This window comes from Bremia lactucae, linkage group LG6, assembly GCF_004359215.1.
Source record: "Bremia lactucae strain SF5 linkage group LG6, whole genome shotgun sequence".
In the NCBI taxonomy this organism is placed as follows: domain Eukaryota; phylum Oomycota; class Peronosporomycetes; order Peronosporales; family Peronosporaceae; genus Bremia; species Bremia lactucae.
The window spans coordinates 2,643,284-2,694,460 of record NC_090615.1 but is presented as its reverse complement, the minus strand read 5'-3'; the positions used below and the strand labels follow the sequence as shown (position 1 = coordinate 2,694,460).

The following is a 51,177-nucleotide window of genomic DNA, read 5'->3' as shown; positions in this document are numbered from 1 at the left end:
TGTGCCTCGGACGCGGCCCTCCGCTGTCCGAGCACGAATGCCTCAAACTGCTCCAACTGAGCAACATGTTGCTCAGGAGGACTACCCAGGAGCCTGGCCAGGGCTTGTTCACCAAGTCCCTGCGCCATAAGCCCTGCCACCTCCCGATGATGTTCAGAGAGATGGAAATATGAGCCCAATCAATATTGAGGCTCATCCTCACGTACACACGCAGAGATGCGTGTCGTGGGAAAGATTTCAAGTGCTACCAAGTGTAGGCGGGCACGTCGTAATGCGGCCACGCTCTACTTAGACACACACCCTAGCACAGCGAGGGAGCGGTTTAACTGCTTCTCTTGCGTGCAGTGAGGTAGTTGTGGTGGGCGCGTAAGCGACCTTACCCAACACACTAAGTACTCTGGTTAAGTGTCGTCACGGGAGCGGTAATTCGTCTCCTCGTGCGCACTTACCAAGCAGGAAGAAGTTTTCAGACTGATTTATATCAAATCGTATTTAATATAAATACCTATTTTTACCAATCAAAATGTCATCTCTATAGATAACACTTAATATGTATTTCGAGCATATCTTTACAGATATCTCGCGTAACGGATGACGCTAGCCGTCATCACGGATGACGCTGGGCGTCTTTTCTCCTAATGTGAATGCACCCATGTGCATCACATACACAAGGGTTGGTCACAAATGTGCACCACACCCGAGTGCTGGGTCTAATTACTATTATTTAGTACTTGACCATCCCCATAATTACACCAAGTGTACTTAACGGGGACTGTGTAACATTATGGCAACTTTAGCCTGTTACAGAGACCCAGAAGAAGAAGAAGGCCTCAGTGAACGGCAGACGGAACAGGAACCGTCGACGCGGAGGTCGAGATTGATGGTGGCAGTGCTCTCCGGTCTGATTTAATTGGGATCACGCAACAGTGACGGGCATATAGTATGTAGTCACGTCGATGCGGCCTACATGCGGGAGAGTGGATTACAGACGATATGGCACCCGACATTCATTTATCTCTGATTTCTCAATCGATGGATGTGGAGACATTCATATCATTCGTCGAAGCAGCAGGTTGTATTGATCTGAATTATGAGAGCCACCACAACAGGGATGCGTATATGGTAGCGCAAACGCCTCCAGAAGGAGCTCTTAAATCTCATCCTAGACACGAGGACGTTAACATTGAAAAAGTGGTGCTTCCAGTATCTGATAACGCGGTGTCATATCAGCAGTGTATTGGGTGTTTAAAAGGAACGCCAAAATCGGTCCCGGCAAACGGGCAGTGTCTGCTTATAGCTTTCTTTGCATCGCTTAAAAACGTACAGACGCTCTTTCAATGTAGTCGGCGCCAAACTGTCTTCGGCGAACACCGTCAACACGATGTTTGTAACAGGGTGTATCGTTACATGAAATTAACACTTAAAGGTTGTTAATTAATATATTATTTAAAAGGTAGATAATATTTGGAGCATATTACCTTACGTGGTGATATTCTAAAACCTTATCCATTGGTCGATATAGTCCACAACATCAACTTTCTCCGCGGTCCAGTCAAGTCAGCGCTGGACGCGCGCAAAGAGAGAGACAGATAAGTCTTTATTACATGTTTTGTATTAGTTTATAATTAAGTTAGTATTAAATAGATAGAAACAGAAGAACTTAATTAATTAAATACAGTTTTCTTTCAACTTTATTCAAAGCAAGTGTCTAAAGAGAGTCTTCCTCTGCACGTACTAGTGTACGTGAAGTGACGTGAGGCACTACTCGCACTGAAGCAGTGCGAAGTGGACTTGTACTGAAGCAGTACAAGTCGGCAGTGCCTCGTTACACCTGGTAACACTTTGTAGTCCCTCCAAGGACCACAGTTCCATCATCTAATATGGACATGTTAGATGATAATAAAAAATACGCATCACGGGTCGCGTGACTGCTACTCCGTTCTAAGTGACACAGAAAGGAGTGCGGTCGAACGAATGAGTTCGACCGTAGGGAACGATGCCATATTGGCCATGCTGTCCGGTCTGACATGCGAGTTAGCTTAGGACAAAGGCACTCGATATGAGATCGAGCTCAAACCGGGCTCGAAGTACTGTGTCATGAAGCAATGGCCACTGCCTCGTAAACAAGTACTTGCGATCGATAAATCCTTTAGCGATCGATTAAAAGCGGGCCATGTAAGGGAGTCAACCTCCCCACATAGCTCTCCGACCTTCTGTGAGCGAAAGGCCACAGGAGGGTGGTGGATAGTGCACGCATTCAATAAACTGAATGCTGCAACGGTACCGGCTTAAACGCCAATACCTAGAAAGTAATCATAGATGGTATGTCTAAGAGTACATTCTTTTCGTCTATGGATCTAATGGATGGATTTTATCAGATCCTTATGCGCGAACGGGACATCCCATACACAGCAGTGAGTAATCCCAGTGGGATGCTCTGGGAATGGCTAGTAATGCCACAGGGGCTATGTAACGCCCCTGCAACATTCAACAGATGTATAACAAATCTGTTGAGACCGGTGCGAGAATTCGCACCAAGCTGTTTTGACGATGTATTCGTCCATAGCCGGGCCATGGACGAAAAGACGTACGTGGAAGTTCATAAAACCCACGTTCGTCAGGTTCTTACGCGTATGCGACAGCATAGGTTTAACGAAAATCTCAAGAGTGTATATTCGCTGCAAGCGAAATACCACTTGTTGGGTGCATCGTCGAAAAAACACGGCGTGTGCCCTGATCCCGAAAATATCAAGGCAATTACCGACTGGCCAGTTCCAGTCGATGTCAAGGGACTTAGAAAGTTCCTTGGTTTAGCGGCGTACTTGCACAAGTACTCACGCAATTATGCCGAGATGTCTGTTCATCTCTCTCGTCTCTTGGAAAAAAAACCGAGAAATAGTTATTGAACACTGATTGTCAGCGTTTGTTTGAAGGTATCAAGCAAAGCTTGATGCTCTCGCCCATCTTGGTGATTGCAGATCAAGACAGACCATTGTATGTGGTCTGTGACGCCAGCGATTTCGCAATCGGCTATGCGTTAATCCAATACGATACAGACGGCGCGGAGCGCGTCGTCTGTTACTAATCGCGTCAGCTACAACCAGCTGAACGCAATTAACCAGTGCATGACAAGGAACGCTTTGCCATGAAATATGCATTGGCTAAATTTAGGTTCTATCTCCGAGGAGATAGACCGTTCATCGTATATACGGACTATGTGTCATTACGCACTGTCGTAAATAGCTCACACCTTTCAAAAAGAATGGCGAGGTGGCTATTTTTCTTCGCGAAGTATAACTTTTCCTCGGAATATAAACAGGACGACTTAATGTCGTCGCTGATGCTTCATCACGCCGACCCGATTTCGAGCCGGCTGCGCATTCCAACAGTGAAAATAATATCACTGATGCAACACTCATTTCAAAGTGTTTCGTCATCAACCTTGTTTGATGACATAAAGAAAACCTACGCAGAAGATAAGGACCTTCTGCGTTTATTGGATCATCTGATGAATCCATCCGATAAATCTCTTAAGGATTTACCGGCTCTTTATCGATCGTCATCCGATCGATACACAACACGCAACGGCTTATTGTATTACACAGCCGTTGCCGGCGACACTCCACGTGTCGTCGTCCTAACTCACAATGATTTGCGCTTGCGCATCATACGAGTGTCACCATGCACCAACAATTGGGCATCGTGGACGTGAGAGAACTTATCTCATAGAAAGTCGCGACTTTTACTGGCCCCGCTTGTATCAGTTCGTGCGCAAGTACATTCGTGCTTGCGAGGTATGTCAACGGGTGAAGCCTAGTCTCTCATCCCGTGGACCTCTCCAACCTCTACCACTTCCGGCGGAATGTTGGCAGTCCGTATCTATGGATTTCGGCTTCGGATTTTCCGAAGACGATCACAAAAACAATGGAATCCTTGTTTTTGTAGACAGATTCAGCAAGATGGTACATCTTGTTGTAGTACCAGAGCCGATCACGGCTCCGGGCTGTGCCCGTGTCTTTATCGACACGGTATTTAACCCCAACGGTTTACCCCGTGAACTGGTCTCGGATAGAGATCCACGGCTCCCGGCGGAGTTGTGGCAACCCGTGTTCCGATCTCTCGGAACACGGCTGACTATGAACTTCTGATCATCCAGATACAGATGGTCAGACGGAACGCGTAACCCGCGTCCTCGACGAGATACTTCGAGGTAACGTCGAATCGTATCCGAATTGGAAACGAGTTTTTAGCAATGGTCGAATTCGCCATCAATAATTCGGTGCATGCGTCTACAACACATACACCGTTCTTCGTGAATGGCTTACGCCATCCACGCATACCCACCCAGTTAGAGGGATCCTCTAGTTTAAGGGGGGGGGTGGGACTCGCCCGAGCAAAAGCACTTCTGGCTCATGCTCATCACGCGTCGAAGTTACCAACGACGCGAATGACGTCGATGTCGAAGCAATCGACATCGAAGATGAGAAAACAAAAATATCATGGCTTCGCGCACAAAGCGCACTGGAAAAGACAAAACAACAGAGGAATTCTGCTGGTTTGAGAATCAGCAGTCCGTTTCGTATGGTATTCCATTGCTAACGCAGTGGGTCGTCAGAAACGGAACGCAGACAAACATGGAAGAGCAAACGTTCTTTCATTTAAAATTAATGACCTAGTACTACTCTCTACGGTAAACTTACCTAAGCGTTAGTCACTTATGTTGGTAGCAGTAAACTACTACCCAAGTTCATTAGGCCATTCCGTGTACTGCATCGCTGAGGCAATGCGTAAACAATAGAATTGCCAAGTAGGATGCGAACGCATCCAACGTTTAACGTTGGTCGGCTCCGCCCGTACCATCAGTACGCGATTTCTTCCGAGGACGGATTTGCCACCCTTTTCAAGAATCCCTAAAAGATTCTTGTGATCACGAACTAGATTCTCATGCTGAACCTGGAGATTCTCATGTCGGATCCGAAGATCCTCGAAACCGCGATGAGCTGACGACAGCTCATCACGAAGAGCGTGATATTTTCGTTCGTACTCCAACATTGAGTCTGCACTCTTCGAACGGTTTTTCAACCGTTCGATATAGTGAGCTTGCACCGTCTGCTCCAACGAGTGACGTTTACCGCGCTCGTGTTCAAGGTTCTCCTTCAATACATGGAGGTAGCGATCGAGTTTGGCGATCTTCGACTCTAAATCCGACACACGGTTCCGACAACCATTGGTGGATTCCCACGGTGGTCAACGTTTCCTTGTGGACATATTCTAAACCACCGTGATGTGAAGCAGGGAACCTCGTTCCTAGCTGGTTGTTGACGTTAAGGGCCTCGTCCGTCAGTATGACGAGACCCATCCGATGGATCAGAATGTACATCCGAAAACACGCGGCCCTGGCGCTTGTAAATTGATTGCAAACCGTCAATCGCATCGCGCATCTCAATAGAGATGTCACCCTTCCCCCAGGGCGAAGAAAAGGAATAAATATCCCGTTTCACTCGTTTCGTGTTGTCAAAACAACACGGACAGGATCACTCCACGTGAGGCATGGAAGTCCTGCCTCACGAGACAACTGATGCAATTTATATCTTGCACCGGGTTGGGTTCGTTTCTCAAACTTAACGCGAATCGCGTTAAGTCTTTAAAGCCAGGCCTTGCGTATAATATCTTTGACATTGCGAATGACCACGCTCCAGCCTTGTATCAACGAGATTTTGTCTCGTTTGTTGTTGCCACCGTACCATCGATGCTTAAGAAAAGCATCGAAATAAAAATCTTTCTTAGCGCGAAAGTTGTTCCCGCTGAAATCAAGGCCATGTATCTTTGTCGCGATTAATAAGGGATATTTATTGTGAGGAGTAGTCTCTCCAGACAAGCTATTAATTAGCTGCTCGGGCAAAAGCCACGGCTTCTTCTCAGAGGCAAGACGATACATTTTAGTGTCTACAATCTCCTGAGTGGTACCCACTGAAGCAGGAGTACCACAAGAACTTTTATTACGATGGCTTACGCCATCGTCATCACCACGCACATAAATATGTGCGGGTGACGGCACGGAGACGGCGCTGGCGATGAGGAATTTTCCTCATCGTCAGAACCAAACATGTTATAGTGAACGCTATTAGCACGTCCTTCCGATTGAGTCTCCTCATTCGAAGGTTCATAGTCAGACGCCTGACGATGATCAGGCGTCTGTTCTGCTCTCTTTGAGTTGGCCAATTTGTCCGACTCGCATTAGTAGTCGACCTTTAAAGAGGGGTCTCATTCACGTGGTGACTCACCACGTGCATCCGCAACATTTAGAGTTGCGGGAGAAGACTATACTAAGGCAAATGGGACGTCTGCCGCAAGAGACAATAATGCGTCGTCCGCGGCTGCATGAACCGCAGCCGAAGGCGCCGCACTATTCGCATACCGCATAGACTTGTTAACCATGCGATAGAATTAAGAAATGACGGTTCTGACTAATCAACATCGTTTTTAATTAAGTGGTCTTATAGCGACCACTTAATCCAATGACAGTCAGAGTGATTGCCGTTTAAAGGAGGGGTGATGTAACGGGGTGTATCGTTACATGAAATTAACACTCAAAGGTTGTTAAGTAATATATTATCTAAAAGGTAGATAATATTTGGAGAATATTACTTTACGTGGTGATATTCTAAAACCTTATCCGTTGATAGATATAGACCATTGTATCTACTTTCTCCGCGTTCCAGTCAGCGCTGGACGCGCGCAAAGATAGAGACAGATTAGACTTTATTACATGTTTGTATTAGTTTATAATTAAGTCAGTATTAAATAGATAGAAACAGAAGAACTTAATTAATTAAATACAGTTTTCTTTCAACCCTCTTCAAAGCAAGTGTTTTAAAGAGAGTCTTCTTCTGCACGTACCAGTGTACGCGAAGTGACGCGAGGCACAACTCGCACTGAGGCAGTGCGAAGTGGACTTGTATTGAAGCAGTACAAGTCGGTAGTGCTCCGTTACAAATGTTTTTAATATCTTATTGACCAAATTACGGCGCGATGTAATGGTGGGCTTGATAGACCCCAAACAGAAGTTGGGGCATAACCCAAATATACCTGTTCCATCTACGTACAGGCTGCAACAACAGCTCTATTCGCACACGATCTTCACATTTGGGATGTTTCTGTCTTGCATACTGTTCTTAAGGCATTCTGGATAGGTTCGCATGTGCTAAGAGCGATGGCGGTCTAATTAAGTGGACCGACATATGTCTGTGATGTGGCGGCAAGCAACAGAGCGCATGTTCACCGCTACACTTTGCAACGTTGATTATGTTTAATGGGGAGTTACCCGAAACAGGACAAGCTGAGGTGGTTCCGGATGATGTAATGCGGACCTTCCTGAATACATGCTTTAATTATTACGTTTTCCATCCTCCTGGCGGATGCGGAAGGCCATTTTTATAGCGTCTACCATGGCGATTTTTTGCTTTTCTTTGCCTGGCATGAACAACCTGGTCCGGATATGCGTAGCAGACTAGAACGCGTACTTGAGGCGACTGGATTCCCCGTACTGTCGTTGGCAAGATATGATCTCGACTCAGTTCGAGCCGATAGTGCTCGAAGAACATTCAGTGCTGAAAGATATGGGCGTTGATTTGTAGGCATTTGGGTCTCAGGACGGTGGAATATTACAACGTAAAACGTTGGAGTCGACAAACAGTCTTCCTTCTTCAGCTTCTGCGCAGGTCCAATATTACAGATTGGTCACATTTACAAGTGAGCGCTATTGTAGGCGGGCACGTCTTAATGCGGCCACGCTCTACTTAGACACATATCTTAGCAAAGCGAAGAAGCGTTTTAACCAGCTTCTCATGCGTGCAGTGAGGTAGTTGCGGTGGGCGCCTTAGCGACCTCACCCAACACACTGAGTGCTCTAGTAAAGTGTCGTCACGGGAGCGGGAATGCGGCTCCTCGTGCGCACTTACTAAGTAGAAAGTAGTTTTCAGACTGATTTTTATTTAATCGCATTATTTATAAATACCTATTTGTAACAATCAAAATGTCATCTCTGTAGATACACTAATATGTATTGTGAGCGTATCTGTCTAGATACCTCGCGTATCGGATGACGCTAGCCGTCATCACGGATGATCATAGGCGTCATACATTTTAATGTGAATGCACCTATGTGCATTCCATACACACGGGTTGGTCACAAATGCGAACCACACCCGAGTGGTGGGTCTAATTATTTTTTTAAGTAATTGACCATCCCCTCAAGTACACCAAGTGTACATTACGGGACTGTGTAACATTAAGCAACCTAGCCCGTTACACCATCTTCATTTTGAGAAAGAATTTACATTTTAAAATTCGTCAAAGAGGAAGGAGGAACTGCGAGCTGCTTAACGCTCCGCTAGTTTCCATATTCACTCTAGCGACCTGTGTTTTCATACACGGCGCCAAAGATGCCACCTAAAAGGGGCCACGTTGGTAAGTCGTCTGCGAAGACGCCTACTCAAACTCGCACTAAGCGCACGCGCCGCGTAACTCCACGGCCGCGTCAATGCTTCGAAGAAACGCCGACAGCTATTGCTGCTGTCGCGGTAACGGGGCTTAAGGATGCATCCCACTTTAACAGTGAGGCTGTTGATCGGTCGCTCATTGTCGACTACAATTAGTCAACACCTTTCCGTCATCTCATAGTAGTTATGTGGACAACGAGCTCATGAGGAAGGATGATGGCGCATTATTGCCCATTCAAACTTCTCTCATGCTCACAGCATGGAGACAGCAACATTTACGAATGCTGTCTTGTCGTCTGCGCTGGATAGCGCAGCGACTATTACTGAGGCAGCTGTCCATAAAGGCGCAGCCGCTTCTTCGTTGGGAAAAACCACAACGCCTTATGATCAAACCATTTTCCGTAACAGTTCTGACATACAAGATTCCGAGCCTTAAGTTCCGCCGACGACACGTGAACGTGCTCGGTCGGTGTCACAAGCCAGTCGTTTTGAACGTGGCTATGTGACGGGTGGCATATCACCGATGCCCTTCCATCTAAATGGCCTCGTTTAAACAGGCTAAGAGCGTTGCACCTAAAGCGCGCTCTTTTAGACGCTCATAAATATTATGGCGTCTTTAAATCATGGAGGGCTCAGGGAAAATCGCTTGGGCGTATTTTCCCGATCCCGGTCGTGTTTCGTTCAAATGAAAAGACCGACCAATACGAGGCGGAATTCACGCGCCGGCTTCATCCGCATTCCGATGCGATGAAATAGCGGTCGTAGCGAATTAATTTCGCCCGCTTGCGTGTGAAAGAAATCAAGGGCGGTACTGTGCCCCCCTGTTTCTTCTCCCAATGATATTTCTGCTAGTCCATTTGAGACTTGCGAAGAGACCTCAGCTGGGCTCCTTTTCATAGGCAGCCATCAAGCCGAGCACATCAATATGTAGGGTATCGATCGGTTCCCAAGAGTCAAAACTCTTCGGGTAACCTTTCTATTGGACGAGGATCTGATACCCTTGCCTCACGGAGCGGTGGGCAAGCAACCTTCCAACAAGGAAGCGTTGATTCACACCCGCATCCATCAGTGCAGGCGGTGCCCAATAGGAGTGGCGCACCTACCCGCGGCTGCCTTACCTTTGTCCGTTCAGTCGCAGGCGTTAAACGCTGCCAAACGACGTATTGTGGATCTCGAGGGTCAAGTCTTGCGATTGACCTCGGATCTTCACGATGTCCGAGCGAAGGATTGTTAGGGTTATGAACGCCTGAAGCCTCGCTTGTACCTTCTCGAGAAGATAATGCTGAGAGATCAGCATTACTTGCGTGATGTCCCTCGCTCTCCGAGTCCTGTTCGTAGGGGGAGGAGTCGGTCGGCTGATAGTTTTCGCCTTCTCCGTCCCCCTCACCCGAACAACGCTCGACTTACAGTCGGCGTCACCATCGGTCTTCTTAGACGGATGGGGGTATGTGACCTCATTTGGGCCTATACACCGTTTCAGACCGTCCACGTAAAATACGGGGTGCGTCTTCATATACGGGGGAAGGGTGAGCCTATAATTTAGGTCTCCAACCTCTTCTACCACCGTAAATGGCCCAATGAAACGCGACAACAACTTCGTAGTACCTCCAGGTAGTACAGATATTGCATTCTTAGGTAGGGTATCAGTACTTAATAGTACTTTTCCACCCACTCTAAAGCGTTCATGATTTTTGCGACGATTTCGGTCCGCATATTCTTTTTGCTTGTCCTGTGCGCTTGCCATTGCGTCACGGACTTTACGTGTGATGGCTAATCGCTCATCCACAAAGCGTTGAGCCTCGCTCACGCTTTTAGCATCAAACTCGCCTATAATACCGCCAAGACGTCGGTCATAGGACGTAGTTTTACTGACCACTGCTAAACTCGCAGGGTCACTAGGGCAAGTTTCAGTCTTTGAGATGACACCCTCATGGGTCATCGTCATATTGACGAAACTATGTCCCTCTTTCGCACCGAACATAGTGAGGTGCGCACAAACGAGACTGGCGTCCGAGGATGGCGCAGTCCGTTAATATAAAACGGTGTCTCACCCGTACTGGCGTGGACACTGTTATTTATAGCGAACTCCACCAAGGGCAATTGCTTGTTTATTCTTTGGGAATTTTCCAGTGCGTAAGACATCCGCCGCGGCCCGATTGGCACGTTCTGTTTGGCCATTGGTCTGGGGATGATCTGTGGTCGACATGTGGAGCTTGCTACCTAGCAGCTCAAACACATGTCGCCGGAAACCAGACGTAAAACGTGGATCCCGGTCCGATACTATGGACTTGGGCATCCCGTGTAGTCGGTAAACATGATCCGGGAACAAGGGAGCTGCCTTCTTGCCTGTGATTGATGTTTTACATGGTGCTGAATGCAGCATTTTGCTCAGTCTGTCTATAAAGACGATGAGCCCTGTCCGACCCTTCTGATCGGGTGGCATGCCTATCATGGAGTCCAGACTTACTGGCTTCCAACAGTTGGTTGGAATCGTAGCTGCTTCAGTGGCGCACTGCTGGGCGGTGTAGGCTTCATGCGCTGACACTGTTCGCAAGAGCGAATATTGTTGGCCACCCATCTATATGGTGTGGCCACCAAAATTTCTCTGACACTCGTAAGCATGTCTTTTCACGGCCTAGATGTCTATTAGATGGCGCATCATGGAGCTCGTGAAGGTTCATCAGCTTGAGATTTGTGTCTGTGTCATGAGTCTCAATGGATCATAAGGTGACAGCTGATGCCATAGTAGGCCATCGCTGTAGCTAAAGCGATTTAGCTTAGCTTTTATGTGCGACGGAATGGTTACCTTTCGTCCACTGAAGTGATCCAACAGCAGGCGACAATGGTCGTCCTGACTGTAGCTCTCTTTTATTTCAGAGGCTAATGAGCTCGTCACGTGGTATGCCTTTATGGCTGCTAACGTTGACGGCTGAAATTGTGCTTTAGCACTAGACACACTTTCCTGGTGTCTTACCTCGAAGTCTGGTCTGCGCGATAAAGCGTTATCTAAGACATTCGACTTACCCGGCTTGTATTCAACTTTGAAATTAAATTCAGAGAAGAATGTAAGCCTTCTTGTCATTCTAGGCGAGAGGTGCGTTAGGTTTTTGCGGTCCGCAGTGATGCGTGATCCGTATAAGGCACAAATGGTTCGGTGCCCAGTAGTTGCACACGAAACTTGACAAGAGCATACTTTATTGAGAGTAGCTCTTTGTCATGCACGGGGTAATTCAGTTCCGCGGCTTTTAATAGTCGGGACTGATAAGAGATGACGCGGTCAACGCCGTCGTCATCCTTCTGCATGAGCGCGCTGCCTATTGCAAAATTACTTGCATCGCAGACGACGCTTAAGGGCTTATTCGCGTCTGTCAATGCCAAGATCGGTGCTTCTACAAGAGATTGCTTCGGTGGTGTGAACGCATGATCTTGTTCTTTAATCAAACCCATTCTGCGTCCTTTTTATGGAGGTCAGATAATGGTTTAGTTTGCTCAGCATATTCTTGCTATATTTATGCAAGTATTTGGCGAGCCCTAGGAATTGGCGCAAATCCTTTACATGCCGTGGGATTGGCTATTGCTTTTCTGATTTTACCTTGTCTGGTTCTGCTCGTACACCATGTGTACCTACGATGCAGCCCAGCAGACATCTCAGGGACCCCTATGACTCACTTTTGCACGCAAAGTCTGCAACCCAGCGTCTAAATGATGCTTGTGCGACTTTATTGCGCTCAGCGCGTCCTTGGCCTTACTATGCACGAATACATCGTCAATGTGTTGGGGCGCGTAGGCACGGTGCTGACGCATCACTTGAGCCACCACTCGGTTGAATGTTGCTGGTGCATTTGTCAACCCTTGGGGCATCACAAACCACTCTTAAAGCATACCGCATGGGATGCTTACAGCTATTTGAACTGCATCGGACTATCTCATGAGTACCTGATAGTAGCCATCTTTTGATTCCAACGCGGAAAAGATAGTTGATTTTCCCATGGAGCTCAACAAATCATATTTCCACGGGATTGGCGTTCAGAACGGTATGGTCGCCGTGTATAGATTATTGTAAGCATGAGCGACGCGCCATCCACCGGTGGCTTTACGCACACAAAAGTCGGGCTGAACACATCGCGATGTTTGCACAGAAACTCAAACAACGAACTGCCTCTCAAGGTATCCCAGCCTTGAGCAGCGAACTGTTTCTCTTTGTCCATTTCTAGGACGCTCTCGTCCATTGCGGACGACAAGCAACAGTCCACCAAGTTCTTCCTGGATCTGGTGTGACTATTGCGTGGATCTTTCCTTCCTTTGATTCGGCAAGAAATTAATCCCACGACATCTCCGAGCGATTTACTATCTCCTCGGCAGATTTAAAGACTTGCCAACGCACCCTCAACTGTGTTCGACACGACGTCAGTTGCATACGCCTCTCGCAGAAGCACATCCTTTCCGGTGTCCTGCGTAGAGTTCGCAACTGTGCGTGTACGCCAGTCTTTCCATGGTTGGTACTTCGCCAACCATGGCATGCCTAGGATGCGGTCATACGGACTCTCCATTCATAGCACTGTGAACTTCTCTTTACAAGAGAAGTCACTAAAGCTGAAGGCGCGTTCTACCTAAACTTCCTCAGACTTAACGAGCGCGCCGTTCGCTTAACGAACGGTCGCCACTTCTCGCTTGCCATCCTGGCAAAGCGACTCAAAAATCGCCGGTCTCTTTTTTAAAGCCGCGAGTTTTACAAAATTTTGTGATGCACCCGAATCCACTAGTAGGGTCATCACCTGGTCATAGCCTCGTACTTGAGCGCTATATACCAGCAGGGTTGAGGTCCGAAATTTTGAGACCTCAGGGACTATGCTACCCATTTGTTCGACAACTCTGAACTTAGAAATAGCTTCAGAGTCCGCTTCTTTAGGACATCTCGCCCCTACTGCGCTCCTGCATTTCCGACCGCTCCGTGGTCGATGCAGATCTCAAGCGTCTAGCACGCTTGTTTTTGCCATCGCCCTTGGTAGGGAATCCTCTTGTTGGGCATCTTTGCCCCAGCAAGGACCCTGGCATAGCAGCGAACCATCGTATGGCGGCACTTGCTGCAATCATAGCAGACAACGTCTGCATTACCAACTCCATGGGAGTGGCATCTGACCTCTCGGCCGATGGCTTATACCAAGCTGTCGCCGAGGCACTGTAGTAGGATTGCTCATCAACTAAGGCAACTTGAATTGCCTCTTCCATCGTCGACGGCACCTTTCTGAAAAGGGCCTGTCGCAATGGGCCATGCCGTTGTCCGTTTATAAACGTGGATACCTTAATGTTCCGGCATCGGACCTACCGTAATGAACGCCGACAGCAAGCGCATCTCTTGCACATACTCTTGCAGAGATCGCTTCGCCTGTCGCACTCCAAAGAAGCGCGCCTGAAGCAACACTTCGTTGTTCGGCGGCTGATACATGGCGCGAATCTTTTTCTTGACGATCGCACATGTAGGGAACGCCTTTCTGTCCGCCATAAGCGCCGAGTAAGCCCACTTTGAGGCCTTACCGCGCAGGTGCGACATGGCGTACGACAACATCAGGCTGTCGTCCTCGATGAGCTGCGCGCCACCGCATTGATCTACGGCTAACAGCCAGTGGACAACCGTGTGCCCTGCAGTTCCATAGAACTTGGGCGGGTTTATCCGAATGGGCCTCGGTCGATGCGGCCGTGCTGAGAGCATCTGAAGAGTCCTGTTTAGAGATCACTTCGAGCCTGCTCATGCCTCAGCTCATCCTGAGTCTGAGTGACTGACTCCACCGCAGCATGGCTCCGTGCCTCGGACGCGACTCTCCGCTGTCCGAGCACGAATGCCTCAAACTGCTCCAATTGAGTAACATATTGCTCAGGGGGACTACCCAAGAGCCTGGCCAGGACTTGTTCACCAAGTCCCCGCGCCATATGCCTTGCCACCTCCCGATGATGTTCGGAGAGGTAGAAGAAATGAGCCCAGTCACTATTGAGGCTCATCCTCACGTACACACGCAGAGATGCGGGTCGTGGGAAGGATTTCAAGTGCTACCAAGTGTAGACGGGCACGTCGTAATGCGGCCACGCTCTATTTAGACACACACCCTAGCACAGCAAGGAAGCGATTAGACCGTCTTCTCTTGCGTGCAGTGAGATAGTTGTGGTGGGCGCCTATGTGGCCTCACCCAACGCACTAAGTACTGTAGTTAAGTGTCGTCACGGGAGCGGTAATACGGCTCCTCGTGCGCACTTACTAAGTAGGAAGTAGGTTTCAGACTGATTTTTATTTAATCGCATTATATATAAATACCTATTTTTAACAATAAAAATGTCATCTCTATAGAAAACACTAAAATGTATTGCGAGCGTATCTTCTAGATACCTCGCTTAAGGGATAACAATAGGCGAATTCCTCCTAATGTGAATGCACCTATGTGCATCACATACACAACAGTTGGTCACAAATGCGAACCACACCCGAGTGCTTGTCTAATTACTTTAATTAAATAATTGACCATCCCCTTAAGTACACCAAGTGTACTTAACAGGGATTGTGTAACATTAGGGCAACTTTAGCCCGTTACACCTGCCCCCCTTAAGAACGAATTTACATTTTGAATTAGTCAAAGAGGAGCGAGGAACTGCGAGCAGCTTTAGGCGCCGCTAGTTTACTCGAACACTCTAGCGACCTGTGTTTCCATACACGGCGCCAAAGATGCCACCTAAAAGGGGCCACGTTGGTAAGTCGTCTGCGAAGACGCCCACTCAACAGCACTAAGGGCACGCGCCGCGTTAACTCCACGGCCGCGTCCAATGCCTTAGTAGAAACGCCGACAGCTCTGCTGCTATCGCGTTAACGGGGCTAAAGGATCCATCCCACTTTAACAGTGAGGCTGTTGATCGGTCGCTCATTGTCGACTACAATGAGTCGACACCGTTGCCGTCACTCATAGTAGAGATGCGGACAACGAGCTCATGAGGAAGGATGATGGCGCATTATTGCCCATTCAAACTTCTCTCATGCTCACAACATGGAGGCAGCAACATTAACGAATGCTGTCTCGTCGTCTGCGCTGGATAGCGCAGCGACAGGTAACGAGAGCGCTGCCCATAAATGCGCAGCCGCTTTTTCGTTGGGTAAATCCACAACGCCTTATGCTCCGACCATTATCCATAATGGTTCTCACATAAAGCATTTTTAGCCTAAAGCTCTGCCGACGACACTTGAACGTGCTCATTCGGTGTCAAAAGCCAGTCGGTTTGAACGTCGCTATGTGAAGGTGGCATATCACTGATACCTTCTCCATTTAAAATGGCCTCGTTTAAACGGGCCAAGAGCGTCGCTCTTAGAGTGCGGCCTTCTAGACGCTCATAAATATTATGGCGTCTTTAAACCATGGAAGGCTCAGAGAATATCGCTTAGTCATATTTTCCCGATCCCAATTGTGTTGCGTTAAGATGAAACGGTTGACCACCACGAGGCGGAATTCACGCACCGCATTCTTCCGCATTCCGATGCGATGGAACAGCGGTCGCAACAAATTTCTCCCGCTTGCGTGTGAAGGAAATTAGGGGCGGTACTGTACCCTCTATTGCTTCCCATAACGCTGCTTTTGCTAGTCCATTTGAGACTAGGGCAGCAGGCGCAGCTGGTGCTCCTTTTCATTGGCAATTATTAAGTCGGGCAGATCAATACGAAGGGTATCGATCGGTTCCCAAGAGTCGTCACACTTCGGGTAACCTCTCCATTGGACGAGGACCTGATACCATTGCCCCACGGAGCGGTGGGCAAGCAAGCTACTAACAAGAAAGCGTTGATTCCCACCCGCCTCCATTAGTGCAGGCGGCGCCTGATAGGAGCGGCGATCTCGCCATCCTAGTCGTGGCTGCCTTACCTTCTTCCGTTCAGTCGCCGGCGTCAAGCGGTGCTAAACGACGTATTGTGAATCTCGACAGTCAAGTCTTGCAACTGACCTCGGATCTTTATGATGTCTGAGCGAAGGTTCGTCAGCGTTATGAACACCTGAAAACTCGCTTGGACCTTCTGGGTAAGATAATAAGGAGGGATCCGCGTTACTTGCGTGATCTCCCTCACTCTCCGAGTCCTACTCGTGGTGGGAGGAGTCGGTCGGCTGATAGTTTTCCGCGGTCTCCGTCTCCCTGACCCGAACGACGCTCGACTCACAGTCGGCGTCATCATCGGTCTCCTTAGACGGATCGGGGTATGTTACCTCATTTGGGTCTACATACCGTTTAGACGACCCATGTAAAATACGGAATGCATCTTTATATACGGGAGAAAGGTGAGCCTATAATTAAGGTCTCCATCCTCTTCTACCTAGTAAAGAGCCCAATTAAACGCGGCAACAACTTCGTAGTAACTCCATGTAGTACAGAAATTGCTTTTTTGGGTAGGGTAGCAGAACTTAATAGTACTTTGCCACCCACTCTAAAGCGTTCAATATTTTTGCGACCATTTCGGTCCGCATATTTTTTTGTTTGTCCGGTGCGTTTGCATTTGCGACACGGACTTTACGTGTGATGGCTAGTCGCTCATCCACCAAGCGTTGAACCTTACTCACGCTTTTAGCATCAAACTTGTGTATGATACCGCCAACAGGTCGGTCATAAGGCGTAGTTTTATTGACTACTGCCAATTTGACAGGGTCACTAGGGCAAGTATCTGTCTTTGAGATGATACCTTCATGGTCATCGTCATATGGACGAAACTATGTACTTCTTTCGCACCGAGCATAGTTAAGGCCTTCCCACTAAGACTCGGGCTGCGCACAAACGAGACTGGCATCCGAGAACGGCGTAGTCTATGTATAAGAAATAGTGTGTCACCAGTACTAGCGTGGACTGTTATTTATTGCGAACTCCACAAAAAACAATTGCTTGCTTCATTTTATTGAAGTTGTCATAGCTCGTAAGATATTCGCCACGACCCGATTGGCACGTTTTGTTTGGCCTTCGGTCTGGGGATGATCTGCGGTCGACATGTGGGGCTTGCTACTTAGCAGTTCGAACACATTTCGCCATCCCGTGTCGTCGGTATACACGATCCAGGAACAAGAGAGCTGCCTCCTTGCCTGTGATCGATGTCTTACATGGTGCTAAATGCACAATTTTGCTCAGTCTGTCTAGAAAGACGACGAGCCCGTCCGACCCTTATGATCGGGCAACATGCGAAACATGAAGTTTAGACTTACTGACTTCCAACAGTTGGTTGGAATCGGTAGCGGCTTCAGTGGCGCACTGCTGGACGATGCAGGCTATATGTGCTGACACTGCTCGCATAAGCGAATATAGATGGCCACCCATCTACATAGGTGTCGCCACCAAAATTCCTCTGACACTCGTAAGAATGCCTTTTCACGGCCCACATGCCCTTTTGATGGCGCATCATGAGACTCGTGAAGGACTATCAGCTTAATACCTGTGTCATCAGGCACAAAGATTCTCAAGGGATCACAAGGATACAGCTGATGCCACAACAGGCCATCACTGTAGCTAAAATAGCTTTCAGGTGCAACGGAAGGGTCACATTTCGTCCTTTCGTCCACCAAAGTGATCCAACAGCAGGCGATAATGGTCGTCCTGACTGTAGCTCTCTTCTATTTCAAAGGCCAATGAGCTTGTCACGTGGTATGCCTTCATGGCTGCCAATCTTGACGGCTGAATTTGTGCTTTCGCACTAGACACACTTTCCTGGTGTCTTACCTCGAAGTCTTGTCTGCGCGATAAAGCGTCAGCCAAGATATTCGACTTACCCGGCTTGTATTCAACTTTGAAATTAAATTTAGAGAAGAATGATAGCCATCTGTCATTCTAGGCAAGAGGTGCGGTGAGTTTATTGCGGTCCGCAGTGATGCGTGATCCCTATAAACCACATATAGTTCGGTGCCCAATAGGTGCACACGAAACTGAAACATGAGTATACTTTATTGAAAATAGCTCTTTGCATGCACAGGGTAATTCAGTTCCGCGGCTTTTTAGAAGCCGGGACTGGTAAGAGATGACACGGGCAACGCCGTCGTCATCCTTCTGCATTTGCACGCCGCCGATTGCAAATTACTTGCATCGCAGACGACGCCAAAGGGCTTATCCGCGTCAGGCAATGCCAAGATCGGTGCCTCCACAAGAGACTGCTTCACTGATGTGAACCCATCTTATTGTTCTTTTAGCCAAACCCATTCTGTGTCCGTTTCTTAGGAGATCAAAAAATGTTTTAGTTTGCTCAGCGTTATTCTTGCTACACGTATGCAAGTAATTAGCGAGTCCCATAAATTGGCGCAAATCCTTCGCATGCCGTGGGACTGGCCATTCCATTAACAATTTTACCTTGTCTGGGTCTGCTCGTACGCCATGTGTACCTACGATTCAACCTAGCACAGGTATCTCAGGGACCCTTATGACGCACTTTTGGAAGTTGGCGCACAATTGGGCGTCCTTCAAAGTCTGCAATACAGCGTCGAAATGGATTTTGTGCGACTCAATTCCTCTTAGCCCGTCTTCAGCCTATTATGCACGAATACATTGTCGAAGTAATGGGGCGCGTAGGCACGGTGCTGACGCATCACGTGAGCCACCACCCAGTTGAATGTCGCTGGTGCGCTTTTCAAACCTTGGGGCATCACAAGCCACTCCCAAAGCATACCGCTTAGAGTGCTTACTTTCTTTTTGGCTACATCGGACTCTCTCACGAGTACGTGATAGTAGCCATCCTTCAAATCCAACGCGGAAAAGATAGTTGAATTTCCCATGGAGTTCAACAAGACATCTTTCCGCGGGATTGGCGTTTGCGCCGGTATAGTCGCCGTGCTCAGCTTATTGTAAGCATGAACCACGCGCCATCCACCTGTGGCTTTACGCATACAAAAGGTCTGGCTGCAGTGAGGCGATTTCTCTCACGCACATGTCCCGCCTTAGCTCGCTTGTTAAAAAACTCATTGATATAATCGGCTTGTTCTTTCGGCAACGGCCATTGCCTGGTCACACAATACTTGCTGCCAAATTCGACGTCTTTCTCGTACCCTATGCCGCTATCTGCTGGTAGGCGGCTCGGAACTTCTTCTGGGAACACATCGCAATGTTTCTACAGAACCTCAAAGAACGGACTATCTCTCAGTGCATCCCAGCCTTGAGCAGTGAACCATTTCTTTTTGTCCGTTTCTGGGACGCTCTCGTCCATTGTGGACGACGAGCAACAGTCCACCAAGTTCTCTTTTGGAGCTTGTGTGACTATTTCGTGGATCTTTGCTTCCGTAAATTCAACAAGGAATATATCCTCCAACATCTCCGGGGGATTTACTATCTCCTTGGCAGATTTAAAGACTTGCCGGAGCACCTCAACTGAGGTTGCCTTCGCATTTTCGTCTTTGACGCCTCGAATACCTCGATCGAAGGCCTGTCTTCTTCATTAGAGACTGATCCAAAGGTCACTCGTTTAGACGTGCCTTAGATCGTCCTAATCTGTCGGGTAATCGTTCTTCGAGTCACCACGACCTTTTGCTGGGAAGCGGGTGCCGTTGCACTCCTGGCTGACGCACTTCTTCCAGCCGCACCAGGCTCTAGGCACTGTGCCGGTTTATTCGATGCATGACTTTAGTCACCTCGCCGTCTACTGCCACAGGCTCTCGGCTCTGTGCAGAACATTCGGACACATGACTACTTGTCATCGTCCTTTTCGGCTACCCCAGTCTCCATGAGCTGGGTAGGAATTGGTGACGTTCGACATCCCGTCAACGCACCCTCAACTGTGTTCGGCATGACATCAGTTGCATACGCCTCTCCCTGGAGCACAACCTTTCCGGCGTCCTGCGTAAAGTTCGCAACTGTTCGTGTACGCCAGTCAATCCATGGTTGGTGTTCTGCCAACCATGGCATGCATAGGATGAGGTCTAACGGACTATCCATTCCTAGCGCTGCGAATTTCTTATTACAAGAAAATTCATTAAAGCTGAAGGCGAGTTCCACCTGAACTCCCTCAGACTAAACGAGCGCGCCGTTCGCTAAACAAACAGTCGCCTCTTCTCGCTTGCCATCCTGGCAAAGCGACATAATATCGCCGGTCTCTATTTTAGAGCCTCAGTTTAAGAAAATTTTGTGATGGACCCGAATCCACTAGAAGGGTCAACAACTGGTCATAGCCTCGTACTTGAGCGCTATAGACAAGCGTGGTTGAGGTCCGAAATCTCAAAACCTCTGGGACTATGCTACCCATTTGTTCGACAGCTCTTAACTAAAGGGTAGCTTCAGAGTCCGCGTCAGTAGGGCATCCCGCCCCTACTGCGCTCCTGCATTTCCCGACCCCTCAGTGGTCGATGCAGAACTCATGCGTCTCGCACGCTGGTTCTTGCCATCGCCCTTTGGGAAGGGAGTCCTCTTGCTGGGCGTCTTCGCCCCGACAGGGACCCTGGCATAGCAGCGAGCCATCATATGGCCGCGCTTGCCGCATTTATAGCAGACAACGTCTGCGTTGCCCAGCTTTGTGACTTCTCTTGTTAAGAGAAGCTCACAGTGCTAGGTATGGAAAGTCCATATGACCTCATCCTAGGCATGCCATGATTGGCAAAGCACCAACCATGGATAAACTGGCGTATATTCACAGTTGCGAACTCTACGCAGGACACCGAAAAGGATGTGCTCCTGCGAGAGGCGTATGCTACTGATGTCGTGTCGAACACAGTTGAGGTTGCGTTGACGGGATGTCAAACGTCACCAATTCCTACCCAGCTCGTGGAGACTGAGGTAGTGAATAGGACGATGACAAGTAGTCATGGGTTTCTGATAGTCCTGCACAGAGCCGAGAGCCTGTAGCAGTAGACAGCGAGCTGACAGGAAGTCAAGCGTCGCATTAACCGGCACAGTGCCAAGACCCTGGTGCGGTTGGAAAGGATGCGTTAGCCAGGAGAGCAACGGCACCCACTTCCCAGACAAAGGTCGTGGTGACTCGAAGAACGAGTACCCGACAGATTAGGACGATCAAAAGCACGTCTAAACGAGTAGCCTTTGGAGAGTGACCTTTGGATCAGTTCCTATTAACGAGGACGGGCCTTCGAACGAGGTGTTGGAGGCCGTCAAGACGAAATTGCGGAGGCGTCCTCAGTTGAGGTGCTTCGGCAAGTCTTTACATCAGCCGAGGAGATAGTTAATCTCCCGGAGATATCGTGGGGTCTGTTTTTTGCCAAATTAAAGGAAGGAAAGATCCGCAAAATATTTACACTAGTCCCAGAATATAACTTCTTGGACTGTTGCTCGTCCTCCACAATGGACGAGAGCGTCCTAGAAACGGACAAAAAGAAACGGTTCGCTGCTCAAGGCTGAGATGCCTTGAGAGACAGTCCGTTATTCAAGGTTCTGTGGAAACATCGCGATGTGTTCCCAGAAGAAGTGCGGAACTGCCTACGCCCATTACTTGACGATGTATTCGTGCATAGTAGGGCCGAAGACGAGCTGAGCGCAATAGGGTCGCACAAGCGTCATTTAGACGCTGTGTTGTAGACTTTAAAGGACGCCCAATTGTACGTCAACTTGCAAAAGTGCGTCATAGGGGTCCCCGAGATACCTGTGCTGGGCTGCATCGTAGGTACTCATGGTGTACGAACAGACCCAGACAAGGTAAAATCAGTTAAGGAATGGCCAATCCCACGGTATGTAAAAAATTTGCACCAATTCCTGGGATTTGCTAATATCTTGCATACATATAGCAAGAATTATGCTGCGCAAACTATACCATGAAAAAGGGTATCCTGGTATTTGTGGATCCTTTTTAGCTAATCTGCTGCCTTAGCAGCTTGGATTGCATCAAGCTGGTGCTGAATAGCAATATTAAGCTGGTGCACCACCAGTTGAGATCACCTGTTGACGTGAGAACATATTTTTTGAGGAAAAAATGCGCACTCTCAGTTCGGGAGGACGTGGTCTGTCCGTGATGATGATAATTCGAGTACACGCCTCCTTAAAATGCTGTTTCCATGGTAGCCATGTTTTGCGCAGATATGTGACGCACTTTGCATGTGATTCACCAAACTGGGCTTCAAAGGCATCTTACTGATTCTTGAACATGTCAACTGTAGAACATTGAACAATTAGATTCCAATCGGCAATACATTCTCCCAAGCATCAACGGATGAAAATTCCTTCTTGCAGTTTTCCACGTTGTTTTTTTCATGGCATTAATTAATGCCACTTCTCTGTCAGTTACTAGGTACGCAGGCTGTTTTTCTAATGGCAATATTATTTTTTGAGTTGATTAAGCGCCCATGTGTAGTCAAAAACTTTTATCCTAAGACAAAGACCATGGCAGCGGAATAGGATTGGTTCAGTGGGTACATCTCCACAATATGGAGAAGCGGCGCACCATATCGGTTTGTTTTATAATTGCAGTCAATCACCAACACGGTATAGTATTTAACAGTCACATATTTTGACGCAACGTGACTGACGTAAAGATGGCTTAAATGACCTGTCTGTGTTAATTTGAAGCTGTTATGCCATTTTTCTCCAGAACTGAGCTAGGTCAGATACAACCTGTTGAGTGCGTGGTCTCCAGCTCGCCATTGAAAAGGTATGTTTTTTATTAAAATGTCATAAGATAATAACTTACATCTGTGCCCTTCATCCATCTTCCTAGATTTTCACTCAGTTCGAGGCTGTGAAAGCGACAATTTTCTCAGATCGGGACCCTCATTTCACGGGTTAATTCTGGAAATCAATTTTCCGGGTGTTTCGCACCAGATTGGACATATCCACCGTGGACGAACCGCAGACCGATGGTCAAACTGAACGTGTCAATCGCGTCATTGAAGACGTTTTACGCAGTATGTGCTTAGACACCAAAGCGCCGGAGCCCAATGCTCCCAGTGGTGGAATATGCGTTAAATAGCGCTGTCCATGCTTCTACAGGCTATACTCCGTTCTATGTCAACGTCTCACCCACCCACGCCCTGTTACCGTTCGTAAACAAGTAAGCGAGTTCCTCGCAACGCGATTTAGTGTCTTAAGACATGTAAGAGACACGATGGCGGATACCCAATACAAACAAAAAGAACAAGAAGATGCCAAAGGCAGAAGCTATATTGATTCTAATGTGGTCGGAGACCTATTTTTATTAAACGCTCAAAAATTACCTACTAATTTGGTTTTTCGCGGTCCTCAAGACCAAATTGCGCCCGCGCTTTATTGGACCATTTACGGTCGTGGCCAAGAAGGGCCTAGCTTACACGCTTAAGCAAGTTAACGTAAAGCACTGGGTTTGTACGCACCTTCCTAGCAAGCTGCATACACACCCAGTGTTTTACGTTGGCTTGCTTACGTCATATCAGGACCCTTCCCACGTGGACTTAAAGGCGCTTGCGCCGAGACAGGCGGTTGTGTCGCAGATTGCTGCATCCTCACCAGGATGTCTATCTGGCCCTTTAAACGAAGTTGCTGACGCTCTAGCATGAAAGACGGTTCTGGACCGCCTCAAACAGCTCTCAACCCGAGCAAGGCTCTCACGAAGAAGTGCACCTCGTGCTTTAAAGCATCAAATGTTTCCATCGAAATTTTGGCCCCCTCCCATGCTGCTAGATGCGCGAGGGAACCTTCAATTTCACGTAGAGAAACTGGTAAAGCGATGTAGTCGTAAGGGCCAATACCAGTATCTAATGAAGTGGCTGGGGTACCCCTCTTCCGAAACCTCTTGGGAGTTTGAGATACCTTTTCGACAAGATTGCCCGTACGCCGTTGACGTTTTTGAGCGCCAAGCTCAGGGTCAACTTGCGTCAAACGACGCTTCTTCACCACTAGAAGTGGGATTAGGTGAATCTATAGCCTCAATGCGGCTTAAATCCACGGTTGCACAGTCAACCGAAGCACTGAAATATCGGCTAGACCTTTCTTCGTTTTGTGGCATAAATGCCGAACGTAACTGGCCTTTAGCTTGGCGAAATCGAAGCGAAGCTTCCGTTCCAAACGAACATCAGCCACATCTGCAGACTCTCTGAGTTCCAAATATTGCGGAGGCGGCGGGCCCGATAGACCCAGTTCTTAAATGAGACTTCGTTTTCACTTTTTGTTTCGTTATGAAACAAAACGATCGGAATTTTCCTAATTGAGGTCACCGAAGCCCCACGAACTTGATCACGTAAAGCGTCAGATACTTACCTCGCGTCATTACCTTTGGGGTAAGGTGTCGCTCATGAAATGCGTCGGGAGCAGCGATCTTCTCCGGCGTCCTCGCCAGGTCACTGGAGGTCCAGATGGCAAACTATGACCCGCGATCTCTTTAAGACGCTCTTCCGCACAAAGCGGAGTAAATCTGTATTCACTCGACGACGTGTTTGTTCCTTTATGAGGATTGCCCGCTCTTGTACTTCATCGAGCGGATTCGTAATAATGTTGGACTCAGAGTCCTGTGTCCTGCTCAATACAGTTGATACATCAGCGGCACCACGTTCTGGGAACGGATTCGGGCCCGCCGACGTTCATCGTGAGGAGAAGGCGTGTAAGAGCGACGCTCAGGTTCCTTATTCTCCGATGAAGTGTGACTTTCAAAGTCCACCGTTCCCTCATCGTCGAGAAAGGTGCTAACAGTCTGTGATTTACGCTTGATTATCATGGGACGAAAGAATGAAAAATACAACAAAATGGTTAGCTGTTTGGGTTCCAACCTCAAAGAGAAAATGAAGCGAATGTTGTCACTCGGTGTCAAGAGTCTGATAGGGAGGGGTAATGGGGCAGACATCGGTTGGAGAACCGTCGTTGTGATACAGTTACGTTATGGGTAATAAACCCTTTTATCCTATTCTAAAATAAGTAATTACCTAAATCCCATTTATTAAGGCTAACAGATGTGGTCGCCGCCAGATATACGTCTGGCGGCCAAAATCTATTCTTAAATTAGCTAGGGTAAGGTTTTAAATTTAATTAGAAAATAAAGTGCAGTTTCCCTTTTGATCTTAAAGCACTAAGTGCCTTCCTAAGGCTTGCGCATTGATTTGTCAGAGATAGAAGCCTTTCTAAGGTATATACTCTTGGTCACTAGTTGCCACTTGGTTCTACGAACCCCTGATCCCTTGAACTAGGATTCATTATGCTTTAATAGCTTGTACGACTTTCTGAGTTGTTGAATTATTAGTTCTATAGGACCAATAGAACCAAGTGGCAACTAGTGCCTGAGAGTATGTACCTTAAAAAGGCTTCTATCTCTCACAGATCAATGCGCAAGCCTTAGAAAGGCACTAGACGCTTTAAGGTCAAAAGGGGAACAGCACTTTATTTGCTTACTTAATCTAAACCCTAACCCTAGCTAATTTAAGAATAGATTTCGGCCGCCAGATCTATATCTGGCGGCGACTTCATTTGTTACTCTTAATATGCGATTTTAGTAGTGAGATATTTTAAGAAATATGATAAAAGATTAATTTACCCATAAAGTAAATGTACCACAACGCCGGTTCACTAACCGGTAAGTGCCCCATTACATCTTCCAGGCTGCGCGATCCTGTATACAGCTGGGATACCCGCAGGCATCCCAGCTCAACCCCAGTGAGACCGGCAAATGGAGAGGCAGACGCCGACTTAAGCTACCGATGGTCCTAGATGCCGACCTTAAAACACTCTTCGCAGGACACAGCCTTCAACGTGCCCCAGACCTTTACTACCTCCGCCTATGATGTGATTAAAAAGGCTCCATCGGCTGCGAAGCAAGCAAAAATCGGAGCGGCTCAGCCTTAGTACGATTGTAGATCTTGTCATTGGAGATCGTGTCTGGATAATGCACACCAATATCTTTGCGGAGCTGTCGACGAAGGAAATTTTCGAGGCTGCGTAGCACAGAACTGGTAAGAGCCCAAGTCCTGCAATCGTAGAGCAGAATCGGCAGCACGTAGCAAAGGTAGAGGCGAAGGAGCGTAACTTCCGAGATATTCAATGTCCGGAGCCTTTTTACATGCGATGGAGTGCGGCGGTCGCAAGATTTTTGCGGCCTGAAACGTCTTCGACGTCGCCGAGGAGAGAAGCTAGTTTGCGCGTAATGCGCCAACCTCTATCCTTAGCGCGTGTAATCCGGTTGGACTGCGGGTTGGGCTGCGGTGTACGATGGTGTGGTCGGTCATGGACGTGTTCATTTGGAGTGACCATTTGGCCAGAGCGGCAGGGGCTTCAGTCTCGATCACGCTAGCTATTTCGGCGCTTTGGCAGACGAAGTCGGCGTCGTCGGCGTACACGATCATGTCAGTGAGGAGATCGTGGGGTATGTCAAGTTGGCTGGCTAGGTCCCGAAAGTTGCTTCGAAGTAAACAACAAAAAGAACAAGGGGGAGTGAGCCCGTTACACCACTACCCCTTAAAGAACGAATTCGTCAAAGAGGAACGAGGAACTGCGAGCAGCTCTACGCGCCAGTAGTTCTCTTAATCACTCTCTGGGACCTGAGTTCACATACACGGCGCCAAAGATGCCACCGAAAAGGGGCCGCGTTGGTGGGTTGTCTGCAAAAACGCCCACTTAAAACTCGCACTAAGCGCACGCGCCGCGTTAACACGCCGGCAGCGTCTAATGCCTTGGTCGAAACGCTGACAGCTACTGCGGCTGTCGCGTTAACAGGGCTTATGGATCAATCCCACTTAACAGTGAGGATATTGATCCGTCGCTATTTGTCGACTACAATGAGTCGACACCGTTGCCGTCACCTCATAGTAGTGATGCGGATAACGAGCTGATGAGGAAGGATGATGGCGCATTATTATCCATCCAAACTTCTCTCATGGCTCACAATATGGAGACAGCAACATTTACGAATGCTATCTCGTCGTCTGCGCTGACTAGCGCGGCGACCATTAATGAGAGCGCTGCCCACAAAGGCACATCCGCTTCTCCGTGGGGTAAGACACCAACGTTTATTGCTCAGACCATTCTCTATCATGATTTTGACAAAGAGGTTTCTGAGCCTAAAGCGCCGCCGACACACGTGAACGTGCTCAGTCGGTGCTACAAGCCAGTCGTTTAGAACGTGGCTATGTGACGGGTGGCATATCACGGATGCCCCTTCCATCTCAATGGCCTCGTGTAAATGTGCCAAGAGCGTCGCTCCTAGATCGCGCTCTTCATGACGCACATAATTATTATGGCATCTTTAAGTCATGGAGGGCTCAGGGAAAATCGCTTGGGCTTATTTTTCGATCCCGGTCGTGTTGCATTCAAATAAAACGCCCGATCAATACCAGGCGGTATTCATACCGATCCTGGTGGTTTAGTGGTCCGCCACTCACTTCAGGACCGGGAGGTCCCGGGTTCGATACCCGAGGCCGACAAATTCTCCAAAGCATAATGGGAGGTGGTCTTGTCTTGTGCACCCAAAAAGGTGTATATGATTAGAAATACAAATCCTAACCAATCATCAATTGGAGTGCAAGCCCGCTGTAACACACCAGGTGGAATTTTTGCTCCGCTTTCATCCGCATTCCGATGCGAACAGCAGTTGCAGCGGACAAATTTCACCCGCTTGCGTGTGAAAGAAATCACGGGTGGTACTGTGTCCCCTGTTTCTTCTCACAACGCTGCTTCTGCTAGTCCATTTGAGACTAGCGAAGAGGCCTCAGCTGGTGCTCCTTATCATAGGCAGCCACCAAGCCGGGCACATAAATATGTAGGGTACCGATCGGTTCCCAAGAGTCTAAACGCTTCGGGTAACCTTTCCATTGGATGAGGATCTGATACCTTTGCCTCATGGAGCGGTAGACAAGCAACCTTCAAACAAGGAAGCGTTGATTCCCGCCCGCATCCTCAGTGCGGGTGGCGCCCGAAAGGAGTGTCGATCTTGCTTACCTGCTCGCGGCTGCCTTACCTTCGTCCGTTCAGTCACAGGCGTTAAACGCTGCTGAACGACGTATTGCGGATCTCGAGGATCAAGTTTTGCGACTGACCTCGGATCTTTGTGATGTCCGAGCGAAGGCTCGTCAGGATTATGAGCGCCTGAAGACTCGCTTGGACCTTTTTGAGCGGAAAATGCTGAGGGGTTCCCCGTTACTCGCGTGATGTCTCTCTTTCTTTCCGAGTCGTGGTGGGAGAAGTCGGTCGGCTGATAGTTTTTCGCCTTCTCCGTCTCCCTCACCCGAACGACGCTCGACTCACAGTCGGCGTCACCATCGGTCTCCTTAGACGAATGGGGGTATGTGACATCATTTGGGTCTACATACCGTTTCAGACGACCCACGTAAAATACAGGGTGCGTCTTCATATACGGCGGAAGGGTGAGCATAAACTTTAGGTCTCCAACCTCGTGTACCACCGTAAAGGGCCCAATGAAACGTGGCAGCAACTTCGTAGTACCACCAGGTAATCCATCAAAGCCTTAAGAGATGTGCGGTCTGCAAGGTAATGCTTGCGAATAGTTGCTTTTTAATGCTGATGTCCTTTGTTATGACCGCAACTAGAATGCCCTCAATTGGCATCTGCCTCAAAGTAGTTGCAATTTTTCTTTATGGGCAGTTTTCCTTCGACATGAGGGCTGTTTGTTTCAAATGCAGCGATATAAATTTTCTGGCACCTGGATGGCCAGTGAGGTCAACAGCAACCTCATGCTTGTGCTCCGAGTGAACATCGTCAGGAAATCAAATTTCTTGTTTTAGGCGATCAACACAGCGAAAGAAAGGGGCAACCACGTTGACGACTGGATGATATCCGCTGGCGAGTATCTTCTGTTAAGCTCCAATTGTTTCGGTTATCACCACCCCCAAGTCACAGCCATAGTAAACAGCAGGGACCTTTGAACGGGCAATGGTTACAACAAATTCATTGGTCAGTGCCTGTCTTTTTGCTGCTTCATCAATCGCGATGTGAGAATTAAAAGGTGTATTTTCACCGCATCTAGAGGTACAGTGAGATCGGAACAGGATGCGTCAATAGCAGCAGGAGCGGGAGCGGTGGACTAAATGGACAGGGGACAGGAGGCGTGAGCAGAGTTCATGGTTGAGAAACAAAGGTATCAGCGTAGGGAGAGCGGGACCGAAGGTGTGAATGTGGGTTTAGCCGTGTCAAAGCCTCCCAAGAGAATACTCCTATTTTTCTAATTAAAGATACGGAAGTAGGGGGTACGTTTGTCTAAAAAGGGTTAAATAAGGGCGATTACGCCTGGAGACAAAGTTTTATTTTTAAAGGTGTGTGCGTAGCAAAAAAAATGGGTGTGTCCGCGGAAATTCCCTAGCTTTAACGTATTTCACAGCCATTGCTGGCGACCACACCTCATTAGGGACGCAGATTCTGAAGGTATCACAAGGTGACAGCAGATACCATAACAGGCCATCACTTTAGCTAAACCAACTTTGCTTTGCCTTCAGGTGCGACGGAAGGGAGACCTTCTGTCCACCAAAGAGATCCAACAGCAAAGGACAATGTTCGTCCTGACAGTAGCTCTCCTTTATTTCGGAGGCCGACGAATTCGTCACGAGATAGACCTTCTGCTCAGCTTGTGCTTTAGCACGAGACACACCTTTCTTGTGTCTTGCCTCAAAGATTGGTCTGCGCGACGCGATAACGCGTCAGCCAAGACATTTGACTGATTCGACTTTTATACAGCTTCAAAATTAAATCAGAGAAGAATGTAAGCCTTCTTGCCATCCTAGGCGAAAGGTGCGGTGAGTTAATTGCGGCCCGCAGTGATGCGTGATCCGATGCCCAACAGTGCATTCGAAATTTAAGAAGAGCATACTTGATTGAAAGTAGCTCCTAGTCATGCACAGAAAAATTTAGTTTAGCAGCTTTCAAAGTCAGGACTGATAAGACATGGCACGATTAACGCCCTCGTCATCCTTCTGCATTAGCGCGCTGCCGATTGCAAAGTTGCTTGCAACGCAGACGACGCTAAATGGCTTATCCGCGTCTGACAGTGCCAACAGCGGTACCTCTACAAGAGATTACTCTAATGATGGAACGCATTGACTTGCTCTTCTGACCAAATTCATTATGCATCCTTTTTGAGGAGGTCAGACAAGAGCTTTGTCCGCTCTCCATAATTCTGCTGTACTTATGCAAGTAATAAGCGAGCCCTAGGAATTGGCGCAGATCCTTCTCGTGACGTGGGATTGGCCATTTCGGTACAGCATTTATCATGTCTGGGTTCTCGTGACGTGGGATTGACCGTTTCGGTACAGACTTTACCATGTCTGGGTCTGCTCGTACAGCCTGTGTGCTACGATGCAGCCCAACACAGTTATCTCGGGGACCTCAATGACGTACTTTTGCAAGTTGACTAACAATTGGGCGTTCTCCAGAGTCTGCAACACAGCGTCACAATGACGCTTGTGCGAATCTATTTTGCTCAGCCCGTCTTCGGGCCTACTATGCACCAATACATTGTCAATGGAGAGCGTAGGTACGGTGCTGACGCATCACGTGAGCCACCCACCACTTGATAGAATGTCGCAGGTGCGCTCTTCAACCCTTGAGGCATCAAAAGCCACTTCACAGCATACAGCTTGGGGTGCTTACAACCGTTTCGGCTACATCGGACTAACTGATAGTAGCAATTTTTTAAATCTAAGGAAAGACACGCGGAAAGACATTAACATTTTCGTGGAGTTTAACAAGTCATATTTCCGCGAGATTGACGTTTGCGCCGGTATAGTGGCCGTGTTCAGTTTAGTGTAAGCGTGAACCACGCGCCATCCTCATGTGGCCTGACGCACACAGAAGATTGAGCTGCAGTGAGGCGATTTGCTTTCACATGCGTGTCCCGCCTAGGCTCGTCTGCCAACGAATTCATCGACATAATCAAACTTGTTCATTCGGCAACGGCTATCGCCTGGTCACATATTACTTGGTGCCAGTTCTCTTCTGGAACTGGTGCGACTACGTCGTGAATATTTTATTCCTTAAGTTTGGAAAGGGGCAGATCCCACGACATATCCGAAAGATTCACTATCTCCTCGGCAGATCCCAGACGTGCTGGAGCACCTTAACTGAGGATGCCTCCGCCATCCTGTCTTCGACAGCATCGAACGTCTTGTTCGAAGGCCCGTCCTCTTCAACGGGGACTGATCTAAAGGTCACACGTTTCGATGTGCCTTTGATCGTCATTATCTGTCGGGTACTCGTTTTCGACTCACCATGATCTTTTACCTGGAAGTAGGTGCAGTTGCTCTCTCGGAAAACGCACCACTTCCAACCGCACCAGGCTCAAGGCTTTGTGCCGGTTCTTGCGACTCTTAACTTCCTGTCAGCTTGCTATCTATTACCACAAGCGCTCGGCTTTGTCCAGGACCTTTGGACGTATGAATACTTGTCATCGTCCTATTCACTTTACCAGTCTCTCCGAGCTGGGTAGGACTTGGTGACATTTGACTTTCCGTCAACGCACCCTCTACTGTGTTGGACACGACATCAGTTGCATAAGCTTCTTACATAAGCACATTCTTCCCGATGTCCTGCGTAGAGTAAGCAAGTGTGCGTGTACGCTAGTCTATCCATGGTTGGCGTCTTGCCGAACATGGCATGCCTCATACGGACTCTCCATATCTAGCACCGTGAACTTCTCTCTACCGGAAAAGTCACTGAAACTGACGGCGAGTTCAACTTGAACTCCCTCAAATTTTACGAGCGCGCCATTATCTTAACGAACGGTCGTATCTTCTCGTTTACCATCCTGGCAAAGCGACTCATGCCGCCGGTCTCTGTTTTAGAGCCGCGAGTCGCAATACTATGTGATGCACCCAAATCTACGAGAAGGGTCATCCCATGATCACAACCTCGTGCTCCTGCGCTTTAGACCAGCAGAGTTAAGGTCCGATTTTTCGGGATCTTAGGGACTATGCTAAGCGTTTGTTCGATAACTGTGAACTTAGGGGCAGCTTCAGGGTCCGCGGCAGTAGGGCATCCCTCCCCTACTGTGCTGCTGCATTTCCCAGACCCTCAGTGGTGGATACAGAATTCATGCGTCGTGCACGCTGATTTTTGACATCGCCCTTGAATAGGGAGTCCTCTTGCTGGGCGTCTTAGCTCCAGCAGGGATTCTGGCATGGCAGCGAGCCATCATGTGGCCGCGCTTGCGCACTTGTAGCAGACTACGTCTGCACTGCCTAACTAAAAGGAATGGCATCTAACCTATCGGCCAACGGCTTATACCAAGCTGTCACCGAGGCACTGTTAAGGGATTTGCTTTAAAACTAAGGCAATTTGGATTGCCTCTTCCATCCTCGACGGCACCTTTCTGAAAAGGGCCTGTCGTGATGAACCGTGCCGCAGCCCTAGCGCATCGGCAACGAGATCGCTACGCTCGTGCGTCGTCGATGCGCTAGGGCTGCGGCACGGCCCATCACGATGAACGTGGGCACCTTAATGTATTTCGGTAGCAAATTTATAGTTATGAATGCCGACAGCAAGCGCATCTCCTGCATATATCTTGCAGGGATCGCTTTGTCTGTCGCGCTCTGAAGCGCGCCTGAAGCAACACTTCGCTGTTTGGCGGCTGATAAATGGCGCGAATCTTTGGCTTAAAGATCGCCCATGAAGGGAACACCTTGTCGTCCGCCATTAGGGCCAAGTAAGCACACGCTGAGGGCCTAACGCGCAATTGCGACATGGCGTATGACACCATCCGGGTGTCGTCCTCGATGAGCTCCACCACACCGCATTGCTCCACAGCTAAGAACCAGTTGACAAATGTATGCACCGCAGTCCCATTGAACTTGGGCGGGTCCATCCAAATGGGAATCGGCTAACACAGTCAGACGGAGAGCGTCTCAACAGTGCTGTTGAGAGCCTCGTTCCGAGCCTGCTCACGCTGAGTTCATACTGAGTCTTGAGGATGGGCTCCGCCGCAGCATGGCTATGTGCCTTGGACGCAGCCATTCGCCGTCCGTGCACAAAAGCCTTAAGCTGCTTCAACTGAGCAACATGTTGCTCAGAACAACAATTCAAAAGCCTTTCCAGGGCTTGTTCACCAATTCCCCGCGCCAAGTGCTCAGCCACCTCCCGATAATGCTTGGAGTGGTGGAGAAATGAGCCCACTCGATTTTCGGGATCATCCTCACTGACACACTCACAGAGACTTGTCGTGGGGAGGACTTCTAGCGCTACCAAGTGTAAGCGGCACTTCTAAAGCAGCCTCGCACTACAGAGATGACACCTTTCAGCACAGCGAGGAAGCATTTTGACCGTCTTCTCTCACGTGCAGTGAGGTAGTTGGTGGCGCCTAAGGCGATAAGGCGACCACACCCAACGAACTTCTATCCTTGAACAGGTTACGTCACGGAAGCGGTTGCACGTTTTCTCGTGCGCACTGTGTACTAGATTGTAAGTTTAAGAATGTTTTATAATTATTAGAATTAAATATGATTTTTTTTATTTAATTTTTAGCTGCCATCTCTGAAGATATGTATCTCTTCATGGCGAGCGTATTTTTCTAAGTACTTTTGCTCGCGGATGACGCTAGACGTCATCTCCTTTAATATGACTGCACTTGTGTGTATCACACACAAGGGTGGGTCACGCGAGCGACGCTCGACTCACAGTCGGCGCCAGGATTTTCAAGGGCTGTCGTTAGCAAAACGAGTTTAAAATTCTGCATATCAGGTATTTGCTGACTAGTGCTTGGCCAATGTGGGATTCGAAGCCCATGGTCGCAAGGCTGAAACTTAAAGGAATTAACGGAAGGGCACCACCAGGAGTGGAGCCTGCGGCTTAATTTGACTCAACACGGGAAAACTTACCAGGTTCAGACATAGTAAGGATCACACAAATTAATTGGGCCATTCCGTGTACTGCATCGCAGAGGCAATGCGTACACTCGCTTTTGCTTCTTGTGTTTCTTCTCCTTTCTGCGGTGTTTTCACTATCGGAGATTGCAATGTCTTCGTCAGAATTTGGCACATGATACGGTTTTCTCTTCCGATTCACAGAGCGTTGACTGTGGCGACGCTCTCTCTTAGCTGCTGATCCAGAGACTTGGCGTCATCATTAATTATCTTAATAGCCAGGACTGATAAGAGAGACACGGTCAATGCGTCGTCATCCTTCTGCCTGAGCGCGCTGAGATTTACTATCTCCTCGGCAGATTTAGAGACTTGCCGGAGCACCTCAACCGAGGATGCCTCCGCAATTTCGTCTTTGACGGCCTCGAACATCTCGTATCAGTTCGTGCGCAAGTACATTCGTGCTTGAGAGGTATGCCAACGGGTGAATTGTTCATGCCAAATTGCACTTTCATGGTAAATACGTCGAACATGTCAAAAGTTTCAAAGTTGATCTCGTTTAAACTGATTAATCACGGATCAGTGAAGCAATCTATTATTGACGCACCGGTTGGCATTGCCAGACCTTTTAGCGTCATCTGCGATGCAAGTAATTTTGCAATAGGCAGCGCGCTCACACAAAAGGATGACGTGCGACGGCGTTGACCATGTCGTTTCTTATCCTACCGCCTTCAAAATCTGCGAAAATGAATTTCCCTGTGCATGACAAGGAGTTACTTTCAATAAAGTATGCTCTTGTCAATTCTCGAACGCTTCTTATTAACAACACAGAATGAATGTTTCTTATTTTACTTTAGAACTACTAACTGGCACTTTTGCGTCCTTTGTCATGCCAGTACTGATCATACAGCGTAACAGTAGGGACTTCGTCTTTCGGCTTTACTATCACGAATTTTGCCAGCACCTTCACAACTGTACAAGTGAATATTCCTAGGATCATTTTCGCAGCTGATTACGATGTAGCTGATTCAAGTCGATAGCATGTACTGTGTCGAATCAGAAGGAGTTGAGCTCGACAAAGATCTTTTTTTCATTGGACGAGGTGGTGAAGTAGATACCTCACTTTGAATACCAGCACAGCTTGGCTAACACGGACGCATCGGGCAAGATGCTTACTGCTTCACCACGTCGGTTGTTCACTGCAATCTTTCGGATGTCGCACAAGCGTCATATAGACGCTGTGTTGATAACTTTGAAGGGATATGGCTTTATGCAATCCTTTAAAGTTTTAATCGATGACTGCGACTCTATTGCGCTCAGCCCGTCCTTGGACCCCCGCGCTGTTACTGCCGCATCATCGACCACATCTGGGCGAGTGACAAGAGGAGCTGCAGAGAGGTTTTTCGGGGAACTTGGGCACGATGGTTGCTATTGTAAAAATACTGCAAATGTGCTTTCGAGCAGTTCGGCGTTTTCGCGGAGTTATAGTCAGCTCGTCCTCGGCCCTACTATGCACGAATACATCGTCAAAGTAATGAGGCGCGTAGGCACGGTGCTGACGCATCACGTGAGCCACCACTCGGTTGAATGTCGCTGGGGCGAAAAAACGCCCTGCAAATGTGAAAAAGACACTTCTTGTAGGAATTATCCGCTATAAAAGGGGGCGCGTGGAGGAGGAACTCGCTCGAGCAAAGACAGATCAAGACATTATACGGCGAATCGCAGAAGACTGGACGCATCTACCTGAAGCGGTACTTATTCAGCAAATGCACTTCTATCAAGAGACGTGACTTGTTCGCGACTGCAGTAGTTCTGGAGTCAAGAGTAAGAAACGGCCTACCTCTACTTCCTTTTTTATTAGTTTCGTTAAGAAAGATAGTTACTTGTTTGCGGCTGCGATGCCACGTCGTCGTGGCGTCCAGAGCACCAAACGGTCTTCGATGCAGTAAATAGGAGCCTGGTTTCAGCCCTCTCCCGAGTGACTGGTAAATTCACTTCACATGAAGTAATTGTCCTCTTGTTAAGTGTACTTAACGTGCGTGCGACATAAGGCAGTTAGCTCGTTACAAGTTATTTGTGGCTATTTTTGCTACCCGCCAAAGGATATCCAAATTACTGTGAATCCCCACTACAGTTTATCGTTTCTTGCTCCGTATCAGAATGAAGTCACGTCTTATCATAGTGCGATAATGCTCATCGATGAAGTTTCTGCAAAGCTGATCTTAGCCTGTCACACAACATGTGCTATGTTTAATGAGCCTCCGTCATAGATTTGATTATTGTAATGGGGCACCCTTTGCTAGTACTGTTAACAGTACTAGTCAACCTAGACTAATTAGTGAAGGTGGGGTGTCTCGACTTCTCCACGTACACGACGTGCAGAGGAAGTTTCTAAGTAGCTAAGAAGTCTTAGCTACAAAAGATAAATGATAAGGCTTTAGAATAGGGAAAAAGTAAAACTGTATTAATATATTTAGCTCGTTGATAACGATCTTCTATTTACTGGCTTTAATATATCAATAACTAACTATGCAATGCGCCTCCTTGCGCGACGCCAAATCGTGTGTTGAAACGATTGGCGGGGTTGATTTAAACTTAAATCAACCAATCAATAGTAGTAATGTCTTGTTGCGTCAGTATTACCAAATCTGGTCAAAGAAAGAGACATAATAGTACTCTCTGTCACTTCACATCAGTCGCTAAAGTGACTGTTGTTTAAGGGGAAGTGATGTAACGGGGTGTCCTGTTACATGGATATTATTCACTATTAGAGGAATAATAAATATTATTTCTGTGAGAGGAAGTAAGCAGAGAAGTACAAAAAATTATCTTCAGCAATAATTTGACTTAATAGTTCCAATATTACCTGGAAACCTTTTACAGCGATATCCTCTAACATCGATTCTCCAGTCTATCTAGGACTTTCGCACTGCCTCTTACGGACAGACGTTTTAAAATTTCTTGGATACTGCTTTCTAAGCGAGCATCCTTGTTTTGTACCACTCAACTTATTCGAGTGTTCGAACTTCAACGCTGCTTGTTACTTGTGCACAGCCGTAAGCATCTAACTCCACAGTGTGATGGGGTTTCAGATTGAGGTCTTGTGCAGTCGTGCAAACGGCCGAACTACAAGTGATATGATATCAACACGCTTGTGGACGCTCCAAGACGTTCGCCAGATGACCCTCTGATAAACGAGAAGCAGGCATGGTCAAGCTTTGATGCTGCAAATTAATCGTTTCTAGTACTTTTGAGCCATGGTGATCCAAGGATGACATCAATTTGTCATCCAAATCTAGAACGATGAAATCATCATCGTACTGTTTATCCTTTAGCGCGTATTAGATACCAACTACACGTTTCTTAACCGTTACAAATGCGCCTCTTGCTAGGCGCACTGTCATCCTCGTTAGAGAGATATCGCACTCAATAAATATGAGTCTGCGATCTTCTAGCGATTGGCGTCTAATAAAATTATTGACGCCCCACAATCTACTACACTAATGTGGGTGGCAGTAAGCTACTACCCAATTTTAGGGACATAAGTGGCAACTAATTCGACAATTTTATTTTTAGAGTGACGAGGTTAACCTCACCCCCTGGGGCAGTTATTACACACAATGTTTGTGTATGAGGAGCAACTTTCGTCAAAAGAACTGCAAATTCTTTTGAAGTTGCTGCGTAGGGCGCTCCGCACCTACTGACTCGTCCGCCTGGCCGTTGTGATTCGTAACAGCGTCGGAACCGCGTCCTCCGCTGTTCCTAGCGGGAGGTCGATCGTTTCGTTTCGCTCAGTGTTTTTAGGCACTCGGTGTGGGGCACTAAAATCATAGGTGTAGTGGCCCGTCGTTTGACAACGATTGCATTTTTGCAATCGCTTGTAACTAGATGAGCGAGGTTTCTCGCTCTTTCATACCATGAGGTTTTGACCCCCGTTCTCTTGTCGTCTCGGAGGACAGTAATCTTTAGAGTGGACGAAAGCCTAGTTCAGGATGAAGTACTCCTGTTCCGCTACATTGATCGCTTGGTCTAGCGTCTCTAGTTCGAGCCTGGACAGATAAGTCTTTACAGGACCGTCTGCAAGACCTTTTATAAGCACATTTACCTGTGTTTGTGTATCTATTGGATGACTCACGATACAACTTTCAAGTATCGTGTCTGTTGGGCATGAGCGTGTAGTTCACGCTTGCCCTGCTTTAAATCCAAGAGTCTGCTCGAGTCTTGAATTGGGCGCGTGGCGGCTCAAAGGGTTTCCTGAGCCGGGTCGTAAAAGACCTCAGACGAACCATACACATATTACTCGTAAATCTTGAGCCCTGAGGCCAAGTTGGACATGCCAAACTTCACTTTTGTCGAATCATCACTGATACGGCATACTTCAAGGGCGACTCCTATTCGACGAACCATCTTTAACGGTAGTCGCCTTCGACTGCCTTAAAATTAGAGATTTTTATCTTTAAGCTTTCGGGTCGACGCGAAGCGTCGGCCTGCTAGTAGCATATAAATGCTGCTGTCTCAACAATTCCAATTGTTGAGAACCCTGTTCTCTCAACACTTTCCGTGTTGAGAGCCTAGCTGGTGAAGCAAGGCTACTTTATTTTGGGCCCCGTCGAATTCATGTTGTATGAAATCGGCAAGGACCGCATATTGTTCAGCTGTGTTCAGAGTGAGCAGCATGGCGCCACCGGGTGGCCCGTATACGACCGAACTAATGCGGTCTATCGCTGTCCATTCAAAGTCCTTCAAATGAGTGAACCTTTCACGCGTTGCGTGATAGCCTTCTTGAAAAAATGAAAGCTCCCTTCTTCTTCATCTAACATGTCCATGATGGATGGGACGTGCTTAGGCCGTTGAAAGGACTACGAAGTGCTACCAGGTGTAACGGGACACCTTTTGCTAGTAGTCAAACAACACTGATTACAGTGAACGTGAGGTGCCTCGACTACTCCAAGTACATGACGTGCGGAAGAAGGTTCTAAGTGTCTAATAAGTCTTAGCTATTATTGGTAATTTTAAGGCTTTAGAATAGAGGAAAGTTGAACTGTGTTAATTATTAAATTCTTTGATAACGGTCTTTTATCTACTGGCTTTAATCTATTAGTAACTAACTATGCGATGCGCCTCGTTGCGCGACGCCTAATCGTTTCTTGTAAAGATGGCGATTTAGTTTAATTTAAATCAACCAATCAATAGTAGTAATGTCTTTTGTTGCATCAATATTACCAAATTTGGTAATATTGGAACTATTAAGTCAAAATTAATAAAGATAATAATTTTGTGCTCGTTTATTTATATCCTCTCATAGATTATAATATTTCTTATTTCTCTCATAGGAAGTAATATTTATGTAACAGTACACCCCGTTTCAGTCTGCACAATGTGCCGGCCAATGTCTCTGTTTGAGCGGGTACAAATGAGATGACATGTGTAATAGGTGACCGGAGCGATACACATTACTTGAACCCAATAGGTTAAAATGCCAAGCATCTTCGGCGACGACAAAATCTGCATATCTCGTGAACTTAAAAAAAATATTTCTTAGGCGAATACTTGCCAATACAGAAAACTTGTTCTCGGTACATTTTATGTGAGTTTCGTTCGAAGGTATACCACAAATCATACTTGCTCAAACTCGACATTTGTTTTAATGGGCAGTAGCGGAAGCAAGTGCGGTGATGCATCGCATGGCAAGCAGAAAAAAGCGCCTGAGAGCAACGGCGTCATTTCTATCAAGGATGAGCTCATGAGCATCATACTCGATGGCCTTTTGCTTTATACCATGTTCCAGACGTCTAAATATCTTTACAAAGAAAGTAACAGTGGAATTAAACGTTAATGCATGGTCTTGAAATCTAACGTTTGATATCCATTGCTGCACACAGCAACTAAAGCCTTTAATGGATGATTGGAGTAAAGGCCAGGACAGCCAAGCCAAGCTGAAGACGCGCCTGCAACGCTCAGGCCGCCGCGTGTTTAGCACAAACTACTATGAGGCGATTATCGCTGGTGATATTGTAGATCCACACGACATCAACGTTTCGTTTGAAGACATTGGTGGCCTGGAGCAACAAAAGCGTGATATTCACGACTTGGTGGTGCTGCCGCTCAAAAGCCCCGAATTTTTCGTCTCCCGTGGAAAGCTACTCAGTGTTCCAAAGGGTATTTTGCTCTATGGCAAACCAGGTACAGGCAAGACCATGCTAGCCAAAGCTATTGCCAAGGAATCTGGCGCCTTTTTTATCGATCTTAAAGTTAGCACAATTATGAGCAAATGGTTTGGCGAATCGCAGAAGCTTGTTCGTGCCACTTTCTCGCTGGCTCGGAAATTGGCACCGTGCATAATATTTATCGATGAGGTTGATTCTTTCATGGGCAAGCGCAGTGGTATGTCGGATCCTACTTTAACCTCCATGAAAACAGTGAGCATTTTTGAATTTGTAATATTTGCATCTTTACCCTGACACTGATTTTCTTTATGCTAAAGGAATTCTTGGCGCTTTGGGACGGTTTTACTGAAATAAGCAATGAAGAAAGTGAACACTTCAGTGTTCTTATCATGGGTGCAACAAATCGACCGGGTGACGTTGACCCTGCATTCCTACGTCGAATGCCTCGTTCGTTCGAAATTGGACTACCAGATAGCCGGCAGCGAGAGAATATTCTCCGAATACAGCTTAAAACAGAGCGTGTGGGCGACAGTTTTGATTTTGCCATGCTTGCCAATGACACGACTTACTACAGTGGAAGCGATTTGAAAGAATTATGTCGCGCTGCGCTGATGATACCGCTTCGGGAGCACATCGATAATTGCAGGGCATCAGCAGGAGATGCCACACAAAAAGAAAAACCGAAAGATGAGAAGCCTTGCAATCACGATGAGGTCGCTCAGGCTGAAGTGTTTACGATGCGTCCACTATCAATGGCCGACTTCGTCGAGGCTAAAACTATGGTGCAACCCACAGGGGTGACAGCGTATGCATACGAACAGTCCCAAGAACAGACAAAGCCTTTGCGTCAAGTATTTGGTGGCTCCGAAGTGTCAGTCGATCCAGACATATTCACTGCAATTATAGCTGCTGGCCTACAAAACTTTATGCATCAGAAACAAAACGTCTTCTCGACTTCTGAGTAGGCAATGGCGGTCCACATGTCAAATTAAATAAATAAACGTTTCTTCAGAATATACTTATCGTGCTGAGCCTGAAAAATTGCTTCAGCAACGCCGAGTAATACCGGTGACGAAGACTGGTAAATGCGGATAGGCTGAAAGCTTAAAGTATTAGAAATTTTGTAGTCCACAAACTTAACATCTTGAACTGAGATTGTCACGGCACCGCCATTTAACCAGTGCTGGACAGTTTGCAGCTGCAATTGAGCATAGGGTAGATGCTGTAGCATGCTCTCAATCGTTTGAAGCATGGGCTCCCCGCTCTTAATATCAAAGAAGCGAAAGGCCGATCAATTTTAAGCAGGCTGTGACGTAGGTGTAAGATCCATCCGTACCTTGATTTTAAATCGAATTTCCTCCAAACCGAGACTATCAACGATAGAAAAGGCGCCACTTTTTGTCCGCACTAGCTTTGATAGCGTCCCTCCAACGCAACACTCACCTGCAGGATTGCGCAAGGTGAACATCGAATTTAAGTGCTCACTTGGCACAAATAATGCTTCACCGCACTCCCGCGCGATGGATCGGACGTAAGTACCTCCTCCACAGACGACGTGTATTTCTGCCTAGTGCCATCTACAATAAGATAGATCAAAGCATTCACACGATTTCCAACTCACCTCGGGATATTCACCAGGCACAAATTTGATCAATTGAATATTCTTAATTTGTACCCGTCTTGCCTTAAGTTCAAAATCCTACATATTAACATCATTCCTTGTCAGTGTGTACATGTGTTTTAATATGCCGATGAATTACATTCCCTCTTCTCTCTCGCCAGCTTATACATCCTCACACCATTTCGCTTAATAGCACTAATTCGTGGAGGCACCTGTTCGATTTCACCAATGAACCTACATCCAAAAGTTTCTCTGTCAGCACATTTCATATCTTGCTGTATCAGATTCTTCTACCCCTGCAGCGTCAAACGCACTGTCTTCTCATTGATCCATGGTGCTGATATCTGAGACAGAACTTTACCAGTAGAATCGTCTGAGTCCGTTGTGATACCCAGCCGAATGATGCCCCTGTATTCTTTGTCAGTGGTCAAATACTGCAGGAAGCGCGTGGCGCGTCCCACTGCCACTGTAAGAACGCCTGTGGCCATCGGATCCAGAGTGCCACCGTGTCCTACATGACGTGTATCAAAGACCTTGCGCATCGCTGCGACACATTGGTGCGACGTAAGGCCCGCGGGCTTATGCACATTGAGGAAGCCGGACTTGATCATGACAACCAATATTTAAAGTTGCGCTTAACCAATCATCGCGTTGCAAAATATCGCATGTCTCACATGAAGGTGCTCAACGTGGCGGAGAAGCCGTCAGTGGCAAAAGAGATCTCTAACATACTGTCTTCGGGCCAATCTCAGCGTGTCTGTAGTTATTCTAGGTGTCATAGAGCACTCACCCTAATTTAGTCTCCATCGTGTATTTTTACCAGCGTGCTGGTTTCTCCAAGTACAATGCGCTCTTTGAGTTTCCATACCAGATCCGAGGAAAGCAAGTTCAGATGGTCTTCACGTCCGTCATAGGACACATTATGGAGCTGGACTTCGATGTGAGCGTCAAAAATTGGAACTCGTGCGACCCTGTAGAGCTATTTACGGCGCCTGTGAGCAAGAGAATACGCGGTGACGAGACCCAAAAGCAGATAGAAAAGACGCTTATGAAAGAAGCTAAATACAGTCAGGTGCGTCAAGCTCTGAATTAATAGTTACTTGTAAAAACTTTAATGGGTTAATATTGCTTAGTGGCTCATTTTATGGTTAGATTGCGATCGAGAGGGCGAGAATATTGCTTACGAGGTCAAAAGCATTTGTGAAAGATCTAATGCTAAGATGCGCGTTTTTCGTGCCCGCTTCTCGGCACTCATCCCTCTCGATATTTCTCACGCAGTGCAAAATTTGTCAGAACCAAACGAGAAACTTTCGCTGGCAGTCGATGCTCGATCGGAGATCGATTTGAGAATTGGTGCAGCTTTTACAAGATTTCAAACAATGCGCATTCATAGCAGGTTTCCAGCACTTAAACAAGAAAGTGGCGTCATAAGTTATGGACCTTGCCAGTTTCCAACACTTGGATTTGTAGTAGAACGATTCCTAAAGATTCAAAACTTTAAACGGGAGACATTTTACAACATAAGTGTAACACATCAGGACCAAAGTCAATCAGACGCACCCGTAATAACATTTAAATGGAAACGTGAACATCTTTTCGACCGCATGGCATGTTTGTGCCTTTATGAATGCGTCACCGAGAGCCAAACGGCAACGATTGAGTCGGTAGACAAGCGACCTTCTTGGAAGAAGAAACCATTGCCACTGACGACAGTTGAGCTTCAAAAAAGAGCATCACGTTGGCTAAGGATCTCGTCGGAAGCAACCATGAAAGCGGTTGAAAGTTTGTACAATAAGGGGTTTATTAGCTATCCGCGCACCGAGACTAGCAAGTTTAAAGAGGGCACAGACCTGTTAAGCTTGGTCCGGCTTCATGAGAATCACCGTGAGTGGGGAAATTACGTGGCGAGACAGCTTTTACAAGAGAATCGATTCGAAGCTCCTCGCCACGGAAATTCCGATGACCAAGCACACCCACCTATTCATCCTACCAAGTGTGTTGATTTAAACACTTTATCAGATCCCAATGAGAAAAAGTTGTACGAATTTGTTGCTCTTCACTTCTTAGCGTGCTGTAGTCGCGATGCTAAAGGTAGCGAGACAAATATCACCATGAGAATATCAAATGAGACTTTCACAGCGTCTGGATTGATGGTGGAGGAACGAAATTTTTTGGATATTTACAAGTATGAGAAATGGAAGGGATCTGTAATACCTGTGTATCAAAGAGGAGATGTATTCCGCCCCTCTACACTTGTGATGCTCTTAGGAGAGACGAATCCTCCACCTCTGCTATCGGAAGCTGATCTCATTGCAAAGATGGATTCAAGCGGCATCGGTACTGACGCTACAATTGCCGAGCATATAAAAACAATTTTGAAGCGTAAGTACGCTATCAAGGTGAATAATAATACCCAGTTTAAACCCACGACGCTCGGATTGGCACTAGTTTTATCATATGAACACATGGGCCTCGAGCTCGCAAAACCGATCCTTCGAGCTGCAGTGAGTTATGTCGTGCGCGGGCTGACAATCTATCTCAATTTGATTCTTACTCCCCATGCATGCGCACAGATGGAGAAAGACTGCAAAGCGATATCGCTCGGTGAAAAAGCTATTCGACAAGTAGTCGATTCCTGTATGGATCAGGTTCGGTAGCAGTAAGCAATATTTTGGTATTGTGTTCTTACGAGTATCGTGATGTTATGCTCACCAGATGAAAAGCATCTTTGTTGAAGTTGCACGTAGCGCTAGTGTGCTAGATCAAACATTCTCGGACCAATTTGGTCAACCAGTCGTGGACATTCCTAAATCTCCATTTATCGCCAGCATTGAAGCAGGATCTCACACTTCTGGGCGCTGGCCTAATAAAAGCACGGATTCTGTTGTAAAATGCTCTAGCCACAACGAACCATGTGCTGTAAGAACAGTTAGAAAGGATGGACCGAATAAAGGTCGGAAATTCTACTCCTGCCAGCGCAGCCAAACGGACAATAGCTGTGGATATTTTCTATGGCAAGACGAAGCGAAAGAGATACTTGGCGCTGCTGATTTGAGTGCGCCGAAGTGTACTGGACATGATACCCGTTGTGTTCTGCGTGATACCCGAAAGCCAGGTCCTAATCAAAATCGAGAATTTTATACTTGCAGCGTGCAGGGTTCAGACAGCTGTGGCTACTTCGAGTGGAAGGATGAAATGAAGCCGCTGCTTTCTCGGCCAGCACCTGTCTCGATACAGCCCTCTGCAGGCGGTGGAGACAACAAGAAACCAACATGTGGGTGTGGCTTGCCTAGCGTCTTGCTCACGTGCAAGAAAGGATCGAATAAAGGTAGAACCTTTTGCAAGTGTCCGAATCCGCAAGCTAGCCAATGCGATTTTTTTCAGTGGATGACTTAATTTTATTATATAAACATAAATTATCCTTCCCCCGCCAGCGCATTGTTACACCCAACACTTTTGTTAAAGATTACCATCATGGGTGCGAGCACAGGCAGCATCGCCGTCATTCCACGCGTTCTGGTCTGTTGTCTATCTCTTAAAAAGAAGAACGCCCCAACCATAGCTACTTCACTGTCTTCTTTATTCGTCATTCGCTTAGCGCAGAGAACAAGGTCCTCCACAATGTCAACATCGTCTTCCTTTCGGGCCTTTTGCCTAAGAGCAAGGTACTCGGACAGCTGCTCCATAGGATCCATCAGATCCACAATTCGCTTCATCGTGTCAATCCGATGTTGCACCTCACATCTTGCCTCCTGCATGTCTTCCTCGATAGAAAGGAGGCGATTTAAATAGTGCCTTCGTTCTATGTCGTCTAACTTGGTGACGCTGAACGACTTGCCGTGACCATCAACTTCGCCATCGACAGCTATTTCCCCTACGGAGGGACAGAGCTTTTCACTGAACAGCGCGTCGGCTTGTTTTGAATCCGCAAAGTCACTTATCTCCATCGTGACTGCATCGTTGACCATCTCACCATCATCGTTCGCGCTCGAGGAAGGCTGTAGAAAACCATCCATTGCAAATAAAATTTTAAATAATTTTACATTGAATTATAAGATAATTTACGAGCCCAAAGACTAAGATTCGTCTTTAATATTCCCTGTATGGGAACGCGTTTCGCGAGCCAAATAAAAATTGACTCAACTTCCGCATGCGTCGGGCTATTCTCTTCTCTCGGCCAGAGTCCATTAAGCGGCGCATGCACGATAAGCGCCTTGGTAAAGTCCTTCTGTAACGGAGCTACCTCGTTTGTAATGGGGTACACATCGGTTGGAGAACCGTTGTTATGGTACATTAACCTTATCTGAAACGGGGTGTATCATTACATGAAATTAACACTTCAAAGTTGTTAACTAATATATTATCTAAAAAGTAGAGTATATTTGGAGAATATTACTTTACGTAGTAATATTCGGAAAGCTTATTCATTGGTAGATATAGGCCATTATATCTACTTTCTCCGCGGTCCAGTCAGCGCTGGACGCGCGCAAAGAGAGAGACAGATAAGACTACAGGTGGGTCCTTACGGGACCATCCGTAATATCTTGCATGAACACCGTAATCAACGTGTGTTCATGAACTGGGTTGTTTGTGATACAACTCTCGATAAAAAATGGGTTTATTTCATATAAGAACTAAGAGTCGTACGTGCTGGGCACAAGCGTGAACATCACGCTTGTCTTGCTTGAGTTTCAGAAGCTCCGATCGAACTCGGAACACTCAGCCATAGGCGGTTCAAACGTCTGTTGAGCCGGTCTTTTAAAGCCTCTTGCGATCCAAAGACATGTGGGTCGCGCAACGTAAGGCCTAGTGCCCAAGTTTTGGCACGACCGGCCAATACTTCGACTCCACTATGCTTAAAGATGTCTAACTTTAAGGTTTCGGGACGACGCGTGTGCGTCATCCCAGGTACAGGGGTCTGTACCTGTTGTAACCTCAACAGCTCTGCCTGTTGAGAGCCTTGTTGATTAAGCAAGACTGCCTTCTCCTTCGCCTCGTCAAGTTCATGTTGTATGAACTTGGCGATGGCTGAACGGAGGGCATCTCTGTCCATACCGGACAGCATGGCCAAGATGGCATCGTTTTCACGGTCGAACTCATTCGTTCGACCGCACTCATTTCTACGTCACTTAGAAAGGAGTAGCTATCACGCGAAAAGTGATGTGTATATCTATTATCATCACACATGTCCATGTTAGATGACGGAACTGTGGTCCTTGGACAGACTACAAAGTGCTACCAGGTGTAAAGGGGCACTGCCGACTTGTACTGCTTCAGTACAAGTCCACTTCGCACTGCCTCAGTGCGAGTGATGCCTCACGTCACTTCACGTGTGCAGAGGAAGACTCTCGATAAAACACTTGCTTTAAATAGTGTTACAAGATAACTGTATTAAAAAATAAAGAAGTTCTTCTGTTTCTATCTATTTAATATTAACTTAATTATATACTAATACAGAACAAGTAGTAAACATCCCGTACACAGCAGTGAGCCTTCCCAGTGAATTGCTTTGGGAATGAGTAATACCACAGGGGCTTAGTAACGCCCCCGAAACATTCAACATATGCGTAACGAATCTGTTGAGACCGGTGCGAGAATTCGCACCGATTTTTTTTGACGATGTATTCGTCCATAGCCGGGCCATGGACGGAAAGATAGACGTGGAAGTTCATAAAACTCACTTCATCAGGTTCTTACACTAGTGCGAAAGCATAAGTTGTACGCAAATCTCAAGAAGTGAAATTCGCTGCAAGCGAAATACCACTTCTTGGGTGCATCGTCATAAAACACGGCGTGATCCCTGATCCCGAAAAGATCAAGGCAATTACCGACTGGCCAGTTCCAGTCGATGTTAAGGGACATAGAAAGTTCCTTGGTTTAGCGGCGTCCTGCACAAGTACACTCGCAATTATGCAGAGATGACAGTTCATCTCTCTCGTCTCTTGAAAAAAGACGAGAAATGGTTATGGAACGCTGATTGTCAGCGCTCCTTTGAAAGTATCAAGCAAAGCTTGATGCAATCGCCCAACTTGGCGATTGCAGATCAAGTCAGACCATTTCACGTGGTCTGTGACGCCAGCGATTTCGCAATCGGCTGTGCGTTAATGCAATACGATAGAGATGGCGCGAAGCACGTCGTCTGTTACCAATCGCGTCAGTTGCAACCAGCTGAACGCAATTACCTAGTGCATGACAAGAAACTCCTTGCCATGAACTATTCATTGGCTGAATTTAGGATCTATCACCTCCAAGATAGACCGTTCATCGTATATACGGACCATGCGTTATTACGCACGGCCGTAAATAGCCCACACCTCTCGAAAAGAATGGCGAGGTGGCTATCCTTCTTCGCGGAGTATAATTTCTCTGTGGAATATAAATCAGGACGACTTAATGTCGTCGCTGATGCGTTATCACGCCGATCCGATTTCGAGCCGGCTGCGCATTCCAACAGTGAAAATAATCCCACTTTTGCAACACTAATTTCAAGTGTTCCGTCATCAACCTTAGTTGATGACATAAAGAAACCCTACGCACCTTCTGCGTTTAATGGATCATCAGATGAATCCGTCCGATAAATCTTTTAATGATTTACCGGCTTTATATCCATCGTCATCCGATCGTTACACAACACGCAGCGGCTTATTGTAAAACACAGCCGTTGTCGGCGACACTCCACGTGTCGTCGTAATGATTGCGCTTGCGCATCATGTATGAGTGTCACGATGCATTAACAAGTGGGCATCGGGAACGTGAGCAAACTTATTTCACAGTATGTCGCGACTTTTACTGGCCCCCGCACGTATCAGTTCGTGCGCAAGTACATTCGTGCTTGCGAGGTATGTCAACGGGTGAAGCCTAGCCCTTCATCCCGTGCATCTCTCCAACCTCTACCACTTCCGGCAGTATGTTAGCAGTCCGAACCTATGGACTTCGTCTTCGAATTTCTTGAAGACGACCACAAAAGCAATGGAATCCTTGTTTTTGTAGAAAGATTCAGCAAGATGGTATATCTTGTTGCATTAACAGAGTCGATCACGACTCCGGGCTGTGCCCGTGTCTTTATCGACACAGTATTCAAATTCCATGGTTTACCCCGTGAACTGGTCTCGGATAGAGATCCACGGTTTACGGCGGAGTTTTGGCAATCCGTATTCCGATCTCTCGGAACACGGCTGACTATGTCAACTTCTGATCATCCAGAAACAGATGGTCAGACTGAACGCGTAAATTGCGTCCTCGAAGAGATACTTCGAGGTTAGGTCCAATCGTATCCGAATTGGAGCGAGGTTTGACCGATGGTCGAAATCGCCATCAACATTTCGGTGCATGCGTCTACAACGCATACCCACACAATTAGAGGGATCCTCTAGTTTAAGGGGGTGGTGGACTCGCACGAGCAAAACCATTTCTGGCTCATGCTCATCAAGCGCCGAGTTAACAACGACGCGAATGATGTCGATGTCGAAGCAATCGACATCGAAGATGAGAAAGATCTCATGGCATTGCGCACAAAGCGCACTGAAAAGGACAAAACAAATGAGTCAGCAGAGTAATTTCTGCTGGCTCGAGAATCAGTTATCCGTATCGTACAGGGTTCCATTGCTAACGCAGTGGACCGTCAGAAACGGAACGCAGACAAACACGGAAGAGCAAATATTCTTTTATTTAAAATTATTGACCTAGTACTACTCTCTACGGTAAGCTTACCTAAGCGTGTAGTCACAAATCTGGGTGGCAGTAAGCTACTACCCAAGTTCGTTGGGCCATTCCGTGTTCTGCATCGCAGAGGCAATGTATACACAATATAATTGCCACGTAGGATGCGTTCGCATCCTACGTTTCACGTTGGTGGGCTTCGGTGTACCACCAGTACGCGGCTTCTTCCGAGGACGGATCTGACCACCCTTTTCAAGAATCCCTAAAAGATTCTTGAGGTCACGAACTAGATTCTCATGCTGAATCTGGAGATTCTCATGTCGGGTCCGAAGATCCTCGAACCGCGATGAGCTGACGACAGCTCATCATGAAGAGCGTGATGATTCCGTTCGTACTCCAACCTGGAGTACGCATTCTTCGAACGGTCTTCCAACCGTTCGATATGGTGAGCCCGCACCGTCTGCTCCAGCGAGCGAAGCTTACCGCGCTCGTGATCAAGTCCTTCCTCCAAATCATAGAGGAAGTGATCGAGTTTGTCAATCTTCGACCCTAGATCCGACACATGGCTCGGATCTAATTTTTTCTCCTCTGCCACAACCATTGGTGGACTCCCACGGTGGTCAACGTTTCCTTGTGGAACGTATCCAAAACCACCGTGATGTGAAGGGGTAGCGAACGAGTTATCTTGTTCGCTGGCGCAGTTATCCATCTTTACATGACAGCTGGGAGCCTCGTTTCCAGCTAGTTTCTGACGTTGGGGGCCTCGCCCGTCAGTATGACGAGACCCATCCGATGGTTCAGAAGGTCCATCGGAAAACACGCACCCCTGGCGCATGTAAATCAACTGCAAAACGTCAATCGCATCGCGCATCTCGATAGAGATGCGAGCCCTTCCTTAGTGCGAAGAAAAGGAATAGACATCCCCTTTTACTCGCTTCGTGTTGTCAACACAACACGGACTGGGATCACCCCACGTGAGGCATGGAAGCCCAGTCTCACGTGACAACCGATGCAATTTATACTTTGCACCGGTTTGAATTCGTTTCTCAAACTTAACGCGATTCGCGTTAAGTTTTTGAATCCAGGCTTCGCGTCCAATGTCTTTGACATTGCGAATGAACGCGCTCCAGGGCTTGTATAAGCGAGACTTTATCGCGCTTATTGTTGCCACAATACCATCGATGCTTAAGAAAAGCATCGAGATAAAAATCTTTCTTAGCGCGAAAGTTCTTCGCGTTGGTTTTAAGGCCATGTCGCGTTGTCGCAATAAATAAGCGATATTGATTATGAGGAGTGGTCTCTCTCGACAAGCTACTGACTTGCTGTTCGGGCAAAAGCCACGGCTTTCTAAGGGGCAAGACGAGATATTTTATTGTCTACGCTTCCCTGAGTGGTACCCACTGAAGCAGGGGTACCACAAGATTTATAACGATGGCTTACGCCATCGTCATCAGCACGCATAGAATATGTGCGGGTGAGGCACGGAAGTCGGTGCTGGCGATGAGGAATCATCCTCATCGTCGGAGCCAAAGATGCTTTAGCGAACGCTATTAGCACGT

The 51,177-nt window shown here is 47.3% G+C and overlaps 6 protein-coding genes across 6 annotated transcripts; 3 read left to right on the top strand and 3 right to left on the bottom strand.

Moving 5' to 3' along the window:
* Positions 1-26,166: 26,166 nt before the first annotated feature.
* CCR75_005677 (uncharacterized protein) lies at positions 26,167-26,719 on the bottom strand (the record flags this gene model as incomplete). Its single annotated transcript, XM_067963754.1, is given in 3 exon segments — positions 26,167-26,326; positions 26,437-26,573; positions 26,585-26,719. 3 exon segments carry the CDS (start codon positions 26,717-26,719, stop codon positions 26,167-26,169), a joined length of 432 nt encoding a protein of 143 aa, XP_067818467.1.
* A 13,099-nt stretch (positions 26,720-39,818) lies between these two features.
* On the top strand, positions 39,819-40,007 carry CCR75_005676 (uncharacterized protein; the record flags this gene model as incomplete). The annotated part of the gene is made up of 1 exon (XM_067963753.1): positions 39,819-40,007. One exon carries the CDS (start codon positions 39,819-39,821, stop codon positions 40,005-40,007), a length of 189 nt encoding a protein of 62 aa, XP_067818468.1.
* Positions 39,842-42,668, bottom strand: CCR75_005674 (uncharacterized protein). Its single transcript, XM_067963751.1, has 5 exons — positions 42,254-42,668; positions 41,960-42,193; positions 41,675-41,905; positions 40,052-41,602; positions 39,842-39,978 (listed from the first exon to the last, which is right to left on the bottom strand). Exons 1-2 carry the CDS (start codon positions 42,568-42,570, stop codon positions 42,079-42,081), a joined length of 432 nt encoding a protein of 143 aa, XP_067818470.1. The 5' UTR covers positions 42,571-42,668; the 3' UTR covers positions 39,842-39,978; positions 40,052-41,602; positions 41,675-41,905; positions 41,960-42,078.
* On the top strand, positions 40,069-41,303 carry CCR75_005675 (uncharacterized protein; the record flags this gene model as incomplete). The annotated part of the gene is made up of 2 exons (XM_067963752.1): positions 40,069-40,590; positions 40,656-41,303. 2 exons carry the CDS (start codon positions 40,069-40,071, stop codon positions 41,301-41,303), a joined length of 1,170 nt encoding a protein of 389 aa, XP_067818469.1.
* Positions 42,475-46,097, top strand: CCR75_005672 (uncharacterized protein; the record flags this gene model as incomplete). Its single annotated transcript, XM_067963749.1, has 4 exons — positions 42,475-42,714; positions 42,741-43,031; positions 43,093-44,607; positions 44,675-46,097. 4 exons carry the CDS (start codon positions 42,475-42,477, stop codon positions 45,353-45,355), a joined length of 2,727 nt encoding a protein of 908 aa, XP_067818472.1. The 3' UTR covers positions 45,356-46,097.
* CCR75_005673 (uncharacterized protein) lies at positions 45,376-45,975 on the bottom strand (the record flags this gene model as incomplete). Its single annotated transcript, XM_067963750.1, has 1 exon — positions 45,376-45,975. One exon carries the CDS (start codon positions 45,973-45,975, stop codon positions 45,376-45,378), a length of 600 nt encoding a protein of 199 aa, XP_067818471.1.
* Positions 46,098-51,177: the final 5,080 nt, after the last annotated feature.

What these genes read in the sequence shown, in the direction of transcription:
- CCR75_005674 (XM_067963751.1), bottom strand. Translation starts at nt 42,570, where the DNA reads ATGATCAAGTCCGGCTTCCTCAATGTGCATAAGCCCGCGGGCCTTACG. An exon ending in GTGCGTTTGACGCTGCAGGG is followed by an intron (nt 42,194 to 42,253) that starts GTAGAAGAATCT and finishes TTTTGGATGTAG; the next exon opens with GTTCATTGGTGAAATCGAAC.